Source organism: Lytechinus variegatus, chromosome 16 (assembly GCF_018143015.1).
Source record: "Lytechinus variegatus isolate NC3 chromosome 16, Lvar_3.0, whole genome shotgun sequence".
Taxonomy (NCBI): Eukaryota; Metazoa; Echinodermata; class Echinoidea; order Temnopleuroida; family Toxopneustidae; genus Lytechinus; species Lytechinus variegatus.
In genome coordinates, this window is record NC_054755.1 from 14,869,524 (window position 1) to 14,941,612 (window position 72,089).

General features: G+C 37.3%; 1 protein-coding gene across 3 annotated transcripts; it reads right to left on the bottom strand.

Annotated features, from left to right (window-relative positions):
• Positions 1-1,420: 1,420 nt before the first annotated feature.
• On the bottom strand, positions 1,421-38,200 carry LOC121429442 (protein timeless-like). Of its 3 annotated transcripts, none has more exons than XM_041626440.1 (25): positions 38,006-38,200; positions 33,604-33,728; positions 32,886-32,980; positions 31,481-31,542; positions 30,018-30,198; positions 28,466-28,596; positions 28,024-28,084; positions 26,179-26,232; positions 24,659-24,904; positions 23,402-23,626; positions 22,597-22,703; positions 21,110-21,179; positions 20,462-20,562; positions 18,952-19,074; positions 18,214-18,317; positions 17,066-17,261; positions 10,911-11,112; positions 7,503-7,618; positions 6,367-6,400; positions 5,832-5,979; positions 4,432-4,494; positions 3,861-3,908; positions 3,298-3,498; positions 2,155-2,290; positions 1,421-1,753 (listed from the first exon to the last, which is right to left on the bottom strand). In XM_041626440.1, exons 2-25 carry the CDS (start codon positions 33,698-33,700, stop codon positions 1,678-1,680), a joined length of 2,877 nt encoding a protein of 958 aa, XP_041482374.1. In that variant the 5' UTR covers positions 33,701-33,728; positions 38,006-38,200; the 3' UTR covers positions 1,421-1,677. The 3 variants fall into 3 exon arrangements, with proteins under 3 accessions (XP_041482374.1, XP_041482373.1, XP_041482372.1); XM_041626439.1 differs by having other exon boundaries at positions 33,604-33,723; positions 37,786-38,200; XM_041626438.1 differs by having other exon boundaries at positions 37,786-38,200.
• Between the last annotated feature and the right edge of the window lie 33,889 nt (positions 38,201-72,089).

The window sequence follows — 72,089 nt, forward strand, 5'->3', positions numbered from 1 at the left end:
CTAAAAATCAAACCCAGTGCTATATTCATAGGAATAAGAGTTTACAGTGTTTTAACCCTAATTCTCCCAAGGGGGGGGGGCATAATGGCCCCCAAACAATTTTCGCAATATATCTGCTGCGCAAAATTTTATGACCTCGCCGCTCACTGACTATTTACTTTCAAGTCTTGCGCAAATTTTGAGACCAAATTTGTGACGCCCAGGTACGCAGTTACGACATTACACAACATTATGTAAGTGCATGTCAGACCCAAAATTGCTCATAAACGTGATTTCAAGTACATATCCAATGCAAATTGTGTATTTAGCCAAAATTCATAAATGTATAATTATTTCTACTTTTACTGATTAAACTTAAATAATTTTGCCTTGTTTATGATCAGAATTGTTAGGAATGCTATAAAGAATATTTTCACCAAAAATTAGCATTCTAGGAGCTTTATTTAGTGAATCAGAGCAAAAAGTATGATTTCATGAATGAGCATAATTAATTCATATAAAACAAAAATATATGAATTCAGTGAAATTTACAAATGCAACTGCGTAGATAACATCATTCTCTACCATCATGCAAATTTTCGTTGTGATCGCGCAATCAGTGGCTGAGATCTTGGGGAGGGGGGCGTAATAGCCCCCCCCCCCCCGAATGACAAGAATCAAAATACCCCGGTAGATTTTAGGGTTAAAGCAAATATTAACCAATTGCATTAATAACACCACCTCAAGTCTTCAAATACTCAAATCTGGCCATATTACTCACCCATAATGCACCATTCTGAGAAGTGTAGTCATACAATATAAACCCACTTGAATAACACACAAATTCATTACATTATACATTCACACTGTAACAATGATGGTGTACCAGGTAACTAAACAAGTACATTTCCCCTTGAAAATAATTTGGTTTCCTTATACAAATAAAATTATAGGCTAACTTATTCTCGGTATTATTAATAGTAGGGACTCTTGGCTTGGATGACTAATAAAAGATAAAACCAACAATCTTAGTCAAGGAATAGTGATTGTAACTGAGCATGTATCTCAGGCTTGTCAGCATATTCATGGCCTTGCAGTGGAAAGCCATAGCCTGTCCAAGAAAATTAACTGGTGCGGAGTACATACTGATGAGGTACAGATGATCAGAGTCTTTCGCTGGTAGCTAGATATTCAACCAGGTATTCATTCCTATGTTGAGGGCTCTATGGTTCCAGAGCCTATCCATGACACTTGGATGGAAAAAAGCTCATATTGATTAGGTTTAGATGTTCAAAGTTTTTAGCTGGTAGCTAGGTATTTAATTAGGCATTCATTCCAATGTTATAAAGAGCCGTATGGCTCAACATCCTTTCCAAGAGATTTGGCTGTATTGATGCATATAATCAAAAGGCTTAGATGATCAACATATTTTGTTTGTAGCTGGACACTCAACAAGCCATTCATTCCAATGTTAAAAGCCCAACAACTCAACAGCCTATCCAATAGACCAGGCTATAGCGAAGCACATACTAATGAGGTTCTGATGTTCAGAGTTAGCTGGCTTTTCAACGAGGCATTCATCTGTTATGAGCCCTAAGGCTCTACGGCCTATCCAAGAGACTTGGCTATAGCGAAGCCCATACTAATGATGATCAAGAGCCTGGTAACATGACCTTGACAAGCTTTCCTCTGATATCATTAGACCACTCTATTTGCTCTCTTGATCACATTGCACCACATCTGAAGAGGGACTTGGAAGTATGGCGGGTTAGCTCTGTAATGGCAAAAAATGCAATCATTATTGTAATACTAATAATTATTATCTACATTTACAGAGTGCTATACAGAATATCTCTAAGCACTGAATACTATTACACAAGCTTTAGAACGGCAACCCTGATCATGCACTTGAACATCCAATTAATTTCTTCTAATACTGAGTACCAATAGTCTACACCTGAGTAGAATGGCAAATACAGATAAAACACCTTACCAAAGGATGTGTGTATTGCAATGGGATTTGAAATCTGAACCTTATGGTTCAGAGTCTGGATACCCATCCACTGAGCCACTACACCAATAAGAAATACAAACACTTTTACAGACTTGTGCAGCTATAGATAAAGCATTATTTATATATTTCATCAATAATGAATGCCATGAAGCAAAACTTACATTGGTTTCTCACTGGTGTCTTTGCCCAGATCAAGGTCTTCTAGATTAACCATGACGCCCTCGTGTGTCATACCAGACATCTCCTTGCATTCCACCGGTAACTTCTTGATCTTGTCCAACTCAAACTTAAGGTTAGCTGATTAAATGAAAAGAAAACAAAATAAATCGCATATCATCATAGATGATACTATTTGGGCTATATTCTGAACCAAGGTTTAATTCAAACTCTTGACTAAATTTGTGGTCTATTTTTGTATAGTCTATTGCAACAAAAATCTCGAACAGCACAGCTTCAATGAGAAGTGAAAGAAGTCCCTGTACATAAGAACATACAATGTCAACATAATTTTTTAGTTATGGCTTCCCATAACTTTAGTAAAAAGATAAACCAAGGCCTTCGGCAAGGCGCTCTTTTGAACCCTGCCAGAGTAGACTGCAGCTGTGACCAACGCTGACTTGCTTCTGTTGACTCCATTTAGCACATCACATGAACAAATAAATAGTGACTATTCAATTATATTAGCCACAAACAAAGCTCTTAATCCTATGTTGTTCATTTGTAATGCATAGTATATTGCCAATGATATAAGAATGTGGTGTTCCTTCTAAAAACATAAATAGAATTGCAAGAAATCCTTAAAAGATTTCAAAGTCAAACATGGATTACTATGCTAAGAGTAATAACCCATAATTTATCTTCATTGTGAAATGATACGGTTGATACCTCCATTGCATGTACATGCCCCAAACACTATATCTACCCTTATTTAGCCATTACCTCCATCAACATTTCATCAAACAGCCATTTGGTCCAATAACCATTTTGTCTAATAACCAATTCTTCTAATCACCAGTTTGTCTATGACCATTTCATCTCATAACAAGTTGGTCTTATACCCATTTTCTTTTCAATCATTTCGCCCAATTAACACTCAATCCAATAAGAACAAATAGTATATGGATTAAATGGCTATTGGACCAACTGGTTATTAGACTAAATGGTGAGTGGACAAACTGACAATTAGACCATGTGGATAGTGGGCGAACTGATGGTAGACCAAATGATAGTAGACGAGTTGGTTATTGGACGTTTTGGCATTAGACCAATTGGAAATAAATCAATTAATGGAATGAAAGAGTTACCTTCTTGAATATCTCCTAGCTTGATAGCTGTCTTATAGCACATATCACTGGTCCAGAATGCCGGTATGGATGGATGAAGCCTACAGGTGTCCTGTGCAGTGTGAAGACCAAGCCTGTGAAGTAGGGTCTTGAAGTGAGTGTCTCGGTGAGCTTCCTCTGAACTCTCAGTAAATGGGATGATCGGAACGGACTTCCCATCAGCTGTAGAGGGATCATGCAACAAAGACATGTAAAGATTTGACAACTTTGAAAAAAAGGGGGAAAAAAAATGTATATAGACCTACTTGCTATAAAGGCATGGCATTAAAAAAATATGCCTCAACCCAAATTAGGCTGGGCTTTTTGGAGCTACAAATATGCTACATATATTTTCATTTTAATCATTTTCTCAAAGTGAGATTGAAATTCAATTTTAGACACTCGATTGTTTAAGCTCATCTGGAAAAATATGTTTGTAGTTTTCATGGAAGACAGAACTAAGCAAATGAAAACATTTTCACCTCCATTTCATTAAAAATTAAATATCATAGTTATACAGAATGACATATTATTTGAATACTCACAACAGCAGTGCCATATGTGTGGCTCTCCTACATGAATCTTGGGGCAATCTAAGAGGGGGGAGGGGAGGGGTGTAAGGAAAGAAAATACATTATGACACATATATTGATTGCTCAGAAGGAAATCAAATGGAGGGGAATATGCCGGTTCGTTACATAAGAATATCGGATAAAATACAGTTAACATGCTTTCAAAATACGGAACCCCCCCCATTTCTATAATTATCCAATGATTAGGTTTAGGTCAGTATGTAAAATCACTGATGGTATGTGTGTGACCAGGACTTGAACCTCTGCATCAAATCATAACTTACCCAACACAAAACTTGGATTACAGAACACAATGCCCATATGTGACTCCATGGCATTCACACTACTACTTATTTTTTTTGTCTTTTCAACCCTTCCACAGGGTTCCCTTATTGAAATCACTAAAATACATATTTTTTGACGATACATAATTGTATAATTGCACAGACTTAAGTAAATTGACGTGTACACTACTACTTATGATTGCTTTTTAAGTCATGAATATTTAGTTGGTTTTTATGGTAAATCATTTGGAAATGCTTACTCAATTTGAAGTAGCAGATTTCTAGAAGAATGCTCTGCAATTCAACAATCTCATCATCAAATCCTGAAGAGAAAAAAATAAAGAGGGAAAATATTTAAGAAAGTGATATTAAATCTAATTTAAATGATACAGCAGAGACCATTTTATTAACTGCATATTGAAATTCATGTTAAAAATATATATATTGTCCATTTCATTCTGGTTTACAAAGAAGTTAGATGTCCAAAGCCCCAGTTCACCCATTAATGTACAATTACTTTAACTTTGAAATACAAAGAGAATATTTTGTAAATATATTCAGACTTTATAACCCTGGCTGTGGCTTTTATCTAAGATTTGCTTGTCTTTCTGTTGTATTCCCCTGTAATTTGAGTATGTGTCCATCTTCCTTTTTTTATTACTCTTCATTAATAAATGTCATGACAATCATGAATAAATGTAAATAAATGCCATTACATCCTCATGTATTTGTGTGTAATAATTGTTTAAATTTTAAAAATGAATAAAGAGTTGAACTGAAATGAATTAAATTAAAAGGAAGTGAAGTAAATTAACTTGAAATGACTTGACAGAGGGTGTCTGAGAATGTATTCCACATAAACAGTACTGAATCAAATGTAATGAAATTAATTGCATTGAATTGAACTGAAGTGAAGTAAAATGATATGAATTGAATAATTAAAGTAAAAGTGATGTGAATTGACTTAGAATGAAATGAAAGTAATTGAACTGAATTAAATTGGAATGAGTTGGATTAACCTTAAATAGACTGGGCTATTTTGATGCCTAAGAAGATGGATGGGGGGATTAATTCATCCCCCCTCCTCATGATCTTGGCCATCGACAAATCTACAAAACTTTTAACATGAAATTCTGTGAAAAATTCCATAGTTATTCTAATTTATGCATAAAATCAAAAAGTTTGCTCTAATTAACGTTTTGGTTCACAGACTCTTTATAGGAATCTGATAAAATGTATTATTTTTTTTAAATTCAACATCACTTATTATTTTCTAAATTTCTTATATATGTCTTAGCTTTTTTACTTTTTATTTTATGATTTTTCAATGGAAATTGTCAAGGACTTCATTTTTACCATAAACAAGAGTATGATATCAATCAATTTTAATCAGAAAAAGGAAAATTAATGATACAATTATAAATTTGGGCTAAAAACACTATTTGCATTGGATTTGTACACAAATTCACGTTTTGGGGCAATATTGGGTCTGCATGTCACATAATTTTGGTCTCAAAAGTTACGTTAGACTTGAAAGTAAAAGACAGAGAGCAATGTGGTGAAAAATTTTGCACAGCGGATTTATCGCAAAAAGTTATTTGAACTGCATCAGACTGAGTTGGTTTTTACTGTCCCAAATTGACCTAGTTCTTCAGCTTACCTTTAAATTTGAGTGCCGTCAGACATTCTTCTACACTGAGTTCCTGGATTGGTTTGGTGAGTTTGGTAGTATCTACTTCTTCCTCTTCATCGTCGCTCTCATCACGAGGCACATACAACCCTTTAGACTCTGTTGCCAACTTCAAAACCTGACAAAAGATAAAAAAAGAATTATTAGGCCTCCAGGAGGAATACCATTTTTACTATTTCAACATGTATCTGTTTGTCTTACCTTTGATAGCCTGAAAAGTATTGTATTTGTTCTAAATATTCTAAAATGTATTGTTTTTTATTGGAATTACATAAGATAATGATTTGAAGTGAATAATGTTGCTATAATAATTCGTTGGTATAAGCAGCAAGCAGATCAAGGGTCTATCATACAATGAGTTATATACATCATGTTGGCATACATTGTACATTACTATCTTGAATAAAACTATTTGATTTTAACAACTACTACAATATCAACCTGTACAATCTAATTTGAACAATGATGAAAATTACAAACTTGAAGAAAATGAATATGATCTCACCTTATTCTTTGTAAGTGCATCAGTGATGTGTTTCCTATAAAAAAGAAGAACATGAAACAGATATTACATACTACAGACAATGGTTGATTCGTCAACTCGTCCATTCATCACATGGTCTACCTTCATTTAGTCTATTGCCAATCCGTATATCAACATTTTGTCTAACAACCATTTGGTCCAATAATCTCTTCATCTAATCATCAGTTTCTCTATGACCATTTCACCTAATATACAATTGGTCTAATATCCATTTTCTTTTCATTCATTTTACACAATTAACACTTAGTCCAAGTAGACCTAATGGTATATGGACTAAATGGCTATTTGACTAACTAGTTATTAGACAAAATGGTGAGTGGACAGATTGAAAAATCAGACCACATGAATAGTAGATGAACTGATGCAAGGCGATAGTAGATGAGACTAATTGGAAATAAGTCCCGATAATATACACAACTAAAAAAGTAAGTCCCCCCTTAAACAAACATCCATAATTTCTGAACCAGTGCAAGTTTTTAATGTATTCTTACATGAGCTTTTAGGTTATTTCATAAGCTACCCTCTGAGTAAATGTCATGGACATATTTTATGTCATGCTTTAGTGAGCACCGCCAGAAGGCAAAATTGTCACTTTTAACAAGTCAAAAGCCAAATATCATGACTTTTATTCCACTTTCTTGGAAAGAATTCCACATTCTCATCATGAAAAATATTCAGAAGGCTTGTGAAAGATACTTTATATAAGACGATACCACTTTTTTGGCTAAATTTAAAAGTTGAATAAACACAAGTAAAAATTTGCGATAATTTGATTTTTTACACATTTCGTTCAATACAAATGATAAAAAATATGACAGTTATTTTGGGGACAAGTATCTTCAACAATATTCATCGTTTCACAGTTCAATGAACATTTAATGAACACAAAAAATACGATTTCCAAATATCATAAGCAAGTATTGTTTCATTTTGGTGAATGAAATTATCTATTCTAATTTTTTTTGTTATGTTCATGACTAATTAACATGCTTCAATGACTCAAAGGCATTTAATTAAACATTCACGCTTGAATAAACATGTTGAATGTGATTAGCTCTTTTTTATGTGAAAATAGGGAAAAGGAAATTTTAGCCTACCTCTTGTAAGGACGAATGCTATCGAGCATTGTGACTGTCTCCAAACACTTCTCTTTATTTGCACTGCCAAGGACACAGAACTCATGAATGATGTAGTCTATCAGATCATGGGATTGCTGTGGATACCATACATATATATTCATGTTAGTACATAGAGGCATTTTCATAGGTTGATAAACATGACATGGCATAGAAGGAAATACACAAGGATGGCCGGTGATTTTGCCCTTATGACGGTCCAAATAATCCCAAAACGGGATAACCATCTTTTCTAAAGCAGTTCCAAGACCTACCAAAAACAATATTGTGAAATCATTTTTTTTTAAATGTATTTTTGTGAGAGTATCAATTTTTACATTTCTAACAAATATCTACAAAAAATTTGCAAAATATAACAAATTTCTTATGCTGTTTATAAATTATTATGTATTTCTCTGTTTTTAAAAACCTTTGTTTTTTACTGATGAACTTTGTCAGGGACCCTTCTGCGGTCACAAATAGCATAAAATAAATCCATTTAAAATAACAAAAGTAAAAATAATCACACATTTCTGATTTTTGGTTGATAAACACAATTAGCATTGACTTTGCGCAAGGAATCATGTTATAAGCAATTTTGGGTCTGACATGCACTAACAAAATGTTGCGGACATGCACTTACAAAATGTTGCGTAATTATGAAACTGTGTACCCAGGCGTCACAAGTTTGGTCTCAAAGATGCGCAAGACTTGTAAGTAAACAGTCAGCAAGAGACGCCATCAAAAAGATTTGGGTGACAGCGTAGTGGCCAAATTTGTCAACCCCCCCCGCTTAATATGGGTTAATATTGCATGGAAAAATACCCAAAATTTTATAGAATTCTGTGATTATTTTGTTCATTTCTCAGCAATTATACATTTTTTTCCAGAACAATTTGGCACATATTTTTCTATTTACACATACAAACACTTGGGTGGTCATTTCATTAGATTCTATTTAAACTCATTTTGAGATCATTACCAGAACTGGTGTTCCTCCATTTCACTATCTATAAAACTGGCAGTTTAAATCCACACCTCCTAGAATAATCCTTCAGTAAATCTCGTCATGAGATTCTACCACTGCCATCAATCACTCCCTCTCTTGAAATATGACCCATAAATGCAATCAGAGTGGGGAAAAAATCAGTCAACGTCTTCTTTGCTGAGAAAGAAGTCTATCTCTAACGACTAAAGCCTGGTCTGCCACGTGATAATGAACTAAGCCCATGTATAGAAACCTACATTACGCAAGACATGAATAATGCAAAGCATTTTTTTCTACTAAAGCTTAATCAATGACAGAACATCCCTAGGAGGATTTATGGATGGAGATCTTTAGGAGATTGTAGAGATGCCTTGGCGGGAATATGGGATTTATCTTCCTTCCTTTCTTAATTTTCTTTCTTCCTTCCTCTCAGTTTTTTAAGTCTTTTACATGTGCTCTCTCTCTCTCCTTATCTTACTCTGTGTGTCTGTCTCTCTATGTAACTATCTGTGTGTGTCAATCTCTCTTTTTTTCTCTGTCTCTGCCTGTATCTGTGTATCTCACTGTCTGTCACTGTGTGTATCACTCACACTTATCTATCTATCTATGTCTGTCTATGCTATTGCTTACTTCTTTCTTGTTTTCTCACTTTCTCCCTCTTTTCCATTCCCCCCCCCCTTCTCTCTCTACCTCTGTCTCCTTGTCTATCTGTACATGTATACCTGTCTTGTCCCTTCCCCATCTAACTCTCTCTCTCTTCCTCTTCAACCTTCTTCTTCCTCTTTATCTCTCCACATCCACTTCTCTTTTCAGGCTAATACCCAAGTCCCTGTAACACAAAGCCTAGTAATTGATCATGGAGTTGATTTCTACAATTGATACCATTGATTTTATACAAATAGTGAATAGGCATGAGTGCGATGGTGCGAGATTTCGTGAAAGGTGAAAGAAAGATGCTCTATTCAGCAAGGTGTTAGCCGAGTTGAATAGAGTGTTTCTTTCTTTTACCAACAAGATTTTTTCCTTGCAGTAATCAATGAATAGAGAGCAAAAATATTGAAAGTAAAAGGCAAAATCCCACACCTTGGGCAGTATTGCACATTTATCCAGCAGGCTATATGCATATTGCACCTTCATTATTACTGAGCGCAATGAATTAAATCGTATTGTGACGTCACCTCCTAAAGCCGTACAACGGTACATTTTGGATGGTACGTCATGTGTGCAACGATAAGAATGTTTGACATTCAGCCTCCTATTTGCGCGTGTAAAACAAGCTTAGTGGGCGTTGTACAATTGTGTATGATCAATTAAGAAAAAAAGTCCAATGACTAATCATCTAGCTTCATGTTAACCCTATCTAGGCCAGGGTATTTTGGGAGTTCATATGGCCGGGGGGGGGGGGCCTCCCAGGCCCCCCCCTAAGATCTCGGCCGTCGACCGCGCGATCGCGCCGAAATTGGGCACGCGAGTTGCCTGGGACATAACCTACAAGATTGTTTAGTAATTTATTTCATACGAATCGCTATTAAGTGATTATGCTAATTTATGCGTAATTAGTATGCGAAATCATACTTTTTCCTCTAACTCCCTAAATAAAGCTCCAAATGTACTAATTTTTGGTATAGAATCTCATTGTGGTGTTCTTAGCAAGTGTACTAGAAAAAAATTGTGATACCAAATCATTTTCTTATGTATTTTATTGTTTTTTGCAATTTCTGATGTATTTCTTTGTTTCTTGACCTTTTGTTTTTCATTGTTTTATCAATGAAATTTGTTGGGGACTCTTCTGTGATCATAAAAAGCATAAAATAAATACATTTAGACCAGCAAAACTAAAAATGATCATACATTTATGAATTTTGGTTGAAAACACAATTTGCATTGACTTTGTACACGAAATCACGTTTTTGAGCAATTTTCGGTCTGACATGCACTTACATAATAATGTTGCGTAATTTCGGAACCGCGTACCCGGGTGATTCAAAGTTGGTCTCAAAAGTTGCGCAAGACTTGAAAGTAAAAAGTCTGCGAGCGGCGCGGTCAAAAAATTTCACGCGGTGAAAATATTGCGCGATTCGTTGAGGGGGGGCCTCCAAGGCCCCCCCCCCGGCCTAGATAGGGTTAAAGGCCCCAGTTTGTATGTCCATGGCCCTGTCTTTACAAAGAGTTATGATTGACCCAATCAACCACATCTATGGAGATCCATCAATGTCACTATTTTAAATACAGGGAATGTACATGATGTCCCTTCAATAGCAAAATGGAGGAAACACTCTCATTTGTTAAGACAATTACTCTTCTATGTGTATACATCATACTAAGAACAAAATATTGAATGGATGTATGCATTCTAGATGCTGGTGTTGATTACAATCCATAATTGTGAATCGATTGATTACCTTTGTGATATGTCCACCTCCAGCTTCCCACAGACATGCAAAAGACGTCAAGATGGGGATCTGGTAGAGGACCTCTGGTTGGGCGATATCTACAGCTATGTGATGCATCATTGTCATGACAACCTCGTTTTCTTCCAGCGTGTTGTGGGAGAACTTGGAAAGCATGTAGTTGTAGACACGCATGATGGGTCTGGTTGCAAATCTGAGGAAAAAAAGATGACATCAATAACAAGATTATTGTCATTATCATTTCCATCAAGATCATCATCTGCTGTGCAAACTCTTGACCCTGTCCAAGGAGTCTGAATACAGCCTATGGCCACTGCCAATGACTTGTGTAGGGACAGTGATTTTCTGTTACTAAAAACTGCCTTTTCCATTTCAGAAAATCTTAAATTCCGTTTCAGCTTATCTGGAAACGGAAATTCTGTTTCCCGATAGACTTTGTGCACAAGAAAAAGTGACAATTCCGTTTGCATAAAGTCAATACAAATTAGCAGGCAGTATAGCGATATAATACTCCTGCTGGGCAAACACAGCAGGAAGACACAAAATGGGTATAAGTGAATGGAAAACAGTCACAAAATAAACAAAAAATACAGAAGACAGCAAAAACAGGAAAATATCCACAGTAAAAATAGCAAAGCACAGAACTGCAACATAAATTACTCCCAAATCCTCAAGGAAATAAGAATAATGAATGGCTACAAACACAATTGTGAACTAACTGATTGAATGCTTCAATGGATCGAATTTACTCCCAGGCCTAGCCACCATTATACCCAATATGATTATAATCATCATCACCATCATTATATTTATGATCATTACTCTTATCACAATCATGACCATAATAATCATGATCATCATCATCACCACTACCATCATTATATACATCATTGTCATGAATATCATCATCATCATCAGCATCATCATCATCATCATAATCATCATCCTCATCATCATCATCCTCATCATTATCATCATCATCATCATCACCATCATCATCCTCATCAGCATCATCATCATCATCATCAGCATCATCATCATCCTCAACAGCATCATCACCATCCTCATCAGCATCATCACCATCCTCATCAGCATCATCACCATCCTCATCAGCATCATCATCATCCTCATCAGCATCATCACCATCCTCATCAGCATCATCATCATCCTCATCAGCATCATCACCATCCTCATCAGCATCATCACCATCCTCATCAGCATCATCATCATCCTCATCAGCATCATCATCATCCTCAACAGCATCATCACCATCCTCATCAGCATCATCACCATCCTCATCAGCATCATCACCATCCTCATCAGCATCATCATCATCCTCATCAGCATCATCACCATCCTCATCAGCATCATCATCATCCTCATCAGCATCATCATCATCCTCATCAGCATCATCACCATCCTCATCAGCATCATCATCATCCTCATCAGCATCATCATCATCCTCATCATCATCCTCATCAGCATCATCACCATCCTCATCAGCATCATCACCATCCTCATCAGCATCATCATCATCCTCATCAGCATCATCACCATCCTCATCGGCATCATCACCATCCTCATCGGCATCATCACCATCCTCATCAGCATCATCATCATCCTCATCAGCATCATCATCATCCTCATCAGCATCATCATCATCCTCATCAGCATCATCATCATCCTCATCAGCATCATCACCATCCTCATCAGCATCATCACCATCCTCATCAGCATCATCACCATCCTCATCAGCATCATCATCATCCTCATCAGCATCATCACCATCCTCATCATCATCCTCATCAGCATCATCACCATCCTCATCAGCATCATCACCATCCTCATCAGCATCATCACCATCCTCATCATCATCCTCACCATCCTCATCAGCATCATCATCATCCTCATCAGCATCATCATCATCCTCATCAGCATCATCACCATCCTCATCAGCATCATCACCATCCTCATCAGCATCATCATCATCCTCATCAGCATCATCACCACCCTCATCATCATCCTCATCAGCCTCATCACCATCCTCATCAGCATCATCACCATCCTCAACAGCATCATCACCATCCTCATCAGCATCATCACCATCCTCATCAGCATCATCATCATCCTCAACAGCATCATCACCATCCTCATCAGCATCATCACCATCCTCATCAGCATCATCATCATCCTCATCAGCATCATCACCATCCTCATCAGCATCATCACCATCCTCATCAGCATCATCACCATCCTCATCGGCATCATCATCATCCTCATCAGCATCATCACCATCCTCATCAGCATCATCACCATCCTCATCGGCATCATCACCATCCTCATCGGCATCATCATCATCCTCATCAGCATCATCACCATCCTCATCGGCATCATCATCATCCTCATCGGCATCATCACCATCCTCATCGGCATCATCATCATCCTCATCGGCATCATCACCATCCTCATCGGCATCATCACCATCCTCATCGGCATCATCACCATCCTCATCAGCATCATCACCATCCTCATCAGCATCATCACCATCCTCATCAGCATCATCATCATCCTCATCAGCATCATCACCATCCTCATCAGCATCATCATCATCCTCATCAGCATCATCATCATCCTCATCAGCATCATCATCATCCTCATCAGCATCATCATCATCCTCATCAGCATCATCATCATCCTCATCAGCATCATCATCATCCTCATCAGCATCATCATCATCCTCATCAGCATCATCATCATCCTCATCAGCATCATCATCATCCTCATCAGCATCATCACCATCCTCATCAGCATCATCATCATCCTCATCAGCATCATCACCATCCTCATCAGCATCATCATCATCCTCATCAGCATCATCACCATCCTCATCAGCATCATCATCATCCTCATCAGCATCATCACCATCCTCATCAGCATCATCATCATCCTCATCAGCATCATCACCATCCTCATCAGCATCATCATCATCCTCATCAGCATCATCATCATCCTCATCAGCATCATCATCATCCTCATCAGCATCATCACCATCCTCATCAGCATCATCATCATCCTCATCAGCATCATCACCATCCTCATCAGCATCATCATCATCCTCATCAGCATCATCACCATCCTCATCAGCATCATCATCATCCTCATCGGCATCATCACCATCCTCATCAGCATCATCACCATCCTCATCGGCATCATCATCATCCTCATCAGCATCATCACCATCCTCATCGGCATCATCATCATCCTCATCAGCATCATCACCATCCTCATCGGCATCATCATCATCCTCATCAGCATCATCACCATCCTCATCGGCATCATCACCATCCTCATCGGCATCATCACCATCCTCATCGGCATCATCATCATCCTCATCGGCATCATCACCATCCTCATCGGCATCATCACCATCCTCATCGGCATCATCACCATCCTCATCAGCATCATCACCATCCTCATCAGCATCATCACCATCCTCATCAGCATCATCATCATCCTCATCAGCATCATCACCATCCTCATCAGCATCATCATCATCCTCATCAGCATCATCACCATCCTCATCAGCATCATCATCATCCTCATCAGCATCATCATCATCCTCATCAGCATCATCATCATCCTCATCAGCATCATCATCATCCTCATCAGCATCATCACCATCCTCATCAGCATCATCACCATCCTCATCAGCATCATCATCATCCTCATCAGCATCATCACCATCCTCATCAGCATCATCATCATCCTCATCAGCATCATCACCATCCTCATCAGCATCATCATCATCCTCATCAGCATCATCACCATCCTCATCAGCATCATCATCATCCTCATCAGCATCATCACCATCCTCATCAGCATCATCATCATCCTCATCAGCATCATCATCATCCTCATCAGCATCATCACCATCCTCATCAGCATCATCATCATCCTCATCAGCATCATCACCATCCTCATCAGCATCATCACCATCCTCATCAGCATCATCATCATCCTCATCAGCATCATCACCATCCTCATCAGCATCATCACCATCCTCATCAGCATCATCATCATCCTCATCAGCATCATCATCATCCTCATCAGCATCATCACCATCCTCATCAGCATCATCATCATCCTCATCAGCATCATCACCATCCTCATCAGCATCATCACCATCCTCATCAGCATCATCACCATCCTCATCAGCATCATCATCATCCTCATCAGCATCATCACCATCCTCATCAGCATCATCACCATCCTCATCAGCATCATCACCATCCTCATCAGCATCATCATCATCCTCATCGGCATCATCACCATCCTCATCAGCATCATCACCATCCTCATCGGCATCATCACCATCCTCATCAGCATCATCATCATCCTCATCAGCATCATCACCATCCTCATCAGCATCATCACCATCCTCATCAGCATCATCATCATCCTCATCAGCATCATCATCATCCTCATCAGCATCATCACCATCCTCATCAGCATCATCATCATCCTCATCAGCATCATCACCATCCTCATCAGCATCATCACCATCCTCATCAGCATCATCACCATCCTCATCAGCATCATCACCATCCTCATCAGCATCATCACCATCCTCATCAGCATCATCATCATCCTCATCAGCATCATCATCATCCTCATCAGCATCATCATCATCCTCATCAGCATCATCATCATCCTCATCAGCATCATCACCATCCTCATCAGCATCATCATCATCCTCATCAGCATCATCACCATCCTCATCAGCATCATCATCATCCTCATCAGCATCATCATCATCCTCATCAGCATCATCACCATCCTCATCAGCATCATCATCATCCTCATCAGCATCATCATCATCCTCATCAGCATCATCATCATCCTCATCGGCATCATCACCATCCTCATCAGCATCATCATCATCCTCATCAGCATCATCACCATCCTCATCAGCATCATCACCATCCTCATCAGCATCATCATCATCCTCATCAGCATCATCACCATCCTCAACAGCATCATCACCACCAGGCATCACCAACATCATCAACCTCTAATTAGGAACAACACCATCACCAGTGCCACACAGGTCATAGCAAACTAAAACAAACGCATCAAACTTTTTTTCTGGTGAACATATCACAAAGCTTAGCAATCATCAAATAACATTTTTTAATGAGTGATTGCATTTCACTACAATGTACAATTAATCGTAAAAGTCAAGTGAATGATTAATCACTAACCTTAGTGTTTCGGGACCCTAACATCACTAGGGACAGTGATTTTCTGCGATCGCGGATAACGGACGGAAATCACGGAAAGAGCATTTGGAAACGGGAAGTGGCATTTCAAACGGAAAATCAAGGAAAACATATTCTTCCTCAAAATACAAAGAACAGCAATAGAAATTACTAAAAAATCTTAACAAAATATGAATATATTAAATGGCCACAAAACTCGAGAAAACACAATCTCACTTCGCTACAATCATGACAATTCACACATCGTGACTGCATTCGACTTCATCACACTCTATCGAACCACTCACCGCCTGTACCCGGCGCCGGCCGGGGCGGGGTTGTATAGGAATTATCAGAAACATTCACATACACACACTTGATTTCAACAACACGGTCGTGTGTTGGCTACCCTCTACGTTCAAAGATTAAACAGCACGATATCGGGTCTTGAAATCCAAAATGGCGGATAGGTGAAACTTGTTGACTGCTGGAAACAATGTCCAAAAAAACCCCAAATTATCGATAAAACTTCATATAACCGTAAAATAATGCTATTAATTCGAAAGGTGAGGATGTAGTTATGATAAATATGTTTGTCAAAATATTTTGTGTACCTGCATAGATCCGATTAGAACAGATTCTATTGTGTTGTTGGTACAGTGGCAGATAAAAATTTTGACCAGCGCGAGTGTGATATTGCTATTCATTGGGTAAACGGAATTCCAAATTTTTTAGGTACACAAAACAGAATTTCCGTTTTCTGACATGCTGAATCAGAATTTAAGATTTTCTGAAACGGAAAAGGCAATTTTTTGAAATGGAAAATCACTGTCCCTACATCACAAGTAACCTAGTCATCACATTGTAAAGTTACCCAAGAAAACTTACTTTCCGATATGTTTAGTCATGTCCAGCGTGCCCCACTTGGGCCTGTGAATATGCTGGACCTGGTCTATGATGCGCAGGACCAGATCGTTCCCGATGATTATCTCTCGCAGGAAGGACAGCGTCTGTTGGGTGGGCTGGAATTTGCGGATGAGAAGGTAGTAGAAATTCCTCACTGCATGGGTCAATGCTATGGTAGCTGCAAAGATGTAGAGGAATTAAAATGATTAACTGAATGGAATGGAATACTATTATACTTACAAAAAATAATAAAAAACAAGGAAATCACTCACCTTAGTAATCAATCAATTATAAAGAAATTAGCATTATGACTAAAAATATACTCTTCGGTAGGAAAAATGCTGTATTAATCAAAAACCTGGTTAAAGCACATAGGTGAAAGAACACATTGCATAAATCAGCAATTACATCATAGTTGAAAAACATGGCTTTTTGACCTTTCAACCTTATCAGAGGAACAATCTGCACAGATGTATCAATGCTACACTCTGAGATACCAACAAACATTATCTCAGGAAAATCAATTAACACTCTTCTGTAAAAGTGTGTTCAAACCCTGTTTCGGCATATCAAACACCATACAAGGGAAACTTGAAAAGAAGCAAAGCTTACATGGAAGAATTAAATTGCCTTTGTGAAGCTTTGACGACTACACAACGCAAACTTTCAATACTAGCTTTCAACACCAGCTATCAACGTCTTTCAACACCAGCTATCAACGTCTTTCGACACCAGCTACCAACACACTAGCAACCAACACAAGCAATCAACCCCAGCCTTCAACACAAGCTATTCACTCAAGCATTCAAAACAAGCTATGTCTTTCGACACCAGCTACCAACACTAACAGACAACACAATCAAACCCAGCCTTCAACACCAGCTACCAATTCAAGCACTCAACACCAACTATCAACTCCAGCTATCGACAATGTCTTCCATACCAGCTTCCAACACTAACAATTAACACAATCAAATCCAGCTTTTGACACCAAATTTCAATTTTCAACACCAGACTTTAACACAAATAAACAACAACTTCAACAACATCTTTAAACAACACCTTTACCAATGCCCTTTCAATACCAGCTATCAACACCAAACTTGAAAGTACCCATTATATAGACTTACCCAGGATTGTCTTCATATGGATGATATCAGAGTTCTGAGGATTCGTTGTGAACTGCTGCACGGCATGTAGCATTTGACGCATCGTCGAGGTCTGCATGTTTAAACTGGGTACACAAAAGCAAAAAAATGTACAGTCACCTTTGCAGTCATATATAGATGATACAGTCACGTCAAAGAAACTAACTCCAAACCTTCAAATGCTATGTCATTGGAAATAATGTAATAGCTTTGATTGGATATGTTAATGTGACTTTGAAATTAAGGATGCCACTTACATGTAGAACTGATTTTTAAAAAGTAGGATATTATACAAAATGGACTCTTCTGTACTCAAAAGGTGTTTTCTATAGCTTTATATTTTTTATACAAGCAAGTCCGACATTGTTTGGTAAGTAACACCATTGCATTATGCAGAAGAAGAGTTTACCACTCCCATTTTATATCATGTTTTGTATACCTAAAGCTATTTGATAGGAACTCAAAGATTTGACAAGCTGTATCACTCTAAAAATATCAAATCACAGAATAACAGCAGAGACAAAGATAAAAATATCATAAATGGAGAAGTTTTGGACAGACAACCAAAAAATTGTTTGAAGCATTGTTTTTTTTTTGTCTAAAATCTCTAATATCCAAGGATCAGTCTAGTGTGTCTTTATAAAATAGAAATGATTCAGCATCTGCTAGATAGATAATTTTCAACACATGATTTATATAAAAACAAATCCATTAACTTACATTTTGAAGACTGAGTTTGACTTGCTATCATTGTTACGTTGGTTGCTTGCCTGGACATACTCCTCCCATGTCATTAATGTTGATGATAAAAGTTGGCTGAAAACTGGAGCTGAAAGTGTGAGTCTGTAAAACAAATGTAAAATAAATGATAATAAAAAAATACACACATGCTTTAAAGCCAGAACTAAAGCTTTGGTAAAGGATCCATAATGTGAATTTGTTTTTATATAAATCATGTATTGAAAATTATCTATTTTGCAGATACTTCAGTAGCAACTAACATTCGGATTTTATCAAAATAACAGTCATTAGGGAGTTTACGCAACTACTCAAAGAAAGACAAATGGTATGCAGATACTTAATTTTTTCACAAAACAAGCAATGAATTGGAATAGCAGAATGCCCTTTTATGGTATAAACTATCAATATCATGGGTAGGCTTTACAACTTCTACTAGGCTTCAAGGTTTCAGGGTTCAAGCTACACTGACTGCCTCCTTCAATGATGAATATTCTTGCAGTATTGTACTACCGGGGACTGGCAGGTGCAATACACCAGGTGAACACCCTACTCTTTGACAAATAGTGTATTGGTTTTAACGTGCATAGGTTGTGACTCTCCTATACACAGGACCAAAATTTGAGTCCTTTCCGATGGACGGAGTGTTTTCCAACTGATTTTACACCCGCACTGAACACAGCGGTGAGGCACGCTAACACACAACGCTAGCATCAGTTTTTTTTTGTTCCGGCCTGCTGCGGGACTCGAACCCACGCACGTTGAGATCTACAATCTTATCCAGAACAGGTACTTTAACCGGCTGAGCTATGCTGCCTCTCTACTCTTCTATAAAACAGATAAATGGAATCCTCAGGAAATTATTCCTCTGTATAACAATCTACTTGTTTCTTTGAATTGATTGAGTAGTGAATGAATGTGTTATCATTCAAGTTGGCCAATATTACAAGACTACACTGACCAACACAGAGCAGCAAGCATGGGACCTATATAATATATATGCATACATCCTACGTAAGGGTGAAGTCAATGAATTGGCTTATTACATTATAATACACATTTAGACGTTAAGTCTAAATGTGCTGCACTCAACCCAGGTGAGGTAAATGGGTACCTGGCAGGAATTTATTCCTTGAAACGCAGCGCGCGTAACAGCTGCATTGCTAAAGCCAGGGTAATTATGCTGTATACACTGTAGAGCACTTAAAGACTTCTGACAAAGTAAGCATTAGTCACTCTACAAGCAAGTATAATTATGAAGTCGAAGGTAGAGGGCATTAAGGCACATTACAAACATTGAAAAAAGGCTTTAAAAAATTGCCTAATCTGCAGATGTAGAAAGACTAGCGCCAATAGCGTCTTTGGACAGTGTGCGCATTCAATAAGACATCATCATTATTATAGTGTTTATTATGGGAAGTGAACCTGCCTAGATAAGAGTAGCTGACTTGAGCTGAGGCTATTAAGGTTCAAATGCACATTATAAACTCACTTGATATCTGTATAGGCTACCTCTGGATGGGTTGTGAATGGAAGGAAGAAATTCATCTGCCACAGGAAATAATGGTTTGTTACCATGTTCTTCAAGTCCTCCTATTAAGAAATAAATCATATTGTTGATAATAAAAAGCAATTTTATATTTGCAATATATCTCTTACAATTTATTTTTCTGGGTTTTCAATTAACTTTTTAGCTTGAAACACAATATTGGGGAAAAAAATGAATTATTCAAGTTATTTATTGCAAGTACATGAAGCTTGCATTTGTTACCAACATCAATGTATAAATTTCTTTACTAAAAATCTAATTGCACTAGCAGTAAATCTTTACACAAAATAAAAGTGCATTGCCCCACACTTGTTTTGTTGAGTTTTAAAAAATCAAATTCCTTCTTTAAGATCAGAGAAGTATGAATATTAACTTCTTCACATATAGCGGTTCGGATGCGGAAAATGAGGCTTATAATCACCTCTTGATTACAGAGGATTAGACAAACTATCCCTTCCTAGATGTACACGCTTTCTATCCTCAGCTTTACTTCAGAAGGATAATTACATCCAGCTTGCATGAAAGTGATGGATTGCCCATCACCTTCACCAATGTGATTGCAGAATATGATTTGAATAGATTAATTCTTACCTTGCATTGTATTAGGATATTGTCCATCCCATACTTGATGTAATCAAGACCAAGCTGTGCTAATTTTTTCCTACAACACAAAAATATCAAGACATATGTTACTATCTACACTCGCCACTCAGGTGTAGTACCCTGTATAAATGAATTCCTTGAATACTTGACAAACCAGTGTATAAAGGTGGAGGTAATAGTAAACAAGTCATACATATCATCAGGAGGGTGTTTCATAAAGTTGCTTGTAAGTTAAGAGCAACTTTAAGAATGACTGGTGAACCTTTCTTATGCGCTAAATAATCACCAATGAACATGCAATGATGAATAATGTTTACCACAAGAAAGGATCACTAGCCCTTCTTAAAGTCAATCTTAACTTACAAACAGCTTTATGAAATGGCCCCCAGGAGCATCACGCCCACAAGCTATTACATTCCAACGTTATTTTGTACTGTTTACAAAGGTATCCAAGAGGGTGTTGTAAGAAAATGTATACAATCAGTTGCAAATATTCTGTGGCATTTTTACGATTGATGGATTAAAATTACATGCAAGCAAATCAGATTATGCTTTGTTTCAAAAAGCAGATTAGAAATCAATCACAAACTTGTAATTAATTGCAAGACATGACTGATTTAGGGATCAAAAATAGACTTGTAATTAATCGCAAGTTTCTTGCAATGTCCTGTAAATGCGTGTAATGATTCTAATGCCCATGTTAAATGCATATAGTTTAAAACAGTGATGTGGATTAACAATCCTAAAAAAAATAAGAAAAGATGATGATAGACTCAAGGGGCACTGTCTTCGAAGAACATGCCACGTTTGAGATTAATCCAATAATCCTTTTTCATATGATTCCAGAAAATGTTGAGTCAATCCTGCGGACAATACAGCATGATCTAACTGCATGTATGAATAGGTCACGTATGCTCCTGTGGGTGTTTCATAAAGCTGTTCTTTATAAAGTAAGAACGACTTTAAGAACGACTGGTGATCTTTTTTTATATGCTAAATAAATCACCAATGAACATCTGATGGTGAATATCATTATGACAAGAAAGGATCACCAGTCCTTCTTAAAGTCATGACTAACTTAACAGCTTTATGAAAAGGTCCCCTGGTCTTAATATCTCAAAGGGCATAGGGTTAGAATTCAGAATATTTATTTAGATTTGGAAAAGTTTATAGGGTTGGCTTAACATGCAGATTTCCATCTGAGCAATTGTCATCAGAGCAAATGTCATGGAACCTACAGTATAAGGCATGCACAAATGGCTTCTCCAGTTCTCACTTATTCTCTCTGACTTGCCATACCAGAGATAAAAATGGACCTTCTGCATGGAGCTAGTAATAAATACTATGATTTAAATGGAAAATGGTAATAGTAATATGTTATGTGGGGCTGGCTGGAAGACAAGCTAATCGCTGAAGTAGCTATCTTAAGTAAATACTAGTAATCATTATTATCATTATTATGATGTATAACTTACATGTTCATCCTCTTTAAAGAATTGATTCCTCCTTTTTCTGAATCGCCATCGGATGATGTAGATGAGCCGGATGAACCTGAACTACCACTCTGACCAGAACTATCTCCCTGTAAATCAACAATAACTTAATAAATTACAATAATTATAATAACATTAATAATCATCATCATCATAATGATAACAAATTACTACTGTTATTACTACATGCATTAAAAAATGTTGCTTAATTTTGATACCGCGTACCTGAGCATCACAAAATTGGTCTCAAAAGATGCGCAAGGCTTTAAAGTATAAAGTCACAGAGCGGCGAGATCAAAAATTTCTAGCGGATGCAGAGTGACGAAATTTGTCAAGGGGGGGGAGTGGGGGTCAAATGGACCCCGTCCTCAGCTTAACCATGGTTAAATTAAAGTATAAAGAAAAAAATTATACATCTTTTCATTGTTGAAAATGTATTTCTTGTCCAAAATAACATAAATATTGATGCAGAAATCATCAAAATAGCTTATGCAGAAGCAGAGGTATACAATTTCAACAAAAATGGGTGGGGATCTCAAACTTTTTGCCACAAATAGTTTTTTGGGCAGCACCCTCCGAATGTTTGACCGATTTTTCTGATAAAGTACTGAGTAGTCAAAATGCTCAGGATCACAAACTGCATCAATAAAGCTGGTCCTTTCTGTGATTTGAAACATTGACATTTTTTTCACCCTGTATAGCCCACTACTAATTGTAGCATAAAACAGAATAATTACAGAAAAAAAATTACTGCAAAAACATAAAGGTTGGCAGTGCTACTACTTACCTCTTGTAGAGTACCGTCATCGCTGCTATCCACAGTGGGGGTCCCACTACGTGAGAGCGTTTGACTACTCGTCTCACTACCTGAGGTGTCCCTGGACTGGCAAGATGGACCTGGTCCGGGAAGGACCGGTGAGAGGGGTTCTAGAATGGTCTCAGAACTGGACGTTGATGATAATGGTGAAGAAGGGCTCGTGGTTGTGTTGGCATCTGGAACTTGTTTGGTGTCCTTGTTTGAGAAAAACACAAATAACATTAATTATTATCAGATGATCTGGAAAGAAAACCAACCTGTATTAGACTAGGCAGCTAAATGGTTTATATAAAATATCTACATTGTCAGCTTAAAAAGAGAGATAAATGTACATCCATTAGTGCTTTTATTGGTAAGAAAATTCTTTGTCGATATATCCCTAAAAATGTCTTACCGATATTGATAACTATCAACAAAAGAACACAATTAATACACATTTTTTATGCATTATAGCGATGACACAATACTTGCATTGGTCAAAATTTGTATTTGCCACTGTACCAAGAACGCTTTAAAATCCGCATTCATCAGATGTAAACGATTGCATAACATCTTTTCACAAATACATGTAGCATGAATACATCATCATCTTTCACTTTATTAGCATTATTTTAGGGTTGAATGAAGTTTTATTGATAATTTGGGGGCTTTTTGGACATCATTCTGAGCAGTCAACATAGAGATATATACTAATATCTCTTATCTTTGGCAGTCAACAACTTTCACCTATCTGCCATTTTGATATCGTGCTGTGCATCTTTTAATGTAGAAGGCAGCAGCACACAACCGTGTGCGTGTTGCCTTCTACATTAGGTGATACTTTGCTGAAATTGAGCTTGTGCTTGTAAATCTTTAAATGGAGTAGATTGCAGTCATGATGTTTGGATTATCACAATTATAGCGAAGTCAGATCGTGTTTTGCGGCAAGTATTCATATTTTGTTGGAATTTTTTGAAATTTCTGTTGCTGTTCTGTGCAATTTGTGAAAAAAATATGTTTTCTGTAATTTTCGGTTTGAAAAAGCCTCTTTCAAAAAGCTGTTTCCGTGAATTCCGTCTGTTTTCTGCAATCGCGGAAAATCTTTGTCATGTCCCTACATAATAGCGGTTATTATCAAAAAGGAGAGAGAGGTTATCAAGATCGCTAAGTGGCAAAAAACAAACGATTATCGATAAGATAAAGAGGTTTTCGATAACAGCACTAAGATCAATTATTATTTTTGCAGACCTCCTTAGAAGACGTTTCCATCTGTTCAGCGGCAGGTTTCTTTTCAGTGCTGGATGCTTCACTGCCCGACGCTTTAGCGCAGACGTTAGAAGGTGATGGGGTATGGTTGCCATTGCTTGCTTTCTCTTGGGTGAAGCTGCTTTGTGATGGTGAGGCTGGACGGCAGTCCATCGCCTTAGAACTCTCCTCAACTCGAAGATTATGCTCATGTTTCCGCTTCAGGTATGACACCAATTTGAGTGAATTCTGTGATGGGAAATAAATAATAGCCATGGTCACCATATGCCAAGTTCATAAATACTCAATGGTGATGTTTACGGTTCGGTTTAAGGAAGTGTTAAATCTAGGATTGAAGTAAGTCTTTCGTTTTTATAGAGTGTGTAATTTATAACAGAGCAGATGTCATGGGACCAAAAAAATGAAAACAATAAAATCAATTCTGAGAATTGAGTACAGGAATAATATAACAAGACAGAACATTAAAAATGTAATAATGATTAAAACACGAAGGAAGTTTCCTTTTCATCTTAATAATCTCATGAGCCTGGTTACACACAAAGCCAAGTGATTTTATCTAAGGATCAGTTTTTATAACTGACTCTACAAATCATTTAAGTATGATCAATCAATTATACATTTCTAATGTACACACATATATATATACATTTTTTACCCCAAAACATGCTTACTGTACTTTCAATCATTCTCTCCAATTTCTTGTATACATGTACATACGTGTAGTCATTCATCGACTGGATATACCATTGACTATCTTTTAGATACATTTCTATGCAGGCATTTGCTTAATAGGCGTGATAGCTTGAGATGCGTGACTGCAAAATCTCAAGTTAGACAGACATTTACCACACAACTATATTAGATTTCAACAATTTACACCTCTTTTCCCTCCTCATCTAACCAGTCATTTTTGTTTCTGTTACCTATCCTAGCGTTTCTTGTCTTTCCTCTTGTCTGCTTTAAGGAAGACAAATGGAGCAGCTTGTGATGTAAAATGTGCGTTAAATATGATTACAAGATATAAAGAACATTGAACCTACAGTACATGCAGCACCTCTTACTTCTTTAAGTTCAGGCCTGCCAACATTTGAAAATTTAAAAAAAGGAATCCTTTTTGCTGGCGTGATTTTTTTCTGCTTGATGTCAGGTGTGGCATCCTCACTTTTTTTTAATCAAGACTAAGCATTCTTGTATTTAAACATTAAGAAATTACAAGTGATGAAAAACTGTTACACCCACACACACACACACACACACACCCATACACCACGACATACATACATGGGCGATATATTTTTTTATCTTAAATAAATGGAAAAAGGAGTGCTCCTTTTTATATTTAATAAAAATCTTAGAAACGCGATAGCTTCTGGAAAAAAAAAAGTACCGGTAGTTGGCAGGTCAGTAGATGTCTTAAGCACCCTACAGAGTGGATTACATGTATATGCTTTATACAAGTATTACTATCATAAAAAAGAAATGTAATATAACTGCGAACTTACTGTATCCTTGTACATAAGATGCAGTACTTGAAGTAGTGATGACAGCCATTTGTTCTAAAATAAAAGAGAAAACAATTAATATTGATGATTAATGTGAATAAGTTTTGAAGGGTAAAGTTCACCCTTGTGTGAAGTTGGTTCTCATTCAAGCAGAGAAACAAAACAATATGAAAGAAAGATAATAAAAGTTGTAGAATTTTACATTTTGGGGGGATTTTGTGATATCACATGCGAGAAGCTCCCTTATTGAATCTCTGTGTATGATATAAATTCAATAAAACGCCATTTTTACAGAAAACTGATGAAAAAAACATTCTTACATGTATTTGTGCTTTCATTATACCATCAGACGAATCATTTCAAAACCGCTTCTGTCAGAAAGAGATTTTCAGTCTCCATAAACATAAAGAAAATGAGAATTTTTTTGATTTATGTTTCATGACATACACGTACATGTATTGAGCTGCTTGTCGCATATGATGTCATGAAAATTCAACCCAATTTTTGAAAATTCACATCTCTATTCTAAGATGAATTTTTGTAAGGTGCTCAGCTGAGCAAGGAGTTTCACTCTTTGTGCATGGTCGAGGCAGTGTACATGTGTATCCAGCTAACAGACCCCATTCTGTGCTGCCAGGAGTTCATAAGAACCCTTGTATTATTTTGATTGCTTCCCATCAATTTATGGCTGGTACCAAACCTAACTTGTTTACTCGACAGCCAATCATGGCTCACCATTTAGCGTCTATTCATGAGATTTTACTCCGATGAGTGCATGTCGAAAAGCTTCAGTATGTCTGTTTTTAAGGCTATTTTACAGTTTTGCAGTACAAAACACTTATTTAAATAGTAAATTTCATAATGCTGGAAATAAAATTTCCATGCTGCAAGCAAATACATTTAAATGATCAATTAAAATTAATAAAATATATGTTTACAAGTCTGAGCACAATCAAATAGCAGGAAATAAAAATTCATCTTGGTTGAAATTGATTTTAGATATATGAGTGAGTCACCCCCCGGAGACTAAATCATTGTAAAAATGTGGTTAATGAGTAAAACCACACGACCACACGAGTGGTTTAATCTGCGTAGGAGTATGGATTGATGAGCGAAGGTACTGTTAGCACTTAATGAGCACCAATACAGAAAGGGAGAGAGATAAAAACTATGTTAGGAAGGTAAGAGGAAGATAAAATGAGAGAAAACTACGTTAATAACGGTAATTATCTCAAATCCTCCTCACCTATGATAACTGAAAAAGCATGAACCCTGAGAAGAAGCAGATAATCTCTATAAGAGATCTACTACACTTACACAAAGCTAAGCAGTTAATTGTAAGATTAATTTTCATGTTTGATCATACATTGTGGTCTATGTAATCAATCATAAAAACTTATGTTATGATCATTTGCCAAGCTTTGAGGTACATGTATGTACAAGGCCCTTGTCATAAAACTGTTCGTAAGACTGACTTTAAGAACAGCTTGTGATCTTTTCTTGCACATGGTAAATGATACTCACCATTAAATGTTCATTGGTGATTATTTAGCACGTAAGAAAGGTTTAAGAGTCATTCTTAAAATTGCTCTTAACTTACAAAGAATTTTATGAAACACCCACCAGATTGTTAAATAAAAGCAAGAAGAAGCTTCTGTAATCTATGAGGCATTTCGCACAACACCCAAGCCTGAATTATGGCAAGTACTTAATAATATTACTTGCCGTAAATCTCAGCGTCAGAGGTAATGCCCATTTGAGGAATACATGTATTGTTATCAAGGTTGAGCGAGGTTTCTATCAATAATACCGTATATCAAAATTGCAGATTTAATGATGACTCACCCCTTCAGGCCTGCGACACATCTCTTTCAGAACATCCTGGAAATCAGCTTTGAAAAGGTTTCTGTTATATGAATTACAAAGATGAGCATATACCATTTCATAAATCATATACCTTCATAAAAAAACAATCATTTTTCACAATACTTTCAAAGATTATGCAATAAACATTTAAAAAAGAAATTCATTTCCCCTCTTTTAATAATACATGCACCTTGTGGTATTGTGAGTTTTGGGGTACAAAAGGACCCCCCTCCCTCATCTCTTTTCTTTGTTTGTCAGATTTCCTGGAATTATTTAAGAGGTTAAAATCTTTCTTTTCTATTTGGTCAGATTTTGGGGTGAAAGTGTTGTCCAGATCAAGGGTTTCACAAAGTTGACCTCCTAAAAAACCCTCACACATGGTGTGAATAAGAGTTCAGCGAGCCTGAACTACTCGACTTACCCAATGATTGTGTCATTCTTCAGACTTCCGACCTTATAGCGCTCGTAATTCACATAGAGTACATTCCTGATCAGTGTCAAACAGTTACTAAGTGTCTCTGCATTAGTTCTGTCAATGGGATAAGTTCCAGCCTAAAGAGGACATGAAAAAGCAAATAGGTGGACATACTTAAATAAACAGTAAACCATTCAGTTTTGTGAGATTATAAAGATTGGACAGTCTAGTTCTAAAATCATTTTTTTTGGTCATTATTTTGGGCTACTTCAGATGATTTATTGAGATTGATGCGAGAGTACACCTGACTGCCATGAATTAAGTGTTGATTATCTGCTTTATATTTCACATTTGGAATTATTTAACACAGGATGAAAGATAAATCTCTATTGTGAGGAGGAAAAAAAGAAAACATAGTATTAGCAATTTCTAAATAAGATCAATAATAAAAACAATAATGATAATAACAAGCAGGTAACTCATAAAGACTTGAAGTGATGTTCTTAAAAGTAAAAGCAAGAAGTTGCATCAAGCAATTATTTCATGAAAAAGTCTTCTACATCAGTGTCAATTGTCACCAAACTAGATCTGGTACATTAATGTAAACTGATCTTTGTGAAATCATGAAATCTTTTCTCAAAACCGAAAATTCTGATGATCTCTAACACAAAAAAGCATGGGTGGGACAGTGTATTAATATTGTTTGAAAAAAAACACCCGACATTTGATAGAATTCCGTGCTTATTTTGCTCATTTCTTATCAATTACACATTTTCTTCCAGTGCCAATTGGCACATATTATTTATTTATACATGCAGTACATGTACATACAAACACTTACAAGTAGGTGACAATCTTATTGAATTCTGTTTGAACTCCTTTTGAGATTGTTACCACAACTGATATTTATCTTTTAAAGGGATGGTACGGGCTGAAAATATTTATATCTTAATACATAGAATAGAATTCACTGAGCAAAATGTCAAATATTTCATCAAAATCGGATAACAAATAAAAAAGTTACTGAAGTTTAAAGTTTAGCAATATTTTGTGAAAACAGTCGTCATGAATATTCATTAGGTGGGCTGATTATGTCACATCCCCACTTTCTGTTTTCTTATGTTATTACATAAAATCATATTTTTTTCATTATTTCATATGTATTTGTGTGAAAAATATGTCTCTCTTATAATGAAATAAGTTGCAGCAATAAATATCTAATGCACTAAATCAGTTGTCAATCCGATTTTTCAAGTTCTTGGAGGAAAAAATTTGAACAAACCTAATTTCATATGATAAAATACAAAAGAACAAATAGGGATGTAACATCTTCAGCCCACCTAATGAATATTCAAGACGACTGTTTTCATAAAATATTGCTAAACTTTAAAATTCAATAACTTTGTTATTTGCTATACGATTTTGATAAAATTTTCTGCATTTTGCTCAGTGAATTCTACTCTATTTATTAAACTATAAATATTTTCAGCCTGGACCACCCCTTTTTTAAAGTCTCCTGGTTTGTATAAATTGCTTTTTAAAAGGTTAGAATACATGCCTCTTCGATGATCAGTGCCATTTGGCTGACCAGGCAGTTTATGACCGTCGGTTGGGTGAATTCTTTCTTGATAGTCACCAGCATCTTCTGTAGTTCATGCCTCTTCTGGTAATCTTCTTTAGTTAGCTTCTTGACGATTGGCATGACAACCTCTAACGGCATCGACAGGTGCATCAATAATCTGTGAGAAAGTGGATTCATGGACACACTTCAAACACTGAAGGCTTGAACTCAATGGAACTTTCCTTTAAATCTTTAGTTCTGGTATATCCCCTAAGTTCTACCACATGTACATGTATATGCCACTATTCACATTACTAGATTTGAATGCATACACTGTAAATATCTGCCTTAAAACGGTTCAATGGTGTGAACGGATATAAACCAAATGTATGTATTTTTGGTCAATTTAAACAATTTTTATCAAAATACATTCGATCGGGGGGCCCAAATCATGAAATATCTGCAATATGCCTTTTTCACAAAATGCCTTCTCAAGAATAGAATGGGCTGAAAATTATATACAATTTTTTAGTATTAAGTTTCTTACATCCAATATATCTGAAAAGTGCTCAAATGTTCAAACAAGTGAAGCACCTCTTGCAGTCTCACCTACATCACATGATTCAATATAGCTGCAGTGCTGGCTTTGAAAACTACTATAAAATAATTATTCACAAGAAACATCATATACAGTAATGATACAATACTACGTTCATTGACAAAAAATGACATTGATCATGTGACTTGTCAGTGATACTTGATCATGTGACTTGTCAGTGATACTTGATTACCCTACAGTGTACATCCACATTTTATAAACTATATCTATACGCTTTGAAAGTTATGACAGCAATCTAATATTAACCTCCAAAATGGCCAAGTTCAATGAATATAAATGACCATTGAATTTGGTCATGTGACATGAGATGTTCAGTGATACTTGATTACCATACTCTTATGTCCAAGTTTTATGAACAAGATCCACACACTTTTTGATGGTTATTCAACAGATACATGTACCCACAACATGGCCAAAGTTCATTGACCTTTGACCTTAGTCATGTATCCTGAAATTCACACAGGATGTTCAGTGATACTTGACTACTCTTATGTCCAAGTTCCAAGTTTCATGAATCAGATCCATAAACTTGTAAAGTTATGATGGTAATTTTAAAAATACCGCCAATTTGGCCAAAGTTCATTGACCCTATGACCTTTGACCTTGGTCATATGACTTGAAACTTAGGCAGGATGTTCAGTAACACTTGCTTAACCTTATGTCCAAGGTCCATATATTTTCTAAGTTATGATGACATTTCAAAAACTTAACCTTACTAGGTTAAGATTTTGATGTAGATGCTGCCGCCAGAAACAGAAAAGAAAACATTCTACATGGGACTACTACTTGTAGTAGTTAAGTCTAGACATGTGACCCCCAAACAACAAAAATAAAATCTTACCGTACAATGGCATCAAACACTTCAGGATCCTCTGTTGAGTGGCAAAGAATCGGGATTAAGTCCTGAAAAAAGAACGTTCATTTTAAGAAATTGTTTCTTCCAATCTTAATGAGGACTTCATTCATTTAGGCTGACAAGTTCAATTAATTACCATCCCCAATACAGGAAAAATCAACCCTAACACAAAGTTTATTTGACTAAAAAGAGAAAAAGAAAAGGAGCATAAAGCTGAAAATTTCATCAAAATAAGATGTACAACATTTCAATATATACTGTACATAGGCATGCACAGATTTATACCTTTTGCAGATTTGACAAGAAGAAAACTCTTCATAGAACCCAAACTGATTCATACGTACTGCTCTTCCAGCGGGCCCTGCATAAAATAATGTTATTATTACCCTTCTCCATTGTAAATGCTGAGCGCCAAGCAAGAAAGTCTTTGGTATGACTCGGCCGGGGAGCGAACCCACGACCTCCCGTTCATGAGGCAGACGCTCTACCACTCAACAACATGCCTGGTTGTACTGATGTACAATTGGCAATTCCACATTTTTCATTGAGGAATCAGACAGTATAATTACAGGAGAAAAGAAAGTTTCATAAAACACAAAAGAAACATTGAGGGTGATAGCATAGCCCCCCCCCCTCCCTCCCTTCTTCCATGCATTCTACATCAAAATACATACATACATGCAAGATGTTGTTCACCATGGACAAGGTCAAGTCCACCCCAGGAAAATGATGACTTGAATGAATAGAGAAAAATAAAACTAGCATAGTGCTGAAAATTTCATCAATATCGGATGTAAAATAAGAAAGTTATGACATTTTCAAGTTTCGCTTATTTTTCACAAAACAGTGATACATGTATGCACAACTACATGTACATGTAGGTGAGTCAGTAGGTGAGTCAGTCGATGATGTCTATCCCTCACTATTTCATTTGTTTTTTATTGTTTGAATCATACAATAATTATAGAAATGACAATAAGGACCAACTTGACTGAACCATATACAATTCCACATGTTCAAGGAAGAATTAATCGTTGTAGCACTTGACAATGAGGAGAAAATTAGAATAAAAAAGGAATAGTGAGTGAATGACATGATCATAGTCGTCTCATTTGCATACTAGCCAGGATGTGCATATAACTGTTTTGTGAAATTAAGCGAAACTTTGAAATGTCATAACTTTCTTATTTTACTGTATGCGATTTTGCAAAAATTTTCAGTGTTATGCTTGTTAGATTTTTCTCTTTTTATTCCAATCATCTTTTGTTGGGGTGGACTTGTCCTTGAACACATGTACATTCATGTTCAAATTTTCTAGGTTATTGTTACATGTACATGTACAGTACTTTCAACAAAGACAACAACAAAATTGTAGTAAAATCATGCTCACCATCTGAACAAGACGACTATTGGCCACACTGCGCCTTGCCTGGCACTTCACCTTGCTTTCTTGCAAGATGTTGTTCACCATGACATCCAAAACATCTGTAACAGATATCAATATTCAGCTTAATAAGCATACATACTTCATGAAAACTTGTTATACAGTATTTACCTGGTTAACAGAATGAATCTTACATATACATGTACCTTTACTCACTCCCTGGGGAGTGCATCTATTAAAGCTCAAATGATAGGCATACATGTACATGTACATGTTGGCCTACCACATCCACTAATTTTACATTATACATACTACTGTACATGTACTTTACTGGGTACCCAAGTGACTTCTCTTCAAACCATTAACATTGAAATCAGACACATTTTCTTTGCAATGGCTTCTTCAGAAAGTACATGTACATGTATGTTTAATGTTTTCATTAGCATGCAATGATAAACAATGTAATCCACAAGAAACTCATGGACAACTACAATGTAACTGACCATAATGTATATCTCTCAAAAACTGGAAATTCCATGTAAACAAATCATTATTTCAATAGCTTTTGGAGTGTAGGGGTACATGTAGGTCCTCTAACCCCAAAACAATACATAATCACATTCAATATCATTTTGGAATGAAAATACAGAAGGTTGGAAAAAGCATCAAAAGAGATAACATTATTCCCTGGGTACATGTATACTGTCACAGAAACTCTGCTTACCCTTGCACTCCTCTGTAATGACATAGCTCGAATCTTCCTGGTAACCAAGATTGGTTGCCGTGGCATTTAAGCCACCTCCCATAATAAGCCACTCCATCTTAATTAATCGTTTGTAGGTGTCTGTTCTGAAAGAGATAAAAAGAGATCTACGATATGGATTATTACGCGGAAATTACGCGTAGTTTGCTTTCACATTACCAAAATACCTGGTATTATCTGATCGGGGTAAAATTCCTGATCAGAGAATACCTGGAACTGACGAACTTCGAGGCGGTCTGAAACCACCTAAAGGTTCAAAGTATAAGATCCTGGTCCCATTGGCTGATGGACACAAAACGTATTCATAATGGATACAGCAGACAAGGAAAATTTGTGGTGGCTCCATCCATTTTTCATCTGCTCCCTGAGACGATGGACAGAATGTGCGAAAAATGAAATCATAGAGGACGGATGCTCGATGGATATGTACATGTAGAGCAAATGTAAATTTATACATGTATATACAGCAGAACATTTTCCAATGGATGACAACTTTTCCGTTTTACATCCTGTCTGTAAAGTGCAATGGGACCAGCCGACCAGACCTTTAGCCTACTTCTAGTTCATGCATACACGGAGAGCTACATGTACATGTATGTTTGTATGTAGCTCCATGGTTCATGCTTTTTGAGTGCCGATGAGCACATACATGTACATGTATCTATTAATACACAGTATCATTGATTAATACACAGCAGCGCTGAGATAAAAGAACAATAAAAATCTTAACTTTTACAGGGATATACATGTACTGTTTGATTTTGAGCTCACCATCAGAATTTTGCTACATTGTAGTCTATTCATTGGTAGTGATTTTATTTTTTACCTGATTGCGAAGAAAGCATGAAAACTTGTAAGCAAGCAACCAGAAGACCGACGGTTTTACACATGTAGGTCCCCTCCGAGAGACCTGGTAATGAGGAGTAATTATGCCTTACCAAAGGGGAAAGGGCACTAGCGCACCAAGTGGGAATCGAACCCGGGTCATCGAAATCCGAACCCCCCCCCCCCCCACTCTACCTGAACTGAACTATCACGCCTCCCTAGACCCTTTGGAAATTGCAGAGGTAAATTATTAGTGTAGTTTTCCAGGGCTATTATACGTGTACATGTACATGTAGAGCATTTGGGGGGTTAATTCACCCCAAGCCACTGTTTTTTGTTTTTTTTCACTGTAGCTCGTGTATTCTAACACCTCAGTCACTTCTGCTCTATGGCGGCAGCACAACGAGTCAAAAACAATAATTTTTCATGTTTTTAGTCATTCTTATTCAAACCACCTACGCATGTACCAGGATTTTATGAATTCTAAAATTTGGGACAACATTTTAACATGTTTATTAAGCATTGTTCCACACTGGCCCGCACACTTCAGGACAGGGAATTCGATGCGTGAAATACATACATGTACATAAAATTTAACTCAAAATCTGCTGGGAACTGCAATATCCTGCTTTCTAGTCAGCTGTACTCCCCCTAAGTGAAAACACCCTTGAGATACCTGAAGCATCAGCATTGGATAAATTCTTTATAATGATGATGCTAGAGATGGATGATCAATTGGACAGATAATATTGTATTTACAACTGTAGCTCCCAGCAGGTATCCTTTTCACTGTCTCTCCATTGAAAAAAGATCTACATTTTGCATAAGTTGAGATATTAAGCATTTTGTGTTTTTCCAAAGCTGCTCAAAACTATTTTAATTCTTAGTATTCCTTAATCATTAAATTGTTGAGTATATGCCTATTTAAGGCTCCAAAAACAAATATTTTGTTTCTTTTTATTTTAGATATTGAAGAAATGTACTCTGGGAAAGTCGAAGCGAATGCTCGGTTTCTCCATGGAAAGACGCACTACACTGTACATGTATCTACAGATGGACCAAAATTCCATTCAGTTTTATTATCACTTGCTTCATTAACCATGAAATAATTTGTCATCGTGTATTTAAAGGGGAAAATAATACCTTAGACACACAGAGGGCGCCCTGATAAAAATGAGTTTAATTAACATGTTCTTCATCTGTGGGTACTGCATTTCCATGGGAAATTGAGTATTTGCTCAAAATCTACATTTACACCAATATCTCAACACAAAAACAAAATTTGTATGTTTGGCCTGAAAAATAAGGAATTTTACAATTTGATGATAAAGGAATACTTGAGAAATAAACAAGTGGAATATTATAATATTCAGCCAAAAGCTGTTTCTAACATAATAGTCTTTAGTTTGATAGGATTTTCATTATCACCAGCCATATAAAGTGATCGAAGAAGTCAAAGAGACATAAAGTAAGAAAGCTTGGCTTCAATTTAGAGATGGCCCGTACGACACATTTTGAGTGTCCCATACGCCACAATGTTCTAAAAAATTGTTATATGCTTTATTTATTCATGAATGCTTATTTTGCTTTCTTTCATAGATTTGTTTGTTCTTGGGTAATTGAATATCAATTTGAGTTCAGTTTCCATGAAAATTATCTGTCCGACTCACAGACTTTTGAGTACAAACTTGAGGTTTCTAAAAAAGCCACCTTTTCTGCATCCGTACGACACTTTACTATTTTAAATCTGTATTATACAGGATGTGAATTCAAGTCATGTTAAGTTTTGGTTTTCCTAACACTCTGGTAGTACTTGATGATCACCTTTAGTTACTGGAATATTTTTTGTTTTTCTTGTCAAAAAACTGTAAAATGTTCTCCAAATGTCCCGTACGACACGTATGGAATCACCCACATGCTTAGAAATAGTGAAATAATTGTAATTACCATTGACTTATTGTGCTTTTAAAAGTTTTATTATGAATGATCTTATCAATCTTTCATGCATTCTCCTGTTATTCATTCATCTTTATCAATAACTTACTGAGTAAATGTATGTGAATAATTTCAATAATTGTCTCTGTATTTTTACCATGTATTAATACCCTGTAAAGCATGTGTAATTCATTTTTTACTGCAATACATGATGCAGTATTTGGTACCTTGGGGTACCAAATAATAATCTGCCATTTTGTTGAATTATTTATTTTATTTTTTGTGCTGTACCCTGGGTTACCAAAAAATGTGTACAAGTATATTTTAATGTTTTGTACAGATTTTTTTTCTTTTTAGTGATCTTATGTAACAATTAATGCATGCAAATGATAACTTTATTCTAATTTTCATATTCTGTTCTAATCCTCACTGTTCAATAATGATACCTGTAGTTGTCATTATTGATCTTATGTCTTTGAATTCAATTCAATTCAATTATTCAGTTGAATACACTTTTGGAAATTCATGCAATACCATTGCAAATGCGCTGCACATGCACTGCGCTGTGCCTGTGATGGACGAGTAATAAGCCTACACCACCCCCACCGCGTGTACCAGGGCGAGTTTTGGGACTATAAGCTAATCTTTTGTGTAAGTTAGCTGTCGAAAAGTATACTTAAATTCTTAAGTATAATTTGTTTAATATTATTGGCATTAGATTGTATCAAAGAAAGGAAATAAGCGTTGTGATCATTGTCCCCATTCATTTTCATGATTGTCGCACCGATCGTACGACCGTGATCACCATGAAAACAATGTAACTGTACACACGAGATGGCGCTGCACAACGCCGTACATGTACCCCGGGGTACTACGGTACCCCGGTGTACGGCGTGGTGCATCACATGTCTATTGAATAAACCATGAAATGAATGAATGATATTAAAGCCCCTCTTGTAGTTGTAGAGAGGAGCAAGAATGTGTTGAACTGCCGAGGTTTTTTTCCAAGAAATTTCTGTATTTCTTTCAAATTTTCATGAGATATTTGGTGCACTTACGGTACTCACAATATTATAAGGAACATTATTAAATGAAAGATTTTGTGAAATAAAAGGAAATTCATGTTAAATCTTAACTCAAATTGTTATGCGCACAGTTGGGGATACAGAACTTGAGAAAGACAAACTCCTTGAGTCCTTGCAAGCATAGTACATTACAGGTACCGGTACCGTACTCATTAACAAATTATGAAGTTTACTGTAGGAAATACAAATACGGTACCGGGCGCTAAGCGAAACTGCATTAGCGCCCGGTACCGTACCCTAGATCTAAGGAAGCGTAAGATAATACTCTGCTAGTCACACTCAAACTTCAAAAGATTACCGTATACAAGTGCAGTGATCGACACCGACGATCGAACGGAATCTGCCTCAGAGGCTCAGTGCCCGGTTTCTTCGTCTGTGCTACGCTGCCCTGCCGGTCCTGCCTGTGCGTGCTATGGCTATGCCGTAATTCCCAAATCCGAATAATTGAACGATGAAAACTTGCAGAACATATTTTAATTCCAATTGTTCGGGTCACATTATTTAAGTAAGAAGAGTACCGGTAGTTGTGGACAACTTCCTCGGTTTGGTTTGATCAGCAATCGTTCTCCAAAAAAGGACAGATCTAGCCTAATCCAAAGTTGTCAAAAAGAATACTGGCACAAAACATTATTACCGACGTTGTGCAGTGCAGTGATAAGTTAACACAGCGTACGGGTTTTGTGTATTCCGTATACAGTACCAGGCCAGCTGCGCCTTGTGTGTAATAGCTCTATATGGTGTGTGTTATACGCTACTCCGACGCGACGATAGACGACTTGCGATTGCAGGGGCCCGGGGGGGGGGGGCACTTATCGCACGTAGCTTCCAGCCAGTCCAACGTGATGGACTGATCAGTAAAAAATTTATGGTACACGTGCTGGCAATACACGTGTACGTGCAATGTTTACCATTTCATAAGCGATTCGATTTCGGGCGGACAGTGCGCTGAATTGCTCAGAGCGCGCGTGTTGTACGTGCATATATCATGGAGCTAACAGAGAATAGCTCTATGCATATATCATTCACATGAAATGATTGACGACAATGGTCGCCAGGAGTTGCCATTTTTTTTTTTTTGGGGGGGGGGGGCCTCTAAAATTAGGATAATTTACTTTACAAAAAAAAAAAAATGCTACTTCATAGAAATGTCAAATTTCATGCAAAGCGTTTGTGAAAGTAGCAAAAGAAAACTAAGAATGCGGTAACCATGCATTCATTTCATTTTCTAATTTGCATAATACACATTTTCATTAATTAAAAAGTGCCTCTTTTTTAATGATTTGTTATAATCTAAATTGAATAAAAGTATCAATAAATGTGATGTAAATAATAAATGGTAGACATGTGTCTTAGGGTTTCGAGAAGACATTGGGCGCGGAACATTTTGAAATATATGCAAATCCCTAATTACCATAATTTATGCATAAAATCGCAAAATGATTATCTGAACATTCGAAAAACCGCTTTAATAGTAAAACATTTCTTACTCGGGACAATCTAGTGGTGATAAAGGAAAAGAAACTATACATGAATATATATCTTTGTAATATTAAATATTTCCGTTAAATTAATTTGTTTGTGATATTCAGTGCATAGTTTGCATAAATTATGCAAATTAGTACTATTTTAAGCTTTTGTGTGATTTTGAATTATTTAAACTTAATAAATAATGATATACGTGTTAAATAGGGTTATTAGAAAGTATTCGGGCACAAGAAATTCACTACATCTATGCAAATGACCACTTATTACCATACATAAATATTAATGAGTTTACTTATACTAATTCCATTATATAGCGTAAAAATATTCAAATACCCAGGCATTTCACTCAGTACTATTATGGATGGAGAAAAGAAAACATTTATCCATCCATATTTGTCTAATTTGCATGAATTATGCATAAATTATCATACATTATGCTAATTCGAACATAAAGTGGATAATTTTCGCAGTTTATATCTGATTCCCACTTAACACTGTGGCACAATGAAAACTAACGTTCATTATGACATGAAAGAGACAGATAAAACAGTTTGTTGGTTGTAGAACTAAGCAACTTTTCACATTATGCTAATCACAGTTGGTATATGATAGTTCAAGACAGTATTATTTTATTGCTTGTATATCAACTAAATTGATTCTCTTCTAACATATACATAGAGGTTATATTTACAAAAATCGGTCCCACAGTAAAAGAAACTTTTAGAATTTTAGAGTTCACAGTCTAAAACTTTTATAGCTTCCTAAACGCTGCGATGGCACAGTTAGCAAAACAAGTTTTTATATTTATGAAACCTCTTGGTAAAATTAGAGAAAGACGGAAAAGGGTATCTGGTTTCTGTGAATGCATATTTATATAGTACACGAGCACACATCAAAATATTATTGTTCGTAACATAGACATATTCTTTCATTTAGATGGGCATTTTCCACTGTCTTCTTGTAATGTAATACTAAATAATCATGAAGAGGTAATATAGAGGTACTATACTGCTAGCCATGGTAACTATTAAAAAGTAAGAGGAATGCTTTTGGCTCCAAAGGGGATTTAAAAAGGGTAGTATATGGAAATGAGTGGGGAACCTTGATGGTACGCTCTGTATACCATGAATATTTATACATGCAACCTGTGAAATGATGCCTCCTATATTTATCAATATTGTGGGGGGGGGGTACTTCGACAGTCTCACAATGTTGGATATGCTTCAATGTGCCATATTTTCTCTACACCTGTAACTTGCAGACAGGCAGAGTGTCCCCTTTATGTTTTTCAAGAAATCAATAAAAAAATGGAAGTGACTTTTCCATGTAGCAAAAAAAACTGACGTTTTGCCCCTATTGAGAGTTCCAAAGAGGACGCTGGTTCAAACCTAGAGTCAAATGCGGAATGAGATGTGATACTTTCGACAGGCAGGCTCCGTGTTGTAGATAGGATGTAATTAACTTATAACATGAAATCGACACTGAGAGCAACGTCTCCTCAGGTTTGACAACTAAACTTTGCATTAGGTGTTAGAGATCTATGTCTTTTTGCCACCGTGAAGGCTACAAAAACATGAAATATTTCAATATAGTCAAAATATGGAAAGGGATGGGGAACTAGCTCCCTTAGAAGTAGGATTTAATTTGCCAGAATTTCTTGTACATAGCCTGTGCACTAGAGCAATGCCTCCTCCAAGGTACTGTGAACGATTTTTGCAGGGGTGCTGGTGTAAATTTGAAAAGCAAAAAAGGTTCAATGTAAAATTTTGGTCCCAACTTCTTCCAAGAAAGTTAACAAACAAATAAGGATTGCAATACAAAATGAAGGTATTTTGTTAACTTTTTTTTTTTTGGGGGGGGGTCACACCTTCCGGAATTACAGAGGGTGCTGCATGATATGGAGAATAATACACGCAGCATCCCCCCCCCCCCGAAATCTTGCGGGTGCTTCAGCTCCCGCTTCCCAGCGACAGGGCCTCCTCTATAATGCTGCTTTTAATAAGTGCCCTTTTCCAGACGAGGGCTTCATTTAAACGATATTCACAATATATACTGTCAAAACAAAATAAAGGGTGGGGAAACTTCGACAGGCCTCCGGCATGTGCACGGACTTATTTTCATGCGATATTAAAACAATGCCTTCTCTGTTTCTTTTTCCAAGAGGAGAATGTAAAGCGGCTTTACTGTGTAGTATACTATGCAATGCTATAGCATATGCTATAGCTATATGCTATAGCTATATGCTATAGCATAGGCGGATACAGCTTTTGGCGAAAGGGGGGGGGGCGCACTGCCGAGCGGCGCACATATTTTCGCACTTCACCGGCGCCATAAAAGAAAATGTTGAAAAAGGGGTAAAATCTGACCCTGTCAAATACTCTTTTCAAAATGTAGGATAATATTTCCGGGGGGGGGGGAGACTCGAACATATTAAAAAAAAAAACACGATAGAGTAAACGGACCGAGCTATAAAAGTGGAGCGTTGTGGCCCAGTGGATTAGTCTTCGGACTCTGAAACAGACTCGGGGTCGTGGGTTCGAATCCCAACCATGGCGTAATTTCCTTCAGCAAGAAATTGATCCACAATGTGCTGCACTCAACCCAGGTGAGGTAAATGGGTACCTGGCAGGAATTTATTCCTTGAAACGCAGCGCGCGTAATAGCTGCACTGCTAAAGCCAGGGTAATTATGCTGCATATACTGTAGAGCGCTTAGAGACTTCTGACAAAGTTAGTATTAAGCGCTATATAAGCAAGTATAATTATTATAATTAAAAGTATTTGGTGCACATCTCACATTTGCACATTTTTTTTTATAGTTTTCATGAAATTTTAAGGAAAAAATGTGTTTTCACAACAGCTGATCAGGAATTTGCCCCCCCTTCCCCCTTGCTGTGTACGACCATTCCCTGAAGTCCACTTAAACCTATCTGATTATAACAGAAAATATACATCAATTTAAACATATAATCTTTCTAAGACATATAGAGAGAGATTGAAAAACTTATTAAAGAAAGAAACAAGCAAAAAGTAACACAAATTATGCATGTTATGTGCGATTTCAAAATCTCGTGTACTAACCCTTTTATTGAGACGAGGCCCGTATTTTTGTATATTAATTGAGATACAATTTTTGTTTAACCATATATATGCACAGGGGCGACGATCCTTTTTTCAGATTGGGGGGGGGGCAAAATCATGAATCAACTTTCCAAAGGAGCACGATCACACAAAGCAAACAATCTACACACACAAACACGCACATACACACATACATGCACATATATATTTACCTATATGACTCATGAGATAGAGACACATATCTCACCGACAAATTAATGCGAGCGCGAAGCGCGAGCTGAAATTTTTATAGTATACTGACCTGATAACAGGACAAAGGTGCCTGTTTAGATATATTTGCCCCCCCCAAAAAAAAAAAATCATTTGTGGGGCGATCGCCCCCCCAGGATCGACGCCTCTGCATATACAATGATGCTACATCATGAATCATTTGGAATACATCACCAATCCAGGTTGTATATTATCATTTAATTTTCATGTACATGATGTATCATGATAGGCCTATATATACAGAATTTGGTATTTATATATATTGTGATGCTAAATGATGAGTAATTTTTATCTAATTACTTTGATGAAACTGGATATAATGCTTATGACCTGAATTCAGAAAGAGATCCTTCAAGACAGAGCTTTGGAAATAGTTCTCCAGTTTTGCAGGTATCATTCTCCAGTTTTGCAGGTATCATTATCTTTGTTTTAAACTTCTTCGAGAGTGATCAGATGAATGATACTTAACTTAGTGAAAGATGAAAATAGATCAAATTTTGTGGCGTAAACATTTAAACGTTAAAACAACGGTATTGACAAACTGTATTTATACATTGGAATTATATTTAGTGGTTTAAGGTCTAACGAATTACGTCTGGTTGCGTAATTATACACTCCCGGTATAAGCAACGGGTTTTAGCAAAGTTTTGGACTAAAATATCGAATCATCTTCATAAAACACTTTAGTAGCTGTCTTACACTAAAGGCCAAAGAGGTGGCACAATGTGGAATGTTTAAAGAAGAAAGGTGACTGACCCTTTCTTACTAAAGCATTGGAAAATAAGATCAAAATTAAAGGATTTGCTCTACAATTTCGTTTGATTCTGGGATTTTTAAAATAACAAATTAAAGATTTCATGACATTTAGTGGGCAACTGTCCCGCCCCAGTCCACTCTGTAAGGGCATGCGATAAGCTTTGTTATTCGTTATGACCATTCAACAATAAAATAAAATATATAACCAGGTGCCGCTGATCATTCTTGACCGGCGCCGATCTATATTTGGTTAGAAATAGGCCCTGCTTCATAATTCTACCGGCGCCTATTTATTGGAATCAGGGGACGCTGATCGGCGCCGATTTAAATTTAGGTGGCGCCGGTTAATAATAATAATAATAATATTCCGCATTTATATAGCGCTTAATACATCGAAACGACGTATCTAAGCGCTTTACAGACATATTATTACCCCGGTCATCGGATACTTGCATGCCCGCACACAATGTATGCACGGCTTCTCCACTCCCTGGGGAGAATTCCAACATAAGTTCTAAGACTCAATTGCTAGGCATACTACATGTAACACCTGGGTGGAGAGTGTGGAATAACGCCTTGCCAAAGGACGCTAGGCCATGGTGGGATTCGAACACGCGACCCTCTGATTATAAGGCGAGAGTCAGAAACGCTACACCACGACGCTTCCACAAGGGCAGCGCCGATTTAAACAAGTAGTGCTGATTATTTTTACCGACGGCACGTAAGATTAAGGCAGCGGCAATTCATAATCGAGACGGCACGTAAGATTCAGGCAGCGGCAATTCATAATCGACTGGCGCCAATCGCCGATTTAGAACCAGGAGGCGCCGATTATTCTTGACTGGCGCCGATTTTTAACCAGGTGGTGCTGATTATTCTTGTCTGGCGCCGATTTAGATTTAGGTGGAGCTGATTATTCTCGATCGGCTCCGGTTAAGACTCAGGCAGCGCCGATCTATATATAACCAGATGGCGCTGATTATTCTTGATCATCCCCGATTTAGATATAGGTGGCGCTGATTATCCTTGATCGGCGCCGGTTAAGAACTCAGGCAGCGCCAATTTTTCTTTACCGGCGCCGATTTATAACCAGATGACGTCGATTATTCTTGACCGGCGCCGATTTAGATTTAGGTGGATCTGATTATTCCTGATCGGCGCCGGTTAATACTCAGGCAGCGCCGATTTACAACCAGATGGCGCTTATTATTCTTCACCAGCCCCGATTTATAGGTGGCGCTGATTATCCTTGTCGGCGCTGGTTAAGAACTCAGGCAGCGCCGATTTATGACCAGATATGGCACCGATTATTCTTCTCCAGCGCCGATTTAGATTTAGGTGGCGCTAATTATTATTCTTGATTGGCGCCAGTGAGATGCAGGCAGCGCACTGCTACAGGCGAAGTTGTTGGGAAAAGGTAGTTAAAAGAAAAGATAAGGAAGATGATATGATTGTGCTTTGCTGGGGGGATAGTCTTTTCTTTACTGTTTCTAATGTTATATCAGTGTATGATTTTTTTTAAAGCAGCGCCTTTTCTTTTCTTTCCTTTATTTTTTCAAGCGGCGCCTTTTCTTTCTTTTACTTTTCTTTTTTTTTGAGCGGCGCTCATTAGGGGGGGGGGTGCCCCCTGCGTCACCCCCTGGATCCGCCGATGTAGAAATGCATCTTTATTCCGATGGGGCACTAAAAATATTTCATTCGAGTGGAATCAATAAAGGTGTTGAGGTAGTTTAGAGCTTACGTGTGGCCGTTCCTCAATAATCAATGTACCACAGCTCCTCTACATATGTCACATGTCATAAAAGTTGCTTTACGAAAAACGCTAGTGGCTTTAAAATGCGATATATAGTGTCGAAATACGGAGAGGGGTGGGGTAAATTCAGAGGGCTCCCGTGGGCGTAGGACTGGATAAACCAAAACTTTCTTAAGGAAACACATTTTTTACTGATGTCTCATACACCTGTCTTTTCCAAGTCGATAATACAAGTAAAACTGGCTTTTTAGAGGCGGGAATGTGGTTTTGCCACTTCGGGGTCTCCAAAAGATAGATATTTCAATAAAGTTAAAATATGGATTGAGGTGGGGTACATTCGTCATGATTCATCTGTTTATCATGTCTCATGTGCCAGAACTTCATTAAAGTAACCTGCAAAGAAATGTCTCCTCTAAATAAACCAAATGGTGTTTTACCGATACCGAAATGCATTTTGCCCGTATAGATTGCGGTGTGCAGACACACCAACCAAGGCGATAGAAGCCGATGGAAGCTATTGTGTTGGGATTGTTTTATCTCGAATTACATACAATTGGTCGCTTTTTAGTCGGATTCGTGAGAGTGACTGTGACATAGAGGTTGTTTTGGTCTCGTTTTAGCGCAACATCACGTAATACATTTTTGACATATAAGCATATCGATGTTTTCGCTAATATATTCTTTCATGTAGAATGTTGGCATTGTGTATTAATTGCTGTTATTTAAAAAACAGTTGAGGAGTCATGAAAAAATACTCTGTTTTAAATTATAATTTGCATAATTCATTCAAGGATGGTGCCGAGTAAAAATGGCAGAGGTAATATGGGCAGAGCAAGGGCGCCGGAAGCGGGGGGGGGGGGGCAGGGGGGCACTTGCCCCCCCAAATAAAATTTTGGGGGGGCAAAACGAGATTTTGCCCCCCCCCCCCCAATATGCCCCCCTGAAAGTAGAAAAAGGATAAATTATTTAAGGACAAAAGCAAACGAAGGCACTTTTCTGCCTGAAAATTGTCATTTCCATTGTCAAAAATGAAAATTTTTTGCCCCTGACGGGGCAAATACATTATCATAGTAAGCCTCGCGTCTTTCGACGAACAGTTCCTCTGTGAAACATACCTTTGATAAGCCCCTTTTCCATCTTATTACAGTGTGATAACGTTTAACCTTTTAATGAATACATTTCAGACTAATAGCGAATGGCAAATTGATAGTGGTCCACCAATTATTAGGTTTATAACTCCCTGATGCCGGCTGTGTCGTCTAACAAACGCGCGGTCGCCCAGAAACGCTCAGACCGGACCCGATATCACTTCCCACTCGAAAGCAACTTGAGATAATGTTTAGACATGACAAAAATAAAATCTGTGAAAGTGTCTTCTTGATCGGACTCATATTATCCGAAATATGTATAAAAATGTAAATAAAGAATATAAAAGAAAAAAATAAGCGTTACAGTACTGCTCTACTATAAAAAAAATCTTAAGATATTTTCACAGCCCCGAATTTTCCTCTATTCCCTTTCATTGGCATGACTGGAAGGCGTTTTGTCTGATACTATTTCAGCTCATATGAGATAGCACTTGTGTATTTTAGATTCCAAAACTTCTTCCCATTACCTGTTACTAATCAGATCGAGATGGCAGATATGTTCTCTGGTTCATCCCAGCTTTTGTTATTCATGGACGTTTGCAAAAATCTAAAAACAATCCAGGAGGCCGTTTCATAAAGCTATTCGAAAGTTAAGAGCGACTTTAAGAACGACTGGTGATCCTTTCTTACGCGCTAAACCATCGCCTATGGTGTATACCATTTACCAAAAGAAAGGATCACCAGTCGTTCTTAAAGTCGCTCTTAACTTACGAACAGCTTTATGAAACACCCACCGGGAGTGGGTGGGGCTACAAGGCCTAAATTTTCGAAGAAACTTAAGAGCGAGGTGGTTTGTGATGGGGGAGCTTAAAAATTTTCTAGAATAAAATTGAAGGATTTCGTGCACACTTTTGGTAAATTTTGTGAATTTTGCCCTCTCGATCGGCCCCCCGGCTGCATGCGTACGGTCATTTTTGCCATCTTAAAGTCTTTAAAAGGCCTATATTACATTGGTTTGAAACAATTTCGTTTGCAATAAGCATGATAAGGCTCGTAATTTGCTGGAACTGCGACCCTGATCATGAAGAAACACCAGTCTGGGTCAGAAGGGAGGAAACAGAAGGAGCAAAAAGAACTCCAAGACTGTTTAATTCTCAAGAAATTTATTTTTGAATGCTATTAGAAACGCAACTTTTATACTCCATTTTTACACAAAGTCCTTACCGTGGGGGGGTGGGAGGAGTCCCACAGCCTCTCCCACTCGATCGCTTCGGTATCTCACACTGTCAAGAATATTGTGCCCCCTTGGGATTTTGCCCCCCAAAACTGAAAGTGTTCCGGCGCGCCTGGGGCAGAGGTAAAAATGGTAGAGGTAATATTGGCAGAGGTAATATTGGCAGAGGTAAAAATGGCAGAGGTAAAAATGGCAGAGGTAATATTGGCAGAGGTAAAAATGGTAGAGGTAATATTGGCAGAGGTAAAAATGGCAGAGGTAATATTGGCAGAGGTAAAAATGGCAGAGGTAAAAATGGCAGAGGTAATATTGGCAGAGGTAAAAATGGCAGAGGTAAAAATGGCAGAGGTAATATTGGCAGAGGTAAAAATGGCAGAGGTAAAAATGGTAGAGGTAATATTGGCAGAGGTAAAAATGGCAGAGGTAAAAATGGCAGAGGTAATATTGGCAGAGGTAAAAATGGCAGAGGTAAAAATGGCATGTAATATTGGCAGAGGTAAAAATGGCAGAGGTAATATTGGCAGAGGGAAAAATGGCATAGGTAAAAATGGCAGAGGTAAAAATGGCAGAGGTAAAAATGGCAGAGGTAATAATGGCAGAGGTAATAATGGCAGAGGTAATAATAGCAGAGGCAAAAATAACAGAGGTAAAGATCGTGACATGCTACATCAACAAGGAAAAGATAGAGCCTTTATCATGTTTATATCAGTCCTAATTATTGACTTTGAATGGACTCCTATCGACAAAATTAGTATTATGAACTGATTAGATATTATTTGCACTTTTTCTCATTTCGGGTCTATATTTTATCGTTGATATGATTAAACTCAAACATTTTCATGCCAAAATTATTTCAATTAGTGAGTGATGAAAGGATTTATCTTGGCCATATAACTGCAGTTCGTATAGTAGAACAGCACTTCATCATATACATACCAAACGAATTGTAATGTAAACACCAATGTGCGCTACCATTAACACACTGAAATGGACAAGTTTGGGATCTCTGTGAACCACTTGTATAACTTGGATAACAGAAAAATAACAAAACGTTCTGTAGTATAAGTAATTTTTCATATTTCAACATCATAATGGATCCGAATAGATATTGATATGATACCTAAATAGTTTAATGTAAATGATATAATAATAACAACTAGTGTTAATTTTTTTTTCAGAGCAATTCCTCATTGCAGCTAGTTCAAGTGAATGTCAGGTTCCTAAACTAGTTTATATGGTAATGGTTACCGTATTAATTTTGAAATGTGTAGCGAAACTGGGATTTAGATTTATAGGTATTTCTTAGGTACGATTCTCTCGACCTGTTTTGAAGGGGAAATTCACCCTGACAAATGATTTACTATAAAATTAGCAGGAAAATATATTGGTGAAGGTTTGCGGAAAACCCATCAAAGATTAAGAAAGTTATTAGAAGTTTGAGGTTTTGATCTGTGACGTCATATACTAGCAGATGCCCCGTATATACGCACCAAAATGTATACTCTTCTTTTTTAATCAGTGGTTTATGATTGCCAAAAAAATCTTTCAGGAGCGGATGTGAAATGATTTGTATGTTGATATACTTAAGGTACAATAAAAACCATTTTCTTTTTTTTTTAGAAAATGACATTCCATTTATATTTTTTATTACACCATATGGGAAAAACTGCTCGCAAATGACATCATCACTAAAATGTAAAATTCTAATAGCTTTTAAAATTTTTGATGGATTCCCTAAAACCCTCACCGATATTAATTATTTTGTGCTAGATTTACAATAACATTTACATCAGTGTGAATTTCTCTGGAATGAATTAAGTACAATACTTGGGAGTGTGCTTCGAATTTGAATATCAGAGGATCGATTTGACATAAGAAGGCCGTGCATATGAGTCCAGGAAAAAACCCAACTCAAGTGTTATCAATATTTGGTGCTGAAGATCTACAGTGTGATTTTAGAATATTACCTCTCCATAAGTCCAAAATTATAATTCCAATTTTCTTCTCAGAACCTTTCTTATTTAATCTACTTTAAACATGGTAAATGGGGGGGGGGGGTTGAATTTGTTGGCATAGAGGTTTAAGACTGGCCATTTATTCCTCTGTCATTTTTACCTCTTCCATTTTTACTTCTGCCATTTTTACCTTTGCCATTTTTACCTCTGCCATTTTTACACCGAGCCACAAGGATATCCATTTTTATGACAATTTTCTTCCCTTTCTTACCCTAAGTCTTCTTTCCAATTTTAGACCATGGTCTAATTTCATTTAGCCATCGTTTTTATGGTTTTACTATTGTTTTGTCCTCCATCATGACATCAGCTTTCCTGAGCTATCCTGAGATAAGGGGGGGGGGGGATCTGTCCTGAGATAGGGGGTTGGAATGAGAGCTCACCTGAGATACATTGAGCAGTATTCCGGATTTAGGGGGGTCTCCAAGGCAGAAAAAGAACGCGAAAAGCCCGCGAAGGGGGGTTCAGAAATGCAGACATGAGATAGGGGGTGCTTCCAAACGGAGGGAACGAGTATAGACAGATAGACGTACCCAAAATAACACTGAGGTGGGGGCTCCTCCTCCTTAAAATGGATTTGGGGGGGGGGGGTAACGGGCGCACGATCCCTTAGATTATGAATGTTGTCCCCAACAAAATATTTGAAAGAAATTGCAGTTTTGTATGTGGTAGCAAGATTAAAAACAATATCGATGTTTTTCGATCTTTTTGTTTCCTATCCCTCTATTTTTCCGTTTTCTTTCTCCTCCTTTTAAGCTTTTCCTTCTCCTCTTCCTTTTCCCTCCCCCCTTGTCATTTCCTCTCCCCTCTCTCTTTTGTTTTCTCTCCCATTTCCCGCTCTCCCGAGTTCTCTTTTTTGTTCTTTCCTTCATATTTTCTCTCTCTCCATTTCCCTTTTTTTCTGGTCCTCTTTCCCCTCTCCTTTCTTTTCCTTCTTCTTTTCTCTTCCCTTCTCTCCCCTCTCCCTTCAATTCCCTTTTTTCTCTCCCTCTCTCTCTTTAATGGGAGTTAGACAAATTGGAAATTAGACCAAGTGCAATATAGACCAAATGAATGATAGACCAAGTGAGGTTTAGACGAAATGGGCCCCGTTGCATAAAAGTTACTATTATCGTAACTACCATGGTAACGCTGATCAACGGCCAATCAAAATCAAGGATTTGATGCAAGTTACAATTGCATAATTTCAAAGTTATCATAATGGTATTTTTTTATGCAACGGGGCCCTGGTATTAAACCAACAGGTATTAGACTAACCGACAATTAGACAAACTAGTGTTAGACAAAGTGACAATGAAATACATTAGACCAGAATGGCTATTAGACAATGAAATACATTAGAACAGAATGGCTATTAGACCAAGTGGTCATTTGATCAATTGGCTATTAGACCACATGATGATCGTATATATGAAGCATTTTCTGTCCGTGATTACGTTCGCATTAGTGGATTGGTGAGATATGTCTGCTCTTCATGAATTCCTAAAATAAGTCCTTAAAATGTCCCTTCTTCTGATCTGAATATCAAAAATTTTCAGCTCGCGCTTTGCGCTCGCATCATTTGGTTAATGAAATACGTATGGTCCTAGTTAATTCATACAAATAAACCTTAGAATGCCCCACTTCAGGTCTGAATTATCTAAATTTTCAGCTCGCGCTTCGCGCTCGCATTATTTGATTAGTGAGATGCGTATGATAACCGTGATTGCAATGACTGCAAAAAGTGTTTCATGTGTTCAGATGTGTTACGATACTGCAACAAATAACAGAAGATTTTTAAATATAAAGTTTGAATTTTCCTTTTTTTTATTACAGGAAATAATTATACATAAAATAAAACAAATAATGATCTTACATAAATCTCTTGAAGTGTCCGATGTAAAATCCCGAAGTGATGATGCTATATCCAAGTAATAGTCCAAATGATAAAATCCCAGTTGACTGGCGAAAATTCACAATGATGGCGATGATGAAACTGATGTTGAAGTCCGATGAATAATAAGAGTCACTGTAACGAGTTGAAATGTCCGTGAAGACGATGTTGATGATGATTAACAGTCAATTTCAGCAATCCATGGGTTGAAGCGTGTTCATTGAACAGGTTGATGATGTTGATGAGAACTGATAATTTCTCTCTCAAAATAACTGCAAACAGTTCATTGATGCATAAACTGCTCTGATCTGATCTGGTGAAGTGATCTCATATGATGTGATGTGATCTCCTGCTCTCATATGATGTGATGGTGTGATCTAATATGATGTGCTGATGTGATCATGTCCTTAAAGAAACTGCAGCTATATATACTAAGTTTCAACTAATCTAGAAGCTTCTAAAAAATGTCACCACCATGGAAGGTTCTAGCACCTTCTTCCAAAAGAACTTTCTCCTTTCAGGAGCAGTCAAAATCCAGAACACTCTTGAATGAACTCATTGAAATCAAGAGTGTCAATAACATAGCTAAGCCTATTGTTCCTAATCTCTATTCAGAAATAACAATACAACTCCTTGGCCTTTAAATAGGCAAGGCCTGCATAATAAAAAGACATTCTTGAATGTTCTTTACAATTCTTGGCTAGCCTTAAAGGGAAATAACTAATAGATGGATGTAATTGCTTTTACAATTCTTCTACAATTATTCTTATATGTAACACCTCCCCCACCGGAGAAAAGAAAGCTTTACCGTAGTAAAGGTTTCTTTAAGATTACTTTTTTCTTTTAACTGTTCAAAGTCATCTTGATAAATCATTTACATTTATCGTGTACAAAGATATAGTACTTAACGAACATGTTAAAATAAATGAACATCAAAGATGTTTTCTTCAAATGACACACTTGGTCAAAATCATGAATAATTTCACTTTTTATACTCTTGATAGAGCGTCAGCAATTACATTATTCTTTCCCTTTATGTGTATAATTTTCAAAGGGAATGGTTGGAGCATTAGGCTCCATCTATACAGTCTTTGATTCTTTGTTTTGAATTTCTCCAAAAACACAAGAGGATTGTGATCTGTATAGACTGTAATCTCTCCATTGGTTAGATACACCTCAAACTGCTGAAGGGCTAGTACGAGACTCAGGGCCTCTTTTTCAATAGTTGAGTATTTCTTTTGAAACCGATTGAGTTTCTTAGAGAAGTAGCACACTGGTTTTTCAATGCCTTCTTCATCTTCTTGGAGCAATACTGCTCCTACTCCAACATCACATGCATCAATTGCTACTTTGAATGGCTTTGTGAAGTTTGGAGCTGCCAAAATAGGCTCATTCACCAAAATGGCCTTTAATTTCTCAAATGATCTTTGACATTCGTCAGACCAAACATACTTCACTTTTGCCTTCAGCAGGTTTGTCAGAGGACTAACCACTGTACTGAAATTTGGAACAAATTTCCTGTAGAAGCCGCTCATACCTAAGAATCTGAGCAATTCTTTCTTAGTTGTGGGAATTGGGAAGTCTAAGATAGCTTGTATCTTGGCTTCTCTTGGTAGCACTTGCCCTTGACCAACCACATGACCAAGATATGTGACTTTTGCCTTGGCAAATTCACTCTTCATCAGATTCACTACTAGATTGGCTTTGTCCAGCCTGTCAAACAGTGCTCGCAAATGATTCAGATGATCATTCCAAGTATCACTGTATACTAGGATGTCGTCAATGTATACGACACAATTGTCAAGTCCGGCAATCACTTGATTTGTCAACCTTTGGAAGGTTGCTGGTGCATTTTTCATTCCAAAAGGCATGACTTTGCATTGAAACAAGCCTTCAGGTGTAACAAAGGCTGATATCTCTTTGGCTCGGTCAGTCAGTGGCACTTGCCAATATCCTTTAAGCAAGTCTATCTTTGTGATATAGGCAGAATTTCCAACCCTATCAATACAATCTTCTAACCTAGGAATTGGATACGAGTCAGTCTTAGTTACTGCATTTACCTTTCGGTAATCAATGCAAAATCTCTGAGAGCCGTCTGGCTTTGGAACCATTACAATGGGGGAACTCCAACTACTCTGACTCGGTTCGATTATGTCATTATCTAACATAAACTGTATTTCCTTATTCACCATTTCCAACTTGCTTGGATTGAGCCTATAAGGATTCTGTTTGATAGGTCTTACATCACCTACGTCTACATCATGTACAGTTAAAGGTGTACGACCTGGTTTGTCTTTACATACATTCTCATATTCTCTTAACAGGCCAGATATATCATTTCTCTGATCTTCAGGCAGGTGTTTTAATGCCTCATCCATATTTCTTAACATCTCTGAGTTAGACAACTTTATACCACATGGTTCGTTCTTAGATACATCTGTATAAGACAATTCATTATCTGTCTTTCCACGGTATTCTTCTTCATGTACATCTACATGTTTTTCTTCTTCTTTGACCTGTGTTGTACCTATTGGCTGACTAGCCTCTCGCTCAAAGTATTCTTTTAACATGTTTACATGACAAACTCTTTGAGACTTTCTTCGATCAGGGGTACTGATCACATAGTTGACATCATTCAATTTCTTTTTGACTATGTAGGGACCACTAAACCTAGCTTTCAAGGGCTCACCCTGCAAAGGCAACAACACTAACACTTTGTCTCCAGGCTTGAAACTTCGCTCTTTTGCATTTTTGTCAGCATGAGCTTTCATTTTTCCCTGCGACTCTTTCAAGTGTTCCTTAGCCACATCACAAGCTTTTGAGAGCCTTTCTCTAAACTTTGACACATAGTCTAGAAGGTTTACATCATCATCCTGAACCATAAACCTCTCTTTGATAAGCTTTAGAGGACCCCTAACCTCATGACCATAGACCAATTCAAATGGACTGAAACCTGTGGACTCATTTGGGGAATCCCTAGTTGCAAACAGTAGGAATGAGATCCCTTTATCCCAGTCATCGGGATAGTCTTCACAATAAGCCCTAATCATGGTCTTCAAAGTCTGATGATAGCGTTCTAACGCTCCTTGGGACTGTGGGTGATAAGCAGAGGATTTGATCTGCTTTATTCCCAACTCCTTCATAACTTGCTGAAATATTCCTGACATGAAATTTGACCCTTGATCAGATTGAATTTCCTTCGGCAAACCGTACCTAGTGAAAAACTGCACTAACGCATGCACCACTGTCTTTGCAGTGATACTCCTCAAAGGTATCGCCTCTGGAAACCGTGTAGACAAGTCCATAATCGTCAGGAGAAATCTGTGACCCGACCTCGTTCTGGGTAAGGGTCCGACACAATCAACAAGAACCCTAGTAAAAGGTTCATCAAATGCAGGAATGGGTATCAATGGAGCAGGCTTGATAGAAGGCTGTGCCTTACCAATAATCTGACATGTGTGACATGTCTTACAGAAATGCACAACATCTTTGTGCATCTTAGGCCAATAGAAATGCCTCATAATTCTATCTTCTGTCTTCCGAATACCGACATGACCTGCCATAGGTAACTCATGAGCCATTTTCAGAATATCTGTGCGGTAACAAGGAGGAACTACAACCTGGTGAATTATACACCAATCTTCATCAGCTGGTCTCCGGGGAGGTCTCCATTTCCTCATCAAAATGTCATCTTTGACATAAAAGCACTCAGGAACCTTATCAGCCTCAGCCTCAGAACATGCTTTTTGTGACAAGCTTTTTAATTCTGGGTCTGCCTGTTGTGCCTGTACAAGGGAGGATTTACTAAACAAACTACCATTGTTAGCAACAGAGCCTTCAACACTATCCCTATTCAAATCCTTGAAAAAGGTTTCAGCTAACCAGACCTCAGTACTCTCCTCTACATCAGCAGATTCCGCATCATCCTTTTCAGCTCTACGAGTCTGAGACCTAGTAACAACACAATCCGGGAAAATCCCTGGAAAATCTTCCTGCAACAATTCAGTTTCAGCTACCTCAACGGGCTTTTCCGAAACCACTGGAGATGCAACAACTTTATCTCCAGCCAAGTCGTTACCTAACAAGAAATCAACACCTTTCATGGGTAATTCTGGAACGACACCAACAGTCACAGGACCACTAACTAGGTCACACTTTAAGTCGACCTTATGCAAAGGAACCGACATGAAATTTGGGCCAATACCTTGAACTAAGACGTTGGCATTCTCTGAACTCTCCGGAGGAAGAGCCCAATCACCTGGCACCATCAGGGACTGTGCAGCCCCTGTATCCCTAAGGATCACCACTGACCTACCAGCAGCACCAGTCGAACAAGGGGATACTTCACCATCATGCAAAAAACTTCTAAAAGTTTCATCAACCTGTTTAACTTTATCAGCAAATACCAGAGAAACACTCTCAACATCTCGATTTTGCTCTGATGGAACAAACTCCATCGAGGGAACACTTGTTTGCTTGACAAAACCCATGTCTTTCTTAGTTTTGGTTGGCATTCCAACCAATTTCCAACATGATTCTTTCAAATGTCCCGATTTATGACAATGAGTACAAATTTTGGAACTACGACTCTCAGACCTTTTGGTTGATTCTGTGCCCCCACTAGCCTGATTCTTGTTAGCGTCTTTGTCCTTGCTTGCATATTTTCCCTCACTAGGTTTATTGTGCGATTCAAATGACCCTTTACCTTTCTTTTTCCAATAATTCTTGAAAGGAGGCCTATCTCCACTACCTCTATGTGTGACCTCAAATTCATCAGCTACTTTGGCTGCTTCACTGACTTCAGTAACTCTATGGTCATCTAAGTGAGATTTAATGCCAAAAGGAAGACTCTTTTTGAATTCTTCTAGGAGGACAACTTCCCTAAGGTGAACAAAATCTTTGTCAACTTTCAGTGATCTGTACCACTTATCGAACATCATTTCTTGTTCCCTAGCAAATTCAACATACGTCTGGCCTGATTGTCTTTGCATGTTCCTAAATTTATGTCTGTACGCTTCTGGTACCAACTCATATGCATTGAGAATTGTTTCTTTTACTGTAGCATAGTCACATGATTGCATTTCAGAGAGCGAAGAATAGACTTTTGCAGCCTTTCCAACAAAAACACTTTGAAGGAGAAGAGTCCAGTATTCCTCGGGCCAATTCAGTCTCTTGGCCACTTTTTCAAATGACACAAAATATGTATCAACTCCCTCTTCATCAAATTTTGGCACAAGGCGAATGTTCTTCGCCACATCAAAGCCTTGGGGAGATTTATCTTTAGCGGAAATAGTACTTGCATGAGCTAACTCCATTTCTTTCAACTTTAACTGGTACTCCAATCTCATTCTCTCCTTTTCAATGTTTATTTTCTCTTTTTCCAATTCTATTTTTGCTAGTTGGATCTGAGCATCCTCTGACATAGTAATAGAAGTTTCAGACTCCTCTGTAAGCTTCATGTGACTAGCTAATAAGTCAATTATCTCTACCTTCTTTAATCCTGGGGCTAGAGATACACCCAAATGATCACAAACTGTTATCAAATCATCTTTCTTCAGTGACTTCAAATGATCATATGACAATTCTGTCATTGCAAGAAATTCTTCAACATCGAATGTAGCCATAGTGAAATATACACAAATACAAGCACGTAATAACACAGTACAGTATATTCTAGAACTTTCCAAAATGTTTCCAATTCAAATTGGCTTTTGTTTCCTGAAAAACTGGTTTTAATTTCAAATTGGCTTTAAATTTGGTTTTCGTTTCAAATTGCCTTGGCTTGTACAAATTTGGTTTTCGTTTCAAAATTGCCTTGGCTTGTACAAATTGGCTTTCGTTTCCCGGACAAGCCCCCAAAATTATTTGTTACGATACTGCAACAAATAACAGAAGATTTTTAAATATAAAGTTTGAATTTTCCTTTTTTTTATTACAGGAAATAATTATACATAAAATAAAACAAATAATGATCTTACATAAATCTCTTGAAGTGTCCGATGTAAAATCCCGAAGTGATGATGCTATATCCAAGTAATAGTCCAAATGATAAAATCCCAGTTGACTGGCGAAAATTCACAATGATGGCGATAATGAAACTGATGTTGAAGTCCGATGAATAATAAGAGTCACTGCAACGAGTTGAAATGTCCGTGAAGACGATGTTGATGATGATTAACAGTCAATTTCAGCAATCCATGGGTTGAAGCGTGTTCATTGAACAGGTTGATGATGTTGATGAGAACTGATAATTTCTCTCTCAAAATAACTGCAAACAGTTCATTGATGCATAAACTGCTCTGATCTGATCTGGTGAAGTGATCTCATATGATGTGATGTGATCTCCTGCTCTCATATGATGTGATGGTGTGATCTAATATGATGTGCTGATGTGATCATGTCCTTAAAGAAACTGCAGCTATATATACTAAGTTTCAACTAATCTAGAAGCTTCTAAAAAATGTCACCACCATGGAAGGTTCTAGCACCTTCTTCCAAAAGAACTTTCTCCTTTCAGGAGCAGTCAAAATCCAGAACACTCTTGAATGAACTCATTGAAATCAAGAGTGTCAATAACATAGCTAAGCCTATTGTTCCTAATCTCTATTCAGAAATAACAATACAACTCCTTGGCCTTTAAATAGGCAAGGCCTGCATAATAAAAAGACATTCTTGAATGTTCTTTACAATTCTTGGCTAGCCTTAAAGGGAAATAACTAATAGATGGATGTAATTGCTTTTACAATTCTTCTACAATTATTCTTATATGTAACAGATGTGATTCTAATAAAATCAGCAAGCGCTTGGCACTCGCATTAGATGATGAGATATGTATACTCTTAATGGATTCCTAAAATAAATTCCTTAAAATCTCACTGTTTGGAGTCAAAATATACGAAATACTTCAGCTCGCGCTTCGCGCTCGCATTGTTTAGCGAGACAGGTACCTATCATGATTACACAAATTTGATTATAATGTCCCTTTTTAGGTGTGAATATAAAAAAAATTTCAGCTGGCGCTTCGCGCTCGCATTATTTGATCAGCGAGATACATTTCTGTTTAATGACATTGTCCTTAAAATGTCTCTATTAGGCCAGAATAACTGGCAACTGAGCGCGCTCACTCCATGATTCAAAAATTTTGCTGGTGCCCCCCCCCCCACGCCGTGACCCACGGTACGCCACTATGGACATATCAATGACGATTCCTTGCATATCTAAAAACATGATTGCAAAAAACTATCAAAATATTTCAGTCATCAGTGAATGCTATCATTTCAAAAACTTAACCTTAGGTTAAATTTCGGCGTTGACGGCGCCGCCGCCGCCGTCGGAAAAGCGGCGCCTATAGTCTCACTCTGCTATGCAGGTGAGACAAAAACTGTTCACCGGGCCCTACTAGCGTAACATCATAATGTTAGCTGGGCTGCCTAGCCGCTTAAGCATTACTAACCTGGATAGAGAGTGGCATTTTTTTTTATAAACGCCTTGCAAAAGGACCCAAGTGCTGTGGCCCAGGGATCCGAACCCTGGAACTCGTGGTTTAGTCTCGAGACTAATCAACTCAAACTTGATAACACTTCATCCATTTGAATGCTTAATATTCCCCTCTCACTACAAGATACACACAATTTGTTTAATGATATCATTGTAAAACAAAATGTCCATGTCAAGTGAACGAAGTTTACTAATAAATTGAGTTCAACTCGATACACAATTTAAGATGAAAAAAAATAATACGGAATCTACAAATTCATTGAAAGTGTGCGAAAAATAATGATTTAGACCTATATACCGCCACGGTTCAGAAGGGCTGAACCGAAGGAATGTGGGGGGGGGGTGCTAATAATGTATCAAATCACAATTCGATTGTCATTTTCATGTTTTTGTAAATGGTCACTGAAAAAATGTGGGCTTTTATGTGGCATGGTGGGTCAGTGGTAAAGCGCCCGCTTCATGAACGAGAAGTCGTGCCGATCCTTGGATGAGTCAAGGCTTAAGAAATGGGACTTTCTGCCTTCTTGCTTGGCACTCAGTATTTATATTGAAGAAGATTTAAAAAAATGACATGATAATATTATGCAGGGCCCGCTGGTAGGGCAGTTTATAACTGAAAAATGTTGGTACTCCGGGTAAATAAAACGTTATTATTATAAAAGCCCCCCATCCCTCCGATTCCGCCCACTTTTTTTTCTATATACGCTCTAAAAATTAAGATCAGCCGCATTATTTTTGTTATCGAATATATTTAATTTAGTTTAATGATGATTAGGCTTAGGATCAGTACATACCTCATCGTTGACTGTGCACCAACATAAAATATATATCCACAGAGAGGAAGGGGAGAATAACAAGTACCAATGTGAAGACGGTAAGAAGCAAATTGGCGTTTTATCGTTGAATCATTTGGTTTTTGTTTAGATAATAACTATTTAACAAATGAGGGGATATGTGAATACTAAAATCATTAATGCGACCAAGATACGCAGCTGATCAAGATAAGGAGATTGATTACAAACGAGAACTAGATTCACGTGAATAGATGACAAGTCACATTGCACGGAGAGAGCGAAATCGAATTCCCGCCGGAATTCGGATGTTTCTTGCTTTGGTATCGATCCCCCGTTCCCTGAGGATTTAGTCTACCCCCCTTCCTTCCTTGATATCGTCCCCGCCCAAACAACTGGCGTGCAGATGGGAGGGGGGGGGGCTGGACCCCGAGATTTTCACGACCAAGGAAAAGGTGAGAAAAAAATCCCCTTCAATCCTTTAGAATGTTACAAACTGCCACCCCGCCCAAACCACTCGCTTACAGATGGGGAAAGGGGGGGGGGGCTTCAGGGGCAATGTACCCCGAGATTTACACGACCAAGGAAAAAGTGAGACCAAAACAAAACAAAAAAGGAAAAGAAAAGGGGGTGAAATATAATAATAGTTTTTGAATGCAATATGTCGAAAGTTATAGCAAAATTTGAATTTTGTATTACATGTATTAAAAACGTCAATTTTTTTTCCCATGCGTTATATTTGGCTCCTTCAATTTTTTGGCCCGTTAAGCTATGGCCCTAGGGATTTTGAGTATAACGGAAAGGGCTTATGCCCAGGGGCGTAATATAGGGTCGGTGGACAGAAAGGGGGGGGGGACCAGAGCCCAAAAAAATTCCCGGTCATAAAAATAGGGCGAAGCAGCTCAATGCGTGATAAGTACAAAAAAGAGGGGGCACAGTATGGCCGCGCAGCAAAAATTTGCCTAGTATTTGCCTAATAAGTCCCGAGCGAGTGAATCGAGCGAGAAAAGTCACCTTTTCAAGAGAATCTAACTTTGAGATTGATTTTGACAAGGTATTCAGAAAACATATCTTACATCTTCCCTTCCTTTCCTTACATCTTTTTTTTTTCTTGGTTGTAGAATTTTGAGGGCCAGTGCAGCAGCTATCTATGCGGATTGGTCCGGGGCAGTGGCGGCACCGGGTTTTTTAACCAAGGGGGATGAAAAAGAACATGGGGGAACACAATTTTCAAAATTGAGCGAGAAACGTGATCTATTTTTTTCAATGTAGGCATTACTGACTTAAAAAGGGACCTGTTAATGACTAGCTGATGCATTGCATCATGAAGATTATATCTCACCAAATCTTATAATGCGAGCGCGAAGAAACTGAAAATTGTTGATATCCTGATTTAACTGGACGTTCTAAGCACTTTTTGTTATCATGAACTTGATGGTTATTTAACTAAACATTATTGATGCGAGCGCGTTGTGAGCGCGGCGCGTAGCGTGAGCTGAAAATTTTAGATTTATGAAAATTATGAATACGCAGGCGAGAAGTGAATGGGCCTACATGAGATTTTCGCGTCCCATTTGAATATATAATTTACTTATAGTTACTGCGAGCGCGTAGCGCGAGCGAAATTTAGAATTTTATATAATGACCTGGAGTGATGTTGACATATTGTTGGGACCTAACAGTGAATGGATGAGAAGCGAGCCAGAAAATTTCGACTTTTATAAGAAGATTTTGAAATTAAATTCTTATTATGTGATAGTAGCTTTGGAAATTTAGCCAAAGGTTATTTTTACAAGCTTTTTACTGTAAATCTAGCAGGCGTAAAGCTTTGCTTATAGGTTATGATATAGGGGGATATATAACTAGCCCTTGTCTAAGGATTTTGTTTTGTCCTGATTGCGACCATTATTGCATAAAAATATCTAGCAAGCTTATAATAGACGTCATCCAACTTTCTTCCTGTTCTTTATATATTTCAGTCCTCGACAGCCCGGTCGTATTATCATTATTTTCATATTCTGATTTTTCAAATTAGTTTTTGGCTCTACCTTATACTTTCCCGTTTCTTTTTTACTCTTTCTCCCATTTTCTCTCCATTCTTGCCTGTACCATTGGGTAATTTCTTTTTTTTTTATCCCTCTCTTGCTAATCATGCTTTGTATTTCAGCCTGAGGATATTTTGTGCTTTCTTAAATATTATTTCGTTCCTTTTCCCGCTTTCCTTCCATTTTCTCTATTTATGTTCTTTCGGCCTTCTGTCCATTTCTTTTCACTTTTTCCCCTTTCCTCTTTTTCTTTCGTTCTTTCCCTTTCTCTCTTTTCTCCTTTGATCGGTGAAATCCGCCGGGGGGGGGGGTGCAGCTTGCCCCCCGCCTGTTACGCCACTGCTATCATAGACCTTTTTCGTTTTACTTAAGATCCTTGTCGTTTATTGTGAAAAGATCTTTTATCATCAATTCATCAAATTTACATGACAAAGGCCTATTATACTGATGTGTTTTAAAATCAAATTTAATATTTACTCATGCATGGTTGGGATCATGGAATAGAAATATACATAGTGCACAACCTTTGCACAAATCGAAACATGGTGAGAAACGAGGAATTGTTAATTTAAAGTGCCATTTGACACAGCTGTATACCTTTAAACAATATACATCTTTTTTATCAAGGCCCACGATTTTGTACTGAATATACCAGTTCGTAGTTACTTCATGGACAATTTTGGTCAAATGACCTTTCATTTCTTTCATTATGATCATGATGATAGGCAGATTTCAAAGCAAGATATTACGTAAGCTTGCCTTACATAGCAAGATGAAGAAATTGAATAGACCAGGTGACTAGAGTAGCACACCAATTAACACTATGAAGGTATTTGTTGCATTCCTATATACTTTGAATGCATATCATATCATGTTGCACGTTGTTGTTTTTTGTTGTTTTTGTGGATGTAAATGAAAACCACTATTCACAAGAATATATGAATAATCAAGACATCAAAGTTGGTGCTTATCTCATTAGATTTTAAACCGCCATGTCACTTCAGTACAAATGACTTTCCTCTGATCATGCGTATAGATCATGCGCAGAAAGGAACTACGAACTGGCTTATTCGCAAGTATCATTTTTTTTAAACGCGCATTCAGTTATGATTTATATTATTATATTTCCCAAACCTCTGCCTATTCTGATATCCAAGTGGGTGGGGTGACCTCGTCGGGCACTTAAATTGCTTTAATCAATGTTATGAAATGATTTTTTTTGTTGTTGTTGTGAATTCATGCCTCTTCCTGACTAATCGTGACATGTACTTTTTCTTATGTAAGTTTTTTTTAAAGATTTTTTTCTCTGTATTTATGTAGACATGTTTTATTCTTACGGATTTTTTGGTGCTTAATTTCATGTTTCTTTTTTTTTAATTTATGCATACTTTAATATTGTAAAATGACATAGTACGGCCATGCTGAAAAATAACTTTCTGTCTGATAACACTTGTTACATTGCGGTAAATAAACAACATTCATAAAACGATTTCCTATATAGCCTTATGTAATTCAATCATATGACTAACGACAAAGGTAAATCACTATTACTATACTTGTACATGAATGAAGCATAAAACATGGATCTAATTATTAGTGCCTACTTCACCGCCCCACCAAAAGAAGAAAAAAAAGTTTTCAGATTTTCCACTGATCGTCATCGCTACTAACTCCAATTCATTTTCCACGATCGATAATAAGACTTAATTGATGTAGTTTGTAGACTTCTATAGGTGTTTTTCATATATGTACATTGTTGTCAATTACTGATGTAAGGACCCCATTGGAAATAAGCCATCTCGGCTTTCATGGGCAATCCTGTCAAGGTATACACTACTGTTCATATTTTTCATGTACTTGTTCACAGTTACCTGACAAATAAAATCAATCAATCAATCAATCAATCAATATCATGTAATAATCAAGATAACGATGGTGAGTACTCGAGGGACTTGCTTTTCACTTTCAACAACTCTTTCCTCTTATTTTAAAGTAAATTGTTGTGAAAATAGCAGAAAATAGTAAAATATATTGATGAAGGTTTGAGGAAAATCCATTAAATATTAAAAAACTTATAATAATTTCATTTTTTTACTTGTGACGTCATAAAACGAGCAGCTGCCCCATAATATTATGTTATGTAAGATAAAATGCATAAATTTCATTTTTTAATGGTTAATGACTTAAAAAAATCTTCACAAATCATTTGTGTATTGACATACTAAAGAACCTATCAAAACACTTTCAATTTTCTGAGAAAACGACATTTCATTGATTTTTTTTTACCAGGAAGCTGGTCGTGGTCGCATATGACGTCACAAAATCAAATGATTAAAATTCTAATAACTTGTTTTATCTTTGATTGATTTTCCTTCGCCGATATTTTGAAACATTTTTCCTGCTGTTTTTACAATTTGCATTTTGTCCCCTTTAACGTAGGGGGAATTTTCACAAACTTCCGAGGCAAGATTGAAAACCACAAATAGCGAAAATTCCTGATCATGTAATAGTACGACATTTCATTTCGGTGAAAGAAATGGGGCTCTATTTACTCAGCTATGCCTTAGTGAATAGTGCACTCTTCTTTCACCTCATGCGAAATCAATATAATTATACAACTTTCAAGAATGTTCTATAATCTGATTGGTCCAAATCGGATCACATGATATTCAGCGAATTGTACTATTGCATCCAAAATGCACTATCCTGCATCCTGACGTCATACCTAAATGCACTGAAATACACATAACATCAAAATGCACGTGCCATCACACTCAATTTAATGTAATAATCAACGTTTGAGCAATAGATGTTAGAAATCATCATCATCATCATGACCATCATCATCTGCATCATCATCGTCATCATCATCAGCATCAGCAGCAGGAGCATCATTATCATTATCACCATTATCATCACCATCATCATCATCACCACGATCAACATCATATTCATCATCATCATCATCATCATCGTTGTTGTACTCATTATCATTATAAATATCATCACCATTATCATCGTCATCATCATCACCATCATCCTCATCATCACCACCACCATCATCATCATCATGAATATGTCAGTAACATTGTTGCCAGCGTTCCCATATCTTTTTCATCGAGGTCCCTTTGTCATCATTTAGAGTTGCATATTCTCCTATACCTATAAAAAAAATGCCATCATATCTCTACAAATGTACTTGGCTTATACTAATACCTGTATTCCTAGTTGAGATTTATTCGCAACGTCAACATTAAAATTCATGATGCATTCCTACGCTAAGACACTGATTGGGCCCGTTTCATAAAGCAACTACTATGGTAACCTTGATTCTGATTGGCTGCTGAGCCCTGTTACCATGGTAGTTGCCATTATGGCAAAATTAAAACAGTTGCAAATCCTTTATGAAACGGGCCCATGCCTACACTAGCCTGCAAGCACATACTCGAATTTGTCAGTTCGAAAAATTCTAACATGTCTAGAGTGAAGACTACACTCCAAACTCCCTGTCTGTGTTAAATAAGATTTAGACCGAGGCAGACACAGAACATGAGTGATGCTAGTCTCATTACTTCAGACTCTACATTACGCACTAGGCGAATTGTGAAAATCAGAGGTCTGTGCCTGTGTAACATGAAAATAACGCAAGTGATAATGATTCTGATGAATAATGACGACGAGGGGCAGCAATATTGGTAGGTTTAGGGGAGGGGCGAGGCCTCCTTTTGAGTCACATAGAAAATGAAGGCCCATGCGCCTATCACTATTCTTAATTCTCTTCTTGCTTCACTCTCCCCTTTCTTCATCTTTTCTTATTTTTTTCTCCTATTTTTTTTCACTTCACGAAAAATCATGGAAGCGGCCATCATGTAATGCCGTCCCTGATGATGCCGATTGTGATAACAATCCGAACTCATCGCATTTACTACAGAGACACGCTAAAAAACGCACACATTCCTTTAAAAATGCAAGTCAGATCACATTGGAGAGCTGAGAGGCTTGTCGAAAGTTGGTTCACCAAGACAGCATCGGAATCTCTTGACTCTTGACATCGACATATTTGCAATTGTTCGTCTGGTGCAAATCTTCGGATGATTTGCTTTCCCAGTCCACAAACTTCCGACAAAGGCCTCTCAGCTCTCCATTTTGATTTTAATTGCATTTTCAAAGGAGACAATGCGTTGTAGAATGTAATATATCCCCAGTAAATGCGAAAACCCCCTATTGATGATAACGACGGCGGGGCCGATGATGATGAACTACGGAAGAAGGACGAGGAGAGGAAGAAAAAGAACAAGGAGAAGAACAACAAAAATAACAAGAAGAGGAGAATAGAGGGAAGAGAGAAAAGAAGAAAAAGGGGAAAGGACATATCGATAAAAAAACTTCAATTATATTATGCAAAATAAATACCTGACAGAGAAGAGAAAAGAACGTGGACTGTATTCATGCTAGACCAATCGTATATCACTTGTATCTACTGTTTGACTCTCAAGTGAAAGACATTCTTTCAATTTCCTCTTCAAATGGAAAAAAAAGGTTTCATATTCCCTTTAGGTCATTGGGAAGAGAATTCCAATATTTTATAGCATTGTAATAAAAGGAGTTACCAATACTACCGACCCTTTCTGGTAGACAGAAGTTGAAATAGCTGTTTCTTGTATATAGTTATGTAATTCGGTAACTAAATTAAAGTTTGATCAAATATTCAGATTCATTTATTTCACACCTCTTTAAAATAAACAAAAATACATAAATACAAATAAAATTCTTATACAGCAGAACAGATATTTACAAGTATAAATTATAATTAGTCATAAACAGATAGTAGAATACAGTAAATAAAAATGATTTCCGCTGTACGGCGGATGTGGGAGAAATACAGAAAACCATTGGCCTATATCGATACAATGATTCGATCTAGTGTTATAAATGTGCATGTGGTGCAAAATAAGCTGTTTTGAACAATCGCTTTTTGTGTTTGATCGCAAAGTTCTGTATGACGGATCCCAGGCATTTCAATGATATTACTATTGTGATCTCTAACATTTTTCCCCCAGCGAGTAATCCAGTAGTCTCTAGATATGAATTACTACTGTCAAAATAATACCCTTCATGACAAACAGCAATCAAGAAGTCTTTGTCGAAGATTGGTGAATAAAAAAAGCAGTTTCGCCCTGGACTCTGAACAAACGACATATTAATTTTTCGTCACCTCCGAATTTCAGGATGAAACGGCCGTTTCACCAATTTTCGACAAAGACATCGCAGCTGTTCATTATCATTTGAAAATTCTTTCTCCGTCGTGGCTAGAAAATTCCCCAATTATAAAGTTGTGCGTAAACTATTTTCCAGCTAAGAATTAGGGATTCAAATTTGGATCCTAGGGGTAAAAGTTGCACCCCTGGGTGCAACTACGCTCATTGTGTGCTCCTTAAATGGTGCAATTATAAGCACAGGGTGCAGAGATTAACCATGTAATAAAGGTTCAAATTTGAACAGCTTTTTTTAACGTCAAGCATTATGCACTTTTTGGTAAGTAAACAAGCATTTCTTACAGAAAATAATGACATTAAGTGCCTTTTTAATAATAATAATAATATAGGATATTTATATTGCGCACATTTCCACCTTGTTAGGTGCTCAAGGCGCTCCTATATTACCCGGCTAAGCTAGGCGTTCATAGCGCACACAGCTTCTTAAGGAATTACTTCCTACCGGTACCCATTTACCTCACCTGGGTCGAGTGCAGCACATCGTGGATCAGTTTCTCGCTGAAGGAAATTACGCCATGGCTGGGATTCGAACCCACGACCCTCTGTTTGAAAGTCCGAAGACTAATCCACTGGGCCACAACGCTTCACACATACCTTTCCACTAAAAGTACAGGAATACACCCTAAAAGGTTGGTACAAATGTTTTATTAAATGTTAAACAAATTCCTCTTCCCCTTCGATTTATTTTTGCATATTACGTTGTTTTCAAACATTTTATTATCCAGACATGTCATCGAGATGGCTTCTCTTCCGAATTTATTGGCGAAATATGTAAATTCATCGAAAATATATATATTCTTGGGCTATTAACATAATCATAGAGAAGCATAATATTCAATAAACATAATAAAGATAATCAATAATTTATGCATGGTATGTTATGTGGAATTGTGAAGTGAGTGAATTCAAATCAAATCACACAACTGTCATTGCAGTTTCAGGCCATTTTGGGGGCACACTTCACAAAACCTGTAACACATGACACCTTTTCAAGAACAGTTTTAAGCTGATTAAGTCCTTCAACATATCAGCGGTTGCTATTGGCGCTATTTTATGTCAGTGCGATTCAAGACATTCAGGAATTATTTGGGGGTCTGCATTTATATGCATGAATAATGTGTTATTTTCACCTTGATCTCAACCATCATTATAAAAAAAAGAAGATTGGAATGAAAGTGAAAGATACTCTTATCTACAATGACACCCCTCCCCCCCCCCCCCCCTCCTCACCAACGAATCCGCCGGCAATCAGGTCAGGTTGCTCGTGGCGCCTCTTTATACGAACCCAATAAATTTGATGTTTCATAACTCCGGATTTTTTTTCCCTCGCTCTTTCTCTCACTGTCTCTCTCTCTATGTGCTGTACTATTGAAGTACGTTACGATACGCGTTGTATATACTCCATCAGCCATGTGATTAGAATTAGATTTCTAGATTTATTTATTCCCGTTCAACAAAATATAATCGAAGAAATAGTACATATTCAAAATGATACAGACAATTCAATGACATTTCATAACAAATAATGAAGATAAATCAACTGAACGGGTTTATTGAAACAATGAACAAATACTGAAAAGGTTTATCTCTGCATATTTCATTTCATCAAGACTTTAAAAAGAAGAAGATATATGTAAGCATATATATTACATTTCCACACCCTGCCCCCCTATAGCTCTCGAGTGTGCGCTCTCCCCCTCTTCTTTTCTCTCTCCCCCTCTCTCTTTATCACTCTCTCTTACTCACTCCCATCAGCTCTGGACAGTCGCTCATCCCTCCCAGTTTTTCGCGGTACACGTGAATATGATTCACATGCTTCTCAAATAATCTTTATGAACGTGAAAAGGATAAAAAAGATACATAGAAAAAATACTACAGAATGAGACTAAAAGGCATTAGGTTTGTTGCATCCACTATGCCTATTAACAGATGGTATAATGTTTAGAGTATCAAATATATGGCTTAATACATTTGGTCTAAAATCACTTAGGTATAATTACCGTTTGGTCTAAATGTTATTTAATATCTAGATTGTATAATTTCCGCTTACATAGGGAGGGAGTTTTCGTCAAAGAGTTATGGCATGAAAGGCATTTGACCTGCATTGCTACGTTGAAACAACAGCGTCTGCGTATTACTGTTGTGATAACTCTCTTTACTGCCTGCATAGGATCGTCATCCCATGTTACCATCACTTGGTTAGACTGCATGGTTAACGCCCTTTTATCATGTTTATCAGGAATATTGACCATGCTAAGATCACATTGCACGAGTCTAACACAGCAAAAACTGTGGTTTTAACCGGTGTACATAGAGGATCACACCGGTTATTTTACACCGGTGTTAAATTGGTGGTGTTAGTTTTATACACCTATAGGTGTTATTACATCTTTTGTTGTTACATTTAATACACTCTTTGGTGTTATGTTCATAGGCGGCGGAAGCGGGGGGGGGGGGACGTGTCCCCCCTAAATTTTAGTTGGGGGGGGCGGTCCCCCCCTAAATTTTGTTTTGATGACCTTTTTTTTTTTTTTTGCTTGTCCAATTTTTTCCTGCGTCCCCCCCTAAATTCACGTGGCCCGCCCTTAAACGTGTTTTGCCCCCCCCCTGAAATTTAGGCTGTTGACTTATTTTTTTTTTATTTTTTTTTTTGCTTGTCAAAAATTTTTTGGTAACCAATTCATAAAATTTCAGGTGGACACCCTCTAAATTTTCTGGCTTCCGCCGCCAATGGTTATGTTGAATCTCTAGGGTGTAATTTTAACACCTCAGGGTGTGGTCCTCTATTAACACCAATTGGTGTCAGTTTTAACACCGCAGTTTTTACAGTGAAGAAGAAAGCACTGTGGCTTTTAGGGGCTTTTACACGTGGTGATTAGTCATAAGTGTTAGTGTTGGAAGGGAGAAAAATAAAGAAAACAGAATGGGGAAAATTTCAAAGAAAATCGGACAAGCGATAAGAAAGTTACATCCTCAAGACTATGTAGATTTCAAATTGGCAAATTGGCAACTGGGTAAGTCATGAAATTATGACGAGGAGCAAGGACCATAGGCCATGTACTTAAAGGGATGGTCCGGGCTGAAAGTATTTATAGCTTAATAAATAGAGTAGAATTCACTGAGCAAAATGCCGAAAATTTCATCAAAATCGGACAGCAAATAACGAAGTTATTGAATTTCAAATTTTATCAATATTTTGTGAAAACAGTTATATGCACATTGTCATGAATATTCATTAGGTGGGCTGATGATGTGACATCACCTCTTCCCCTTTTCTGTTTTTACACGAAATCATAGATGTTTCTTTTGTAAATGATGTTTCTCCATTATGATGAAATAAGTTGCGGCAATAAATAACTAATGCACTTAATCAGTTAATCAAATGGTTTTAGTTCTTGGTAGAAAACTTTTGAATAAACCTAATTTCATATATTAAAATACAAAAGAACAAGTGGGGATATGCCACCATCAGCCCTCCTAATGAATATTCATGAAGAAATGCCTAGAACTCGGATTAATGCAAATCTTAAAAAATTCGTTAATTTGTTATCCTAATATTTGATAATTTTTCATCATTTTGCTTTGTGAATTTTACTCTATTTATTGAGATATAATTATCTTCAGCCTAGACCATCCCTTTTAAGTTAAACTGAACTTATCGCGTTTACAAAGACCTCAGAAGGGTAAGATGAAAACATGTCAGTGTGACCTTGACCTTTGGAGATCCATGCTCGTATCATACACTCTTGAAATTATATGAGCCTAGGCTAAGTTAAACTGAAGTTATCGAGTTAACAAGGAGTTCAGAAGGGTGAGATGAAAACAGGTCACTGTGACCTTGACCTTGCACATCGTCATGAATATTCATTAGGTGGGCTGATGATGTCATATCCTCACTTTCTTTTATGATGTGTGGGGAAAATTGCGAGCGAGCAAAACAAGTGAACAATTAATTTGACCAAAAAGATAATTTCACACTTTTCAATTTCTCCTGTTTTTTTAAGTGCAGTGGATTTTTTTTGTGTGTGTGAGGGGGGGGGGGGATGGGGAGGTAGCATGGCCCCCAAGATATACATCCCAGGGGTAAAATCATTATTCGAAGAGTGTTGATTAGGCATATAGTCATATAAATTTCGCGATTTTTTTTTCCTTCAACGTTCGTGATTATAACATATATATATTCTAATTTATATACTTGAAACAGAAAGTAACATCTCCCCTCTCCCTGCGGTCCAAGTTTACAATTGTATTGTCCACTTGTTGGACCCTTTTCTGTTACAGGTTGTACATCTAACTTAAATAAAAACCAAATATCAACATCTTTTTTTTCAAACATGTTAGAGGCTCCAAGTCATGGAGCGGATTCTTTCCTTTTTTCTATTTTTTTTAAATCTCTCCATTCGCTATATTGATAATGTGCATTCCCTGGTGAACGTTTAGATAATGATCGTTTTTGGGATGCATTTCCTGACCACATAGCCTCTAGGGAAATAGTAATTTGCATCCGAAAGTTCTTTCCCTCTCTGCTATACGAGCATTGATCGATGAAGAAGCTTTGACTGGATGTGAAAGGCTTACAATATACGGAAACCACATCCCCACATCGGGAATAATCATGCAACCGATGCAACGTGTGCTGATTGCAAGAGTAAATCGAGTATACTAAATTTTAGGAGGGGACCACAACAAATTCAGGGGGGGGGGGGCGCAGGAAAAAAAATTGACAAGCAAAAAAAAATACATAATACATTTTCCCTACAATCAGTACGATTGCCACGACTGATCTGATACCCGGGGGGGCCACTTCCATTCACGAGTGGATACCATGCGCGACCATGGGGTCTCGAAAAGCACCCTAAACACGTAATTTCCATATTCTGAAAATGCACCCCTTAACAAGTATTGGCGTGTGAAACCCTACCCTTAACAAGTATTGGAAACAAAACGATACTCTTGGCAAAAATTCCGAACCCCTAAACAAGTACAGGAACGTTTTATTGTTACGGGTCCTTCGGTCGTCGGCTTTACCTTATTTGGTTCAGTACGACCCCACCTTCTACACCTCGCCCAAATAGGACTCTAAACACGTAGTGTTGGGGCAAAAAGGACATCCTTTATAAAACATTTTAATTTTGTTTTATCATCGCCGCAAATTCGACCCTAAACACGTAATTTTCCTAGCGAAATTTCCCTTTTTTCGTTATTTTTGTGTTTTTGACACCCTTATCACGTTACGTACGTAACGTGCCCTATCGTGAAAAGGACATCCTTTTTACGTGTTTTTTTTTGGTCGCGCATGGTATCCACTCGTCAATGTAAGTGGCCCCCGGGATCTGATACAATCAATACGATTACCCCACAATTAAGACCAAGGTTATCTTGATTGTGGGTATACTTGGTCTTAGAAAAGAGCGAGTCCGTTTAGCGCTTGGAGACCCCCCC

Bases quoted from the DNA above. Each gene is read 5' to 3' on its own strand.
- LOC121429442 (XM_041626440.1), bottom strand. From the start codon at position 33,700: ATGGAGTGGCTTATTATGGGAGGTGGCTTAAATGCCACGGCAACCAAT. The intron at 23,627-24,658 runs GTCTGCAAAAAT...TTCTCAAACAAG, and splicing joins TGGAAACGTCTTCTAAGGAG to GACACCAAACAAGTTCCAGA. The intron at 5,980-6,366 runs GTGAGATCATAT...ATCTTTTGTCAG, and splicing joins ATGCACTTACAAAGAATAAG to GTTTTGAAGTTGGCAACAGA.